Here is a 72089-nt window from a genome sequence, read left to right on the forward strand (position 1 = left end):
TTACTTTGTGTGCGATTATATTCAGTGGCGCTTTGCAATGTTTCATATGGTGTTCCTCAATGAAACTTTTCCAAACACTACGTCCAATAAAATAAAAAATTAATTTGGCCTTTAATAGTTGTTGCAGTTAAGAGATCAGGGTATATATAGTTGCTAGAGAGATCAAATTACCTTTGGATAATATCTATCATGTCTTGGTACTCTGTTTGCTCTTTTCTTAACGAGTCTAAGATGCTCAACCGACTATTGGCCATATCGATGACTATCAATATCCAGTGATTGCTGCATATGTTTGTATACATAAATATGATCGACATTAACTAGAGTCAACATATATATATATATATATATATATATATATATATGGGAAATAGCTTAGCTAGGAAGCAAATAATTGAACAAATGTCCATATGATCGACATTAATTATTTAACACTCACTTGAAGTTATAGGGGAATAGTATGCCCTTGTTTTGTTGGTTCACTAAGAACCTCATGAGATTTTTCTCGAGTTCAGCTTTCCATTGAGGTGGGGGATTAGGGTGTTTGAATACGACATTTGGATCAACGAAACCAACATCATTATCCTTTCTCTTTCTGAGTTCTGTCATCTCATATCTGCATATATAAAAATATAGTGTGAGGATATATAATTTATATATATACATGTAGCTTTATATATATATATATATACTTTAATAGTAGAAAATAATCACACTTACAGACAATAGCAGCTAATGAGACTTTTATGGAGAAAGTCCAGGTGGCATAGCTGGTGTAATTCTAAAAACTCGACATATATAACGTCATCGCCACGGAAGTAATGTTGGTTTCTAACTCTGACAGAAACAAAGTTATCTCCCCGTTCACACGCCGCCATGTACCACTTGTTTAGTAGGTACATTTGCGTACCCAGTTCACCTAAGGCCTCAGGATTGTATAGACTCTTTTCATGTTTAAATTTCTTCCAAGGATCCACTTTCGAGGCAGATGGTCCTTCAGCGAGCACTTGGGCAAGGTCCAAACCAGTATCCTCGTAAAATCAAGCCAGGTCCTCAAAATCGACATCCAGTAAGTCTAAGTTTGAACCATATTCATTAGGAATAACAAGAGGGGGGACTGATTATTGCGATTGTTGTCCGAGTTGTGCAACACCTTTCCCTGCTCTAGTCTTTTTCTGCGCCGCCTCAAATGACTTGGTGAGAGAGCGGTCGTAGTCCGATTTTAGCAGGGTCTTTTGAGATTTCCACTTTTTCTAGTCCACCTTCTTTCTTAGAAGATCTGGAGGTAGGTAGAAGTACAGTTTCTCTGGATTCTCCCTCGCTTCTCGTTGCTTTCTTACTTTTTCGAAGAAACTGTTCACATCTTTTTGTACTGCAGCATTTAATTCCTTTTCATTTTTCTCGTAAGACAGTTTTTGGGGAATAACTGGATTAGAGGAGGCTTTCTTTGTCGACTGATGGGCCAACGACTTCGTTTGTGGGGCGGACCTCTTAGGAGCTGGCTGCTTCTTGGTCATCAAGGGAGGCGGGGGAGCCGTTGGAGACCTCCTTGGAGGTGGCGGCGGTGGCGGCGTTGCCACCTGATTGCCCGGAGCACTATGATGATCCGGAGATTGAATAATTAGATTTAGGTTGGCGGAGGCCCTACTGTGTGAGTACAAAAAAGAATAATTAGGTATAAGAAATTGTTATTATTAATCATGCATGTTAATAGAAAATTAGTGAAAAAATTGTTTCATTCACTTTTGTCCGCACCTATTATCTAGCAGTTGAGGAAGCGGTGGTGGACTAGAGACCCCGGGAATAATGATGTAGCGCTTGCGCCATAGTATGAATGTCTTCTCTGATTCTCCTAGAGTCTTCTCCCCATCACCTCCTAGAATGTCAAGAGCCAGATCACTAAAACCTTTGTTAACTTTATCCACTGAGACGCTAATATATCCAGGTGGTATTATTGCCCATGGATTCTTGGTGTCTTGGTAGGATCTAGAGGAGAAAAACACCAAGAGCCACCATGATTGTGGCATTCTCTTTTGGAATATGTAGCTTATATGATGTAAACGGTGCAGTGATATCATCTACGGGGAAACGTAGCATTGCGTCATCTTGATTTGACAACTCCGTGGAAGCGCAGCTGCTTTTCAACTGATCAAGGGGGCTAATATTAATGTTAATTCCTAGATCTGATGCCTGCCTTTGGGCACTCATTTCTATTTGCACTTGTTTTATGATTTTATCCTGCATTCTAGCTTGCATGTCTTTTTCGTGCTCCTGTGCTTGAAGCAACGCCTCCCGTGACTCACGAACATATTCCTCCAACCTGCTAATCCGCGCTGCTTCCTCATCCTTCCTTCTCTGCCAGCTTCTATAGGTATCTCTATCGTTAGGGAAACCATGCTCCCAAGAAATATTCCGTCCTAAACCTCTCGTTCGGCCACTGTGTTCAGCAGTCCCGATGGCATACGTTAGTTCATCCTTCTCTCTATTGGGCCTAAACGCACCAATAGCTTTAGCTTGTAGAGCATAAGAAATCTTTGTGTTGCTCTTTTGAGTTTTGGGCCATGAACCAGCTTCCCGGTCTCTAGGTCCAGTCTTCCCCCATGAGCGAAAAATCAATTCTTCACGCGTTTGGGCCAATTGAGTGATTCTGGTGTGATACCCTTAGCAAGAATGTCTGCTTTCATTTTTCCTACTTGGGAATGGCAGTCGCGTAGCCATCTGATCCCATGCCATGGTGGTATACCTTTTGTCGGGCATTCTCTTGGTTCCTTCTCACCCGTTCCTCACCCTTTTCCGATATCTTGTACTGTACAAAATCATTCTAGTAGGGCCTCAACTTCACGAGCGTGCCACTAGTATTGAAATTGTGTGTTAGGTTCTTCTTGACGTATTTCGTATATAGAGATTTCTTCCAAGTCTAGAATTGTGTGGCCATCTTCTTCATAGCCCACTTTTAAACTAGCTCCTTCAATTCATCATCATTGATATCATCATAATCATCTGCTTGTAACGTGAAATGTTGAAGGATATCATCCCAAATTAAATTCTTATCAAGATCAGAGACAAAACTAACATGAGGCTCGTTGATCTTTTGCTTCCATTCACGGGCACTGATTGGAAGTCTGTCCCTTATAAGGCACCCACAGTGTTGCACGAATTTCCTTACATGTGGACCAAGTGGTTCGCCTGTCTCGATATTGAATTTCGATATTATGTAGCGCCCCTCCAATGGCTTTTTTGGGCCTCGAATATTTTTGCTTTTCGCCGTTGTGGTCATCGATCCAGAGGGCTACGTATAAAAAAAGAATAAATAAATATCATGTGTACACATAATAGATGATAGATATTCAAATATATATATAATATTCAAATATATATATATAAATATATATACCTCGCCAATATTTTCTTGCACAATATTTTCTGAGTTATTTTTAAGAGCCAGGTATTGACTATCGTCATCTACATCCTGCTGGTCATCATCGACAAATTGAGTGCCGATGTTGATAATATCCATTATTTCTTTATCCATGTTGTCTCTCGGGGCAGCCATCTAGCTTTTACACCACTAGATATATCTATAAAAAATAAAACCATATATCTATAAAATGGATCGAGTCATGTGCTTAAAATTAATTAAATAACTATACTCGAAATTCAAGTCTCCAAACCATAACTCACTCTGAGTCATGTGCTCTATCTATTTTTCTATTTTTTCTATGCCAAAAAAATATGCACATCACACACACACTCACTCACTCTGACTCACTCACTTACACACACAATTTACTGATCATCACTCACATACATGTATAACATGATCATCATTATATCACACACATATATACACTATATACTCATCAACTCCGGTGAGGACGAGGAAGGAGAGGATGCTGACATACGGCACGCGTGAACGACGGTGGCATGTTGTTGAGTAACTGATAACGGAAGTTTATAATGCGACAAGGATGACATGTCATTTATAATGCGCAATTGTTGAGTAACTGATAATGGAAGTTTATTCATTACAAGCTCATTGAAACGGTAACTAGTTAGAAATATTCAATCTTAGCTAGGATATCTGGTTCGTCGGAAAATCCAATTTTCGCTAAGAAATCCAGTTTGTATCTAGTTTGTCGGAAACTCTAGTTTCTAGAACTAAGAATTATTCTTGTCAAGCCACGCGACAAGGATGCCATGTCATTTGTAACACACGATTGCTAGGTGATTCTCAAAACAAATTAGAACACTATATACACGAGTTCCACTATTTACCATGATCAGACTGCAGCGGCACACCATGAGATTTTGACAAACAGTAATTTGGATCAAGCTCAGCAAACACAATGGCGTCAAATTCACATTTTGCCAAAGGCGGCAATGGAATGCCAAAGAAGCGACGCCAGCAGTGAAAGCAGTTTCACAGACATGTAATCGGATGAATTTGCCCCCCTAGAACTAGTCCAAATACCCACATGTAATCAGACAAATTAAGCACCTAAACCTAAACCTAAGCCCGGAGACTAGTCAATGTCTTGTCAACATCGCTCTGCCATACCCAGCAATGCTCTAGGAACCAGAATTTAGAAGGACATTTGCGTTAGCTACAAAACCTTCCGTTAAAGTAATCATACATGCTATACTACAGCATAGATCTAGTGAGGACGGCACGGAGACGAGGCAGTGCTGGATCATCGATCAGAGATGATGAGACGTGAAAGACACGCTCCAGCGAGGGAGACGATGAGCGCGCGGTGATGCACGCGTGCGCGTGGAGCCAGGGACGACGCGCGAGTGACGAGGCGGTGATGACGAGGACGAGGCACTTCGACGAGGATGAGGGACGAGCGGCTAGCCAGAGAGAGGAGGCACGCCCGTGCGGGCTAGGGACGAAGCGCGCGCGTGACGAGGCAGTGCCGGAGGTAGGCGCGTGTGTGGATGACGACAACGATGGAGGTAGTTCTAGATCAGATCTGGGTGAGGGCGAGGACGATAGTGGCAGATTTGGATCTGCGCGTCGCGCTCGGATGGGAGAGGCGTGAGCTGGGCCACCAGCGGAGACGGCGAGAGAGGTGCGCGTGTGTGGAGGTGGTGCTAGAGGCGATGAGGAGCAGTGGCGGTGCGGTGGCTCTCGGCGAAGAATAAGAGATGATGGAGGGGGAAAGAGAGGAGGCGCTATATAGGGGGACCTTTAGTCCTGGGTGAAGCCATAGCTCGGGACTAAAGGTACTTTAGTTCCGGGTGATGGTTAGGTGAAGCCACAGCCCGGGACTAAAGGTCCTTTAGTTCCGGGTGATGGTTAGAATCGGGACTAAAAGTCTGACCTTTAGTCCTGGGTGCAGCCACGGACCGGGAGTAAAGGGAATTTTAGCGAGCCACGAAAACACAGCCCATCTTTAGTCCTGGGTGGTTGATCAACCCGGGAGTAAAGGTGAGCTGCAGTTTGGCTTCCCGCAGGTTTCTAGAAGTTTTTCCTTTTTTATATATTTCTTTTATATAAATATGCAGAGAGTTGTTAATTGCATAGTAAATAAAATATTAGCAAAAAAATTACAAAAAGAATTCCTAGACCTGGTTTTGCATTATTGTACATAAGAAAAATCTGTAACCTAAACTATTTTGTTTTACCGTATAAATATTTAACATAGTGTAAATAATAATCATAATTTTCACCATGCAAAAATTTACTACTTAATTAAAATCATTAAAACTATTACTTTTCGACAGGAAATTAGTTTTCACATCTTATTGACGTTGAAAATTCATTTAAACCGTAGAAAAATATGAAAACATGACAAAAAATCTAAAGTCACAATTATTACATAATAGGTCTAATACATCACCATATCAAGCCGGGACTAAAATAATTTTTTCACTAAGTTTTTCACATCAGATGCATTGCTTTTGCTTTTTGCTTTGTGCAACATGGAAATCCCACCATCAAACACAAATTTAATCTGAACATAGAAAAAAAGGAAACACCTAATAAACATCTCTGAATTCACAATTATTACATAATACCTCTAATACACACTATTAAACATCACTATATATATCAAGCGGGCACAATAGTGAACTTCTTCTTAACGTATATCCCTTGGTTATGATCGCACTGTAACCATGGAGTGTCCTCATCATTTAGCTAGATGCTTGGGTCTTTGTTCACTGTGAAGGGTGGAATTCGGTCATCCTTTTCATAATCTTCTGATATGTCTGACTTGTCTTCAATTCCAATGATATTTTTTTTCCCTAAAAGAACTATGTGGCGCTTTGGCACATTGATTGGGTCGTTGTTGTTTTCCCCTCTCTTCGGTTTTGTAGACATGTCCTTGACATAGAACACCTGATTCACATCCTTGGCAAGGACGAACGGTTCGTCTTTGTACCCAATATTGTTGAGGTCTATGGTTGTCATTCAATACTGGTTGTCGACTGCTACCCCGCCTCCAGTCGCCTTTACCCATTGGCACTTAAACAAAGGTACCTTAAAAGTAGGTGCATAGTTTAGTTCCCATATCTCCTCTATGCGGCCATAATATGTTTGCTTATTTCCATTAGGGTCGGTGGCATCTATGCGGACACCACTATTTTGGTTGGTGCTCCTTTTATCTTGGGCTACTGTGTAAAATGTATTCCCATTTATCTCGTACCCTTTGTATGTGAGGATATGCCACGATGACTGCCTAGCCAACAAATACAATTGCTCATCAATACTCTCATCACCCTGACATTCTTTTCGCAACCAGTCGCTGAAAGTTTCCATGTGCTGACGCGTAATCCAAGCTTCAGACTTCCCTAGAAACTCGGATTGGAGCAACTCTTTATGTGTCTCGATATACGGATCCACCAAGGAGGAGTTTTGCATAACTATGTAGTGTGCTTTATTAAAATAATTGTCATGCATACCAATATATGTTTTCTTCCCTAGTGTCCTCTTTCCACTTAGTCTCCCCTCATGTCGCGATTCAGGAACACCAATTGGGTCAAGGTCGGGAATAAAGTCAACACAAAACTCAATAACCTCCTCTATTCCATAGCCCTTGGCGATGCTTCCTTCTGGCCGAGCACGGTTGTGAACATATTTTTGAGGACTCCCATGAACCTCTCAAAGGGGAACATGTTGTGTAGAAACACAGGACCGAGAATGCTAATCTCCTTGACCAGGTGAACTAGGAGGTGTGTCATGATATTAAAGAAGGAAGGAGGGAACACCAACTCAAAGCTGACAAGACATTGAACCACATCATTCTATAGTTTAGCTAGATCTATTGGATTGATTGCCTTCTGAGAAATTGCATTGAGGAATGCACATAGCTTCACGGTGGCTAGACGTACATTTGGAGGTAGAGTTCCTCTTAATGCAACTAGAAGCAATTGCGTCATGAGCACGTGGCAGTCATGGGACTTTAAGTTTAGGAATTTCTTCTCTGGCACATTTATTATAGCCTTTATATTCAGGGAGAATCCAGATGGTACCTTGATACTTGCTAGGCATTCAAACATGCTTTCCTTCTCTTCTTTGCTAAGAGTGTAGCTGGCAGGACTTAAGTAATGGCGTCCATCATCTGTCTTCTCTGGATGCAGGTTGTCTCGTTCTTTCAAACACCACAGGTCCTATCATGCTTCAAGTGTGTCCTTAGGCTTCTCATACACACCCATGAAGCCTAGCAGGTTCACACAAAGATTCTTCATTAGGTGCATCACGTCGATCGCGCTACAGACCTCTAGGACTTGCCAATAGGGTAGCTCCCAAAATATGGACTTCTTATTCCACATGGGTGCATGACCATCGGTGTCGTTCAGAATAGGTTCACTGCCATGTGCCTTTCCAAATACTACTTTCACATCCTTGATCATATTGAGTACATCCTCACCAGTTCGGTTGCCCGGCTTGGTCTGGTGGTCTGCCTTACCTTTAAAATGCTTGTCTTTCTTTCTTAGGGGGTGATTCGCAGGAAGAAATCGACGATGGCCAAGGTACACGACCTTTCGACATTTTTCAAGAATATACCTTTAATGTCATTGAAACAGTGCGTGCATGCATTATATCCCTTGTTTGATTGTCCCGAAAGATTACTTAGAGCAGGCCAATCATTGATTGTTACGAACAACAATGCTCGTAGGTCAAAGTGCTCTTATTTATGCTCATCCCACACACGTACACCTGGTCTGTTTCACAAAAGTAGAAGTTCTTCAACTAGTGGCCTCAGGTACACATCGATGTCGTTGCCAAGTTGCCTTGGGCCTTGGATGAGCACTGGTATCATAATAAACTTATGCTTCATGCATAACCGAGAGGAAGGTTGTAGATACATAGAGTAACAGGCCAAGTGCTATGACTACTGCTCTGCTCCCTGAAAGGATTCATACCATCCGTACTTAAAGCAAATCTCAAGTTTCTTGCGTCATTTGTAAACTCCGGGAATTCTCTATCGATTGCTCTCCACTGAGACCCATCAGCAGGGTGTCTCAACATATTGTCTACCTTACGGTCTTCTTTATGCCATCGCAACAACTTTGCATAGTCTTTGTTTCTGAATAGACGTTTCAAGCGTGGTATTATAGGAGCATACCACATAATCCTGGCAGGGATTTCCTTCGTGGGACGTTCGCCCTCAACATCACTAGGGTCATCTCGCCTGATCTTATACCGCGATGCATGACATACCGGGCATGCATCTAACTTCTCGTACTCCTCGCCATGGTAGAGGATGCAGTCATTAGGACATGCATGTATCTTCTGGATTTCTAATCCCAAAGGGCAGACTACCTGTTTTGCTTCGTACGTAGTGGCGGGCAATTCGTTATCCTTCGAAAGCATCTTCTTTTGGATTTTTAGTAACTCCCCAAATTCCTTGTCAGATACACCATTCTTTGCCTTCTATTGCAACAATTCTATTGTGGTACCCAACTTTTTCTGCCCCACATCACAAGTTGGGTATAGCAATTTCTTGTGATCCTCTAGCATGCGCTCGAACTTGATCTTCTCCTTTTCACTTTCGCATTCTCTTTGTGCTTCACGAATGGCCTGACCAAGATCATCAGCGGACTCATCTTCTACCCCTACCTCTTCTTTAGCTTCCCCCATTGTAGTATCATTGAAGGCACCATATTCAGCAATAATGTCATCATCGTCCCATTGTTCTTCTTCACCTTCTTCCATTACAACCCCGGTTTCTCCGTGTTTCATCCAATAAATATAGTTTGGCATGAAACCCGGCTTCAATAAGTGTGAATGAAGACTCCTTGAGCTAGCATATTCCTTCAAATTCTTACATATGGCACATGGGCAGCACATGAAACCATCACATTTGTTTACCTCGGCCACACGTAAGAAAGAATGCACGCCCTCAATGAACTCTTGGGAGTGGCAATCAGCATTGTACATCTAATGCCGGCTCATCTGCATTACATGACATACATACCATATTAAAACCTAGAACATAATTAGTTAATTATACGATATGCATGCCACCACATAAGGTATTAATTTATGAAAGTCTCACTACAATGTAGACAATCCCAACTACCACTAAAAAAATTAAAGCTAAAATGCACTTTAGCAGCATAAGGATTTCACGACCAATCCCAACTAAAACAGACAGATCATGCATTTGTTCAATATCTATGGGCTTCTTCCGCAGGATCACTGCCTCATCAGCCGCCGTAGCCGCCTGTGCAAGAGAGTTTTGCACGTGTTCAACATACTCTTCCTTCTAGTACTAGCCTAAACATCTAGTGCCATCCCACTAAAATTAAAACAAAAAATTAGAACATTAATCACAATCATCATGAAAATAAGTATAAATTAACCATAATCATCAAATGCGACAAAATAACTCACATTGCGATCTGGACACTTGTAGAAGATATGGCCCTTGTTGGGACACTCCTTCCTCACCCGGTACTCCATCACAATCTTCTCCTCACACTTGCCGCATGCAATGAGAGGGAGGTCCGGCCTCTGTCGCTTTGGAACCCGATGAGAGGCTGAGGACCCGAAAGCAGTTGCCATCTATTCTCTATACTCATTTTTAATATAATATAAATTTGTCATTTTATAAACAAATAAAATTAAAAAAAACTCTAAAATTCTCTATATCTCTAAACCATGAAGTGTGCTATGCATGCTAGAAATGAAAGCTGAATGCTAGTTTTGAATAACTACTTTAACCTTCCTTCATCCAAATATGCAAACTTTAAAGTGATTTTGAGCTTAAATGGCTTACAAATAAAAAAAAATCCACCATAAAAAACCAGATATATCTAGTACACAAAATAAGATATGCTACTGATGAAACATGAGAGTATAAAGTTGGTAACCTTTAGAACCGAAGAATCGATAGAGGAATCGAAGAAATCTTATGATTACTGGCGATAAGGAAGAGGAGAGGCCGGCGATGAAGCAAGAACACTGAGCTCGAAGTGGCTTGGGCTTGGGAAGGAAGAAGGGGTATATAGGAGGGGATCTTTAGTCCCGGTTGGAGATAGCAACCGGGACTAAAGGTCCCTTTCTAGTCTTGGACGAAGCCTCCAACCGGGAGTAGAGTTTTACTCCCGGTTGAAGGGACCAACCGGAAGTAAAAGTTAACCTTTAGTCTCGGTTGGTAGATCCAACCGGGACTAAAGGTCCCCTGCAGCAAAAGCCAGCCGCAATAGCCGTTGGGCAGAGACCTTTAGTTTCGGTTGGAGCTACCAACCGGGACTAAAGGTTTCTCTAGTCCCGGACGCGAAAAATACCGGGACTAAAGCCAAATTTCGAAGTGGATCAAAAGCTGTTTCTCTACTGGTGTAGCTTTACGTATGCCAACTTCTTTAAAAATGCTAACTTTTAGCATATAGCTTATAACATGGATAACGTCGCATGACACTCTCACATGATCTTAGAATATGTGTATAAGCCTAACTCTTGATCAAGAGCTAACTTTTCTCTCTTTTCCATCAAATATAAAAAATGCTTAGTGCTAGCTTACGAGTCACTCAATTGCAGCGGCTGCCCTAAGTAATTGGAACAGAAGCACCAATATCTGTCGGTGGCAAGGAGTTACATTTGAGTGAAACAGGAGGGGTGCGCCCCCTACTTGATTTTTATTAAAATTATAAACAGAATTTTACAAGGGTGTCTCACGAGACAAAGAAGAAAATGAAGAAAATAAAAAAAATTACACATGGACTTCTAGCCATTGAGAAATAAAAGGTTGATAACTTGCTTTTGCTCGAAGTATAACCGAAGCAAACTCTCTTTTGGAAATCCTCTTGAAACTTTGGAAAGAAGGAGCAAGGAGTTACATGCAACCCAAACAAGGCTTTTCTCATTTTCCGGGGCCATCGCCGCCTCTATTGGAAACCTTACTTTCCTTCGTACCGTTAACATTCTGGACACCTGTTTTACATAGCTTCATCAACAACTTCATGAGCTATTTTTTTTTTGCCAAACGTCATTTTTTAAAATAGCTTCATGGGTGAAGCTGTTTTTTTTTCTCCGCTCACGAAGGGATGAGTTGGGATGAAGAAAAAATAGCTTATGTCAGCTTCATCCCCATATGTGGGCCCAACCTATGTTTTGGCCAGATTTGCCCCCACGCAGGTAGTGAGTTCGCAGGAAGGGAGCGCGACAGCTTTGCCGTGCGCGCCGACCGCGAGGGCGTGGGCGTGGCCGCCTGTTGCCGGAGCAAGCGCTGTCGAGCCTCGCAAACGCGAGGACCGCCGGGGCAAGCGCCGTCGAGGCTCGGTCATATGACGAAGAGGGCCGCGGCATGGGAGGACCGTCGCCTGGCGTGAGCGTAGCCCCCGTCGGGTGAGCAAGCTCAGCCGCAGCCGGGCACGAGGGCAGTCTCGATCCGCTAGGCGCCGGTCATGGCCCCATCGGGAGGACGGCTCGATCTCTTGGATGCAGGCCCCATCGGGAGGACATGTTCGATCTATCGGGCTACGGACGGACGGGAGATGGGGAAGAGAGAAGGGAGCCCGAGCGGCCGCCGTGAGCAGGGCCGGCGCGAGCGTGGAGAAGAAGAGCCGACGCACGAGCAGGAAAAAAGAGAAAAGAAAAGGGAGAAAAGAAAAAAAGGAAGGGCATTATAGTAATTGATTCTTTTGTTTCATTACGTGAGTCATAAAAACAACTTGGCTTCGCCAACAAAGATGTTGATAAAGCTGAAACCCAAAAAATAGTTTCACTAATGAAGTTAGCTGGGCCAAACGGGGCCTAGGATATTATGGTTTTTTGCAAACTCCCTTAGTGTAATTCCTTGGAGAATTGGCCACCTCTCCGATCTTTCAAATCTGGAACTTTATAATAATAGCCTTACTCTTACTGGGATCATCATCAATCCAAAACATCACTGGTTTAAGTGTACTTGATCTTAACACAAATCAACGAACTAAGCGGAATCATAGGCTTGGAAACCTTGTGTACCTTTCTCTGGCAAGCACCCTTTTGCACGTACGGTTGTTGTCAAAGAAAAAGGAAAAAAACTTTTGGACGGTGTTATTCCCAATGCAATTACAAACTGTTCCAACTTAACCATCCTTCATCTGTCTGAAAACAACCTCACAGGCATTATTCCTCCTAGTATGGGTTTTCTTAGAAGCCTCGAACAAATTAGCTTTCGTAGAAATGGTCTATACGGGGGGCATTTCACCAGGCCTCAGTAGCCTCATCAACTTATCGATAAGGCTCTCAGTTCACATGTGTGAGATAAATTCATTTAAGTTACACCTCAATACATGTGGATTAAGTTAGATTTTTTTTACTCAATTGTGGATTTAGGTAGATACGAGGGTATTCAAACGAGGCTGAATTGATTTGTCAGAAAATCAACTAAACGGACCAACACTACTATAGTATGCTGGTTTCTAATGGACCGACAGTGATAGTCATCGGGTAATGATATTGGGGTTATCACTGTCGTTTCAGGACATGAACTGGCACAAAAAACTTCATAGTTTTTTCATATGATGTCTGATAAAAACAAACTTTATATTAAAGTTGTAGCACTCGACAAGATCTACAACTTTGTAGTTCACAATGTTTGTATTCGAAATCATTTTGATGCCAAAATATTTGATTCACAAAACTTTATAGAGTTAATACCAAAGGAATCCATATTCTCTATAGTCACGAGTGAGTGTACAGTGGTAGGAAAGGACATGGATGAAGAAACGACTAAAATAAAAGTTGTAGATCCCAAAAAGTTATGCAACTTTGTAGTTGACAACCTTCTCATTTAAAATTGTCTATCCAGCGGAAATCATGTTTGAATTTCTCACATTTGAGATTCGAATTTTTCCAGCGACGTCGGATGGAGAAACGACTAAAGCTAAAGTTTTAGATCTCGAAAAGTCATAAAACTTTGTAATTGATAACTTTTTTATTTTAAAATCGTTTATGGTCCAAAATACGCATTTTAAAATCAGATGAACATAAAATGAGGAGGACGAATATCCTAAATACACACGTGTCTTATGTGTGGAGTGGTTAGAGTACGAACATGCGAAGCCTGAACTCATAGGTAGCCTTCTAGAAGAAGCATGACAATAATAACCAGTAGTCTAGCACTAAAATTAGAGCAAGTATAATAATTGTTTTATAGTCAAGTAAATGCTGACGTTAAAGAGTAAGCGCTAGGTACGGTGGACAGTTTGTCTGAGCTTTGGGATAACTATATACCAAAAAAATATGTGAAACATAACGGAAATTTCCAAGTAATAAAGATAGATCCGTAAAAAAAAAGGAATGGTCGGGATTTTCTGTCCTGTTTTTTTATCTCATGGGCTAGAAATACATATAACAAGAAATTAAAATCTATATTTCTCCAGTTCCATCGAAACTCGCCGTCGTGTGAAGTATGGCGTTGTACATAACTACAGAACCGATGATACAATTGGTTTCTGGGCTGGTTTGGGCTGGCTGGTGCTGGTTTGTTATAAGAGAAAAACACTGTCTGGCTGGCTTGGGCCGGCTGAAACCAACAAGCGAATTGTCCACATCGGATACATACAAGTTGACTCGACAGCAGGGAAATAATTTATCCGAGATAACCCGTGAACGAATCGTGCCCACATGATTCGTTTGGAAGTCCGATCATCACAAGGAACCAAATCGGATTTGGAAACGAATACCCAGCGCTGGAAGGTGCCGAATCCAGCCACGAAGCTTCGTCGGGGACAAGGGGTCATTAGATTAACAAAACAGGTTAACACTATTGATGAACAGAAACAACAATAATTCTCTACTGCTTTCGACCCCAATAATATAGGCTAGATTCGCCCTTTCCACGAGCTAATATTTGTCAGCAGCGCAACGGCACCAGACAGGTCGCACATCAGCCTGGAATGTCTCTGTCCGTTTCCTGCTGGAAAATACTCTGGGATTCGAGGCTGGACACGCCGTAACAATCTGTCCAGCTCAAACGACAACGACGGCGCTGAGCGATGAGATGGAAGCTGAAAGGTGGTGGTAACAGGTCAGTTTGTTGACGGACTCGGGGTCTTCGCTGAAAGAGCAGTCAAGCTAAGATAAGGCCGCGTGTAACGCCAAATATGCGGATCTAACGCCACTGCAAAACTGTTTTTAAACCCCCTGGGGCCTCAGCCAGCTGAGCATCCAGCTCAAACTTCACACACTAGTGCACCACGAGGGAGCAAGCAAAACAAGCAGAAAAAGGCTGTCGTTATTGTCCAGGCTCCGGCCGAGCGGAGGTCCGCTACTCTTCTCTCTCTCTTGGGGTTGCGTTTTATTTTGGGCCAAGTTTTACTGTCAAATTTATCCTCTTTGTTGTTTCCAATGAAGTGTTTGAAAATGGTAAATTCTTGCACTTTAAATTATAGCGGTTTGAGCACTTCCATTTGCAATACCCTAGGCAATGCACGTTGTGTACGTAGTTACTTATTAGGACCGTATGCTTGGGGCGCAAAGTTGTTGTGTTGTGCCGGTGATTTGTGAACACAGAAGCTACAATACGTTCATGCTTTCACGTTCTGCAGCTAACGCAGGCCTTATGTTCTCTAAACAGGCCATGAAACTCTACATGTTTATGCAAATGTTTGTGCTGCTGCTGCTGCTCTTTCGCTGTGTTTGCAATATCTGCTGCTCAACAGTCCCGGATAACAGTACGGATGTGCTATCACTGCTCGAGTTCAAGCGAGCTGCCAACGATCCACACGGAGCGTTGAGTAATTGGAACACAAGCACCCATTTCTGTGAGTGGAAGGGCGTCACATGCAACCCGAAGAACCGAGGGCGAGTAACGGAGCTCAACCTTGCTGGCCAAGGATTATCGGGCACAATTGTCGACTCCGTTGGAAATCTAACTGCCCTTCATATTCTTAACCTGTCCAATAATCAGTTCTCTGGCCAGATACCTCCTTTGAACAATATCCGCAAACTCGAAGTCCTTGATGTGAACACGAACTCATTAGAGGGGAATATTCCAGACACACTTACAAATTGTTCCAGCCTAAGGATTTTATGGCTTTATACAAACACCCTTACTGGTACAATTCCTCCAAATATAGGTTACCTTTCCAATCTAGTAAATTTCGACCTTTCTGGGAACAATCTTACCGGGATCATCCCACCAGCAATTGGAAACATCAGCACATTGAACTTACTTAATCTTGGTATAAATCAACTGACCGGAAGCATTCCGGATGAGATAGGGAAATTGTCAAATTTGTCTGTATTGGAACTAAATGATAACTTTCTATCAGGTGGAATCCCACCGATCCTTTTTAATTTGTCATCTCTTCAAACACTAGACTTGGGTTCAAATACACTGGGTAAGACCCTCCCATCTGACATGGGGGATAGGCTCGTCAGTCTCCAATCTCTTTACTTAAATGGGAACGAGATTGAAGGTCAGATACCATCATCCATTGGCAGTGCTTCTGAGCTACAAGCTATATGGATATCATCAAATCGTTTCTCTGGCCCAATTCCAACTTCTTTGGGTAACCTTTCGAAGCTTTCAAAGCTGAACCTCGAGCAAAACGCTCTTGACACATGGAACAACCAAAGCTGGGAATTCTTAAACGCCTTGAGAAATTGTAGCCTTCTGAACTCACTTTCACTAGGTTACAATAATCTACAGGGAGTGTTACCTGATTCAGTTGGCAACCTGTCCCCAAGTCTTCAAGTTCTACGTATGGGTTTCAACAACATATCAGGAATAATTCCTCCAAGCATAGGCAAACTACAAAACTTAACGACGCTAGGACTTAGCCACAACAGTTTTACTGGAACAATTGGAGAATGGCTTGGAAACCTGGAAAACCTACAATACATAAATCTTGATGGCAACAATTTTATTGGGCCTATTCCACCTTCTGTTGGAAACCTTAAACAGCTCCTATCTCTCCATCTAGCAAAAAATGAATTCGAAGGTTCCATACCAGCGAACTTCGGTAACCTCCAACAGCTCGCGGAGTTGGATCTAGCAGAAAATAAATTTGAAGGTCCCATACCACCCAGTTTGGGAGACCTCCCACTGCTTAGAAAGTTGAACCTTAGTTATAACAATCTACAGGGCAGCATTCCTAATTAAAGACATGTTTCCTACTAAATCCACGTTGACCAGATGTGTATTATCCTACAACAGGTTAGAAGGTCCAGTGCCTCCAGAGATTGGTAACCTTAAACAACTAACTGAACTATATCTTTCGTCCAATAAGCTTACTGGGGAAATTCCAGCCACCTTGGGAAATTGTGAAGGGTTGCAGATCCTCGAAATGGATCACAACTACCTCACAGGGAACATTACAGTGACTTTGGGTGGTCTACAAAGCATGATCACGCTAAATCTTTCACACAACAATTTGTCAGGCCTCATCCCAACAAAACTGGCTGACCTACAGTATCTCACTCTGCTGGATCTATCTTACAATAATCTGCAAGGTGAAGTACCCACAAATGGAGTATTTGAAAATGCCAAATCCGTCTCACTTCTTGGCAACTGGGGACTTTGTGGAGGAGCCACGAATTTCCATATGCCTTCATGACATGTTGTTTATGTTAGACTAAGCAATGTGTGGTTGCATGTATTAGACTAGGCACCGTGCGGTTGCATGTGTGTGTCGCGTGTGTGGCTGCATATGTGCAGAGGTTGTATAAATATGTAACCGATGCGATCAATAGAACCATCCCTTACATTCTTTCATGGTATCACAGGGGGTTACGATCCCCGCTTCCGCAACCCTAGCCGCCGCCGGTCCTCACGACCGACGCGGCCTCGCCGTCGCTGGGCCTCTCGCTCGCCGGCCGCACGCGCGCCCCTGCGCCGTGCCTTCCCTCCGTCGCTGGCCGCACGCGCGCCCCTGCGCCGTGCCTTCCCTCCGTCGCTGGGCCAAGGCTCGCCGGAGTACCACACGTGCGCCGCCACGACGCCGTGCATTCTGATCGCGCCGCCGACCGATCCATCCGCGCCGGCCGCCGATCCCGTCGCCACGTCGCGCGCCGCCACGACCGATCCGTCCACGCCGCCACGGTCCGTCCGCGCCGCCACGACCCGATCCGTCCGCCCGCCGCCGGTTTCCTGCCTCTACCCCAACCATGGCGGAGACCGCGGCCGAGCGCGCCGCCCGGGAAGCCCAGGAGCAGCGCGACCGGGAGGCGGCCGCCGCTGCCCGCGCCAAGGCCCTCGACGAGTACGAGGCCAAGTACGCCGACGTCCACGCCGCCGCCATCGCTGTCCTCAACATCAAGGTGCTCGTGCCCGTCGTCCTGGATCGCGTCGCCAACAACTACACCCGGTGGCGCGCCCTCTTCCTCGTCGTCTTGGGCAAATATGCCCTCACCGATCACGTCCTCACCGATGTGGTCAACGATGATCGCCCGGCGTGGCTGCAGATGAACTGCACCGTCCTCACGTGGATCTACGGCACCATCAACCCTGACCTGCAGCAGTCCACGATGTTGAAAGAGCCCAACGCGCGGGTCGCATGGGTACATCTGGAGGACGAGTTCCTCGGGCAGCGCGAGTCGCGCGCCCTCTTGCTGTCCGCCGAGTTCCGCACCGTCAAGCAAGGCTCCTCCTCCATCACGGACTTCTGCCGCCGCCTCGAGACGATGGCCGCCTCTCTTCGCGAGTTTGGCGACCCCGTTGGCGACCGCACCCTCGTCCTCACCCTGCTGCGCGGCCTCAGCGAGAAGTTCCGCCCCATGGTGACGAACATCAAGCTGCGACAGCCGTTCCCCAGCTTCTCGGAGGCGAGAACCCTGCTGCTCCTCGAGGAAATCGACCTCAACGACTTCGCCGGCGACACCGGCACGTCCTCCAGATGTACCCATGCGACCCGCGCGTTGGGCTCTTTCAACATCGTGGACTGCTGCAGGTCGGGGTTGATGGTGCCGTAGATCCACGTGAGGACGGTGCAGTTCATCTGCAGCCACGTCCCGTTTATTGGGCTGACTCCTTGCACACTGCAACATATCTTCTCAATCGTCACCCCACTAAAACCCTCGACGGCCTCACTCCTTTTTTTCCCTATATGGCACGCAGCCTACGTATGATCACTTACGCGTTTTTGGCTGTGCTTGCTATCCCAACCTATCATCCACAGCTCCACATAAACTTTCACCTCGATCCACTCTGTGTGTGTTCCTGGGATACTCCACTGATCATAAGGGTTATCGGTGTCTTGATCTTCACACAAACCGTATCATCATCTCTCGCCATGTCACCTTCGATGAGACGGTTTTCCCCTTCGCCGATATGTCCTCTTCCCCCCAGGACCACACCACACTTGAGTTTTTGGATGCTGATGATTCCTCTTCGCCCGATGGCGCAAGAGCTGTGCTTGCAGGTACCCGCCTTCCCGGCGGCATGGATGCTGCTCCGGGGGGTCATACCGACTCTCTGGCCACGGGCGGCCTCGACCCCACCACCTCGGCCTCGGGCGGCCACGGCCTGGCCTCGGGCGGCCACGGCGCGCCGGCCACGGGCGGCCACGGCTCCTCTCCAGCTGAACCGACCATGGGTGCTGCTGGTGGCCCCGCTTCGACCGCGCCTGGTGCCACTGCCCCTGCGGACGGTCCGTCCCAGGCTGCTGCCAGTGGCGCCGAGCGCCCAGCCGGCCGCACCACCGCCACAGTTCCTCTCCAGCAAGCACCTGTCGTCAACGCGCACGGCATGCGCACACGCGGCAAGGACGGCATCCGGCAGCCCGTTGACCGTCTCAACCTTCACGCGGCACCGCTGTCCCCTGTGCCTTCCTCAGTCCGTACTGCCCTGACTGACCCCGCATGGCGTCGTGCAATGCAGGATGAGTTTGATGCTCTGCAGGCTAATGACACATGGACCCTGGTGCCTCGACCGTCCGGTGTCAACCTTGTTACTGGGAAATGGGTGTTTCGTCACAAGTTCAAGTCTGATGGCTCTCTGGACCGTTACAAAGCTCGTTGGGTACTCCGCGGCTTCACACAGCGTCCAGGTATCGACTATGATGAGACTTTCAGCCCAGTGGTCAAACCAGCAACCATCCGCACAGTTCTTACTCTGGCACTCTCTCATTCATGGCCCATTCATCAGCTTGATGTGAAGAATGCATTTCTCCATGGCATCCTGAATGAGACAGTATATTGTGTTCAGCCTGCTGGTTTTGTTGACACCTCCCGCCCAGATTATGTGTGTCGGTTGAACAAGTCACTCTACGGTTTGAAGCAAGCACCCCGAGCCTGGCATCATCGCTTCGCAAGTCATATCACTTCTCTCGGATTTGTTGAGGCGAAGACTGACAGTTCTCTGTTCATATACAGCCGGGGTACTGATGTGGCATTCTTGCTTCTCTATGTTGATGACATTGTTCTTACAGCCTCCTCTACGAGTTTTCTGCAGCGGATCATCCATGCTCTCCGCCAAGAATTCTCTATGACAGATATGGGGGCTCTTCACCACTTCCTCGGCGTCAGTGTGCAGCGTCAGAGTGACAGCTTGTTCCTCTCACAGCGTCAGTATATTCTGGACATTCTTGACCGTGCTGGTATGCTTAGCTGCAAGCCTTGCAGCACACCTGTGGATACTCATTCCAAGCTTTCTGCCGATGGAGCTGCCGTCACCGACCCCTCCTCCTACCGTAGTATTGCTGGTGCTCTTCAGTATCTCACTTTTACTCGTCCAGATATTGCTTATGCTGTCCAGCAGGTGTGCCTCTACATGCATGACCCCCGGGAGCCTCATCTGGGCGCTATGAAGCGCATTCTTCGCTACCTTCAGGGTACCTTGGATCTTGGTCTTCATCTTCACCGGACCTCACCAGTAGATCTGACTGTCTACACAGATGCAGATTGGGCGGGCTGTCCTGACACGCGCAAGTCCACTTCTGGCTATGCGGTGTTTCTCGGGGACAATCTCATCTCGTGGTCATCTAAACGTCAGCCTACAGTGTCCAGGTCCAGTGCTGAGGCGGAGTATCGAGCTGTGGCAAACGGCGTTGCTGAAGCCTGCTGGTTACGACAACTACTGCAAGAGCTTCATCATCCTCTTCGCCGTGCTACCGTGGTCTATTGTGATAACATCAGTGCTGTTTACCTCTCCAGCAATCCTGTCCAGCACCAGCGGACCAAGCATATTGAGATTGATTTGCACTTCGTGAGAGAGCGAGTCGCCCTCGGTGAAGCACGCGTCCTGCACGTTCCCACTACGTCTCAGTACGCCGACATCTTCACCAAAGGTCTGCCGACATCAGTCTTCACGGAGTTTAGGTCCAGTCTTAATGTTCGCGGTGCTCCCAGTTAAAACTGTGGGGGAGTGTTAGACTAAGCAATGTGTGGTTGCATGTATTAGACTAGGCACCGTGCGGTTGCATGTGTGTGTCGCGTGTGTGGCTGCATATGTACAGAGGTTGTATAAATATGTAACCGATGCGATCAATAGAACCATCCCTTACATTCTTTCAGTTTATAGAAAAGAAAAAATCATAAACTATATGGTCAAAATACTGGTACCGGTATTTGGCTCCATCTCACTCGTATTGTTCATCTACATTATAATCCACGAGAAGAAGACACCCAGAAGTCAACACTTTCTTTCTTTTGGCAAGAAATTCCCTAGAGTTTCTTACAAGGATCTAGAGCAAGCTACAGGGAGCTTTTCAAAGTCCAACCTAATTGGAAGAGGAAGCTATGGTTCAGTTTACAAAGGGAAGTAAACTCAAGCTAAAATAGAAGTTGCTATTAAGGTTTTTGACCTTGAGATCAGATTTGCAGACAAAAGTTTTGTTTCAGAATGTGAGGCTTTGAGAACCATTCGGCATTGGAATCTCGTTCCTGTGCTAACTGCATGTTCAACAATAGACAATAGTGGTAATGATTTCAAATCCCTAATTTATTAGTTCATGCCCAATGGAAATTTGGATACATGGTTGCATCAAAGACATGATGGTGCAGCTCCAAAATTTTTAAGCCTAGCTCAAAGAATAAGCATATGTGTTGACATAGCTGATGCATTGGCCTATTTGCACCATGATTGTGGAACGCCTATTGTCCACTGTGATATGAAACCCACGAATATCCTTCTCGATGATGACATGAATGCTTATTTGGGTGACTTTGGCATTGCAAATCTCATTGTTGATTCCAGATCAATAGCAGTTGGACACTCAGGTTGTAGTACTTCATTTACTGTGACGGGAACTATAGGGTATATTGCTCTAGGTATAAATCAAGAATGTCGACATCTTCTCCTATATGTATATAAAGCAATATGTCATGCACAAAATAACTGATTTTTCTCTATATTTCGTAGAGTATGCTCAAAGTGTTCATGCATCAACCTGTGGCGATGCTTATAGTTTTGGAATAGTACTTTTGGAGATGATGACAGGCAAAAGACCAACTGATTCTATGTTTGAAGGTGAGCTCAACATCGCCAACTTTGTAGAGAGAAATTTTCCAGATAAGGTGCTACATATCATTGATGCTCATCTCCAGGAAGAATGCAAGGTCTCTAATAAAGCAATAATTACAACAGAAAACAAGGCCTATCGATGTGTGCTATCCCTTGTTCAAGTTGCCCTTGCTTGCACGCTTCGATTACCAAGAGAAAGAATGAGCATGAGAGAAGTAGCCATTAACTTGCAAGCAATCAGGAAGTCATATGTCACAACAATTAAATGAGACCAAGCCATGCTTCTATGGATCTCGTGTAATTAGCTTAGGTTGTCTTTGAATGTAATTGGCGTAAAGGTGGCAGACTAGGCATGAGTAGCATGCTCACATTGATGAACTACCCTGCTAGAAATAAAGCTATATGTGTTGGACAGAAAACTTGTGTGTAGTACAAGGCTACCAGTTCATACCAGGATTTGATTTTTGAACATTTGAAAAAATGGATTTGTTACAGCATTAATTAGTTATTTTCGTGAAGTGTCACATATCGCTTTGATGTACAGTATGTTGTTTGACCTTGTTTCTCTTTTCATAATCAACCATTTTGTTCTTGTTTTTTTTTCAGTGCCATCGTTAGCGTGGTTTTTTAGATAGAGTTTATTGTAGCTATGAAAACATTTGGATCGAACCACTGGTTGTTCATGACAGTTGAGTCAGAGGCAACACCTACCATCCATGCCTTTCGTATTAGTATTCATTAACTTTATTTACTCCTTAGAAAAAAAATATCGTCTCCAGAGTATCTCTTTTTAGTAGGGTGTTTCTAGAATTGTTGAGTCATTGTAGGCCTTCTGCTTGTTTCCAAATCCACATGAAGAAATCGTGTGCCCCGACTACCTCTGGCAACAACGCCGCGGCGCTTGACATCGACAAGATAATAACTCGGTAGTGCTCTGCTACTTCAAGTCCGTATATGCGTTAACCTAGGCCATGTTTAGATTGCAAAAAATTTCAAATCGATGAATAGTAGCACTTTCGTCTTATTTGGTAAATATTGTCCAATCGTGGACCAACTAAGCTCAAAAGATTCATCTCATGATTTTCAACTAAACTGTGCAATTAGTTATTTTTTTACCTACATTTAATGCTTCATGCAAACGGCTAAAAATTGATGTGATGGAGAGAGAGTGAAAAAACTTGGAATTTAGAGGTGATCTAAACAAGGCCCTAATTGGCCGTTGATCGTACATTCGTACGACAAGGACATGGGGAAGACCGGAAATGGGCTTTAAGCCTTTAACATGCCCTTACAGCAAAATTATAGAAGTGGACCTGGATTTGGGTAGTGACTGAAGTGGCCCAAGAAACCAACGATGTAGGTTAAGTAGTAGTGACTGTTCCTCATGCGGGATATTTCAAAGTGACAAAGTTGATCACCGGATTGGCGGTGCTAGGCACCGGACTAATCCGGCTGCACCTACCGAGCTGTATCGAATCGCGACATGCTCAGGTTCGGCTGGCTAGATAACGAATTAACGAGGTATATTCTTTTTTTGCGACGAATTAACGAGGTATATGTGACGCAGTACCGATGATGGTGTAGTTTAAGCTCTAAATTGTAACCGGTCGCTATGTTGAAGAAGAAGAATGTCTAACTCCGCTGGGTCACAGGCCTCGAACTCCATATATCGTGGAGAAAATTTCCTATTTGACACCAGAAATAATGATGCTTTTCTATTTGACACCAAAATTAAAATTCTTTCCTATATGTCCTCCACTTAAGTTTTTCTTTCATATTTGACATTTCCGTCAGTTCTGTTAGCAACTAACGTTAGTTGTCCAAGTGAGGCAATGGGAAAAGACCGTTATGCCCTTTGAGGGAAGCAAATGAACTCGGTAGTCTCTGGGAGTCGTGGCTGTTCGTCCTCAGGGCTGGCCGTCGCTGACACGCCTGCGGGCGCCGCGGCCTCGAGGCCGGCCATCGCGGACATGGGGGCGGCCAGCGCGACCAAGGCGTGCGCGAGCAGGGCCGGCGCGCCGAGGACACAGCACCAACTCACAGCAGGCCGCCGCGCCTGGTAGCTCCGGCGAGGCCGCGCCCACCCCGTCGCTGCGCCTGCGTGCTCTAGCCCCGGCCGCGCCGCCGCGGGAGAGGCCGCCATGGCCGCGTGCCTGCGAACCCTGAACGCTGGCCGCAAGCTGTGCTCTGTTTTGCCCCAGTGTTTCTTTGCTTGATGTCATCATGACGTCATACGCGTTATACGGCTGTTTTCCTTTAGAAAAATAATCTCATAAATTCATTATATATTATGAATACACGTATACGTGTCTCACACCAGCAGCAAAACTGAGCCATCCATCTCGTGATCTACGGCTAAGATTAAACGGATTGATATTGAACTGATATAATTATAAGTAATTATATAAAATTATGTCCATTCCTTTATTTATTTTACAAAAGCAAAAAGAAAAATATAGCAGTTTGAGATAAAAACATTCAAAAAGAAGATAGCAATGTCAACCATGAAATGTCATGACTGGTAAAAAAAACTCCAGGGGTAAAACGGATTTTTCTTCTAGGACTTAACACCGTTAGTAATCTAAACTGACGGAAATGTCAAATGGGAAAGAAAAACTCGAGTGAAGGACAAATAGGAAAGAATTTCAGTTTCGGTGTCAAATAAGAAAGCAGCATTATTTCTGGTGTCAAATAGGAAATTTTCTCTATATCGTGAGTGTATGTTTGCCACGATGAAGACAAAAAAATAGTAGCAAGAGACGATCCAGTACTCAAAAAAATACTGTACTTACATTAGGTAGAGAAAGCAACCGCTTGAAGGTGATACGCGTTGTTCCGGAATGAATATTTGAGCAAACCAATAATTCAACGTGCAGAGTCCTGCATAATTTAAACGGTCAAACTACGGCAAGGCATACGCCGGGATGTCCACATGGACGACGAAACGTGTGGATGCAATCGTGCTGTGGGCCTGTGGCACTGAGTTTAAACGCCCGCTGCCTCCTGGTGCCTTAGCAAAAGTATGTGCAAGAAGAGAACCAAATAGCACCAAAGAGAGGAAGACTCGTAGTGGTGTTCTCCAGCGTCCAAGGCTCCAAGCAGAGGTTCTCTATTTTCTTCTCGTAGTAGTACTTTCTTTCACTTCGCACTTTATTCATTGCAAGGCAACTAGGCTGTGTTTGGATGTTGTCGTGGCTTGGGGCCTCCTGCCTAGACACGCGCATGCAGCCCTATGTCCTTGTGAAATCAAACGCATGGGAGCAAATGCCCGGCACAAGCGAGATTTCCACGTGATCCAAAAAAGCCCCTGGTTCATAATATAACGTCACATACTCTCTCCGTCCCATAAAAAGAGTCGCTATGGGACTCGTGTTTGATTAGGTTTGTACAAAATAGTACGAATATTATACGAAAATATATTCAAAGGTCTATCTATTGATACTAATTCTGTGTCATAAATATTAATACTTCCTTATATATATTTGGTCAAACTTAAATATGTTTGACTTCTCAGAAGCGAGAATAACACTTTTTATGGGACACAGGGAGTAGTAGCTGGTACTAAATACTTTTAATATTTTGCTATGCAGTTGTTATGGAAAAATACTGTTACTACCCTAAGAGGTACTGTTATGCTAATTATGTAGAAATGGATTTTCCTTTGAATATTGTTTATGCCTTATTGCTTGCAGGTAACAAAACTATCTTTGCCAGGTTGGCAGTACAACGACAATGCATACGCTGCTAGCATTGCTGCTACTTTCTTATGCACTCGGTAACATCCATTGCTCAACTTCCCCTCGGAACACCACGGACATTATCTCGTTGCTTGATTTCAAACATGCTATCACCAATGACCCTAGTAGAGTTCTGAACAACTGGAACACCAGTACTCCCTTTTGCCAGTGGGCGGGCGTCAAATGCAGCCGGCGGACGCCCGAAGACCGTGTCGTCCTGCTGAACCTCGGCGGCCAAAGTTTGACGGGCACGTTAACAACCTCACTTGGGAACTTAACTTTCCTAAGGACACTGAACCTGTCTGTGAATCACTTATCTGGCCAGTTGCCAGATCTCTCCCACCTCCGCACCCTCGAGGTCCTTGATCTGAGAAGGAACTTACTACAAGGGGTTATTCCAGATACGCTCACAAACTGTTCCAACCTCAGGAAATTAGTCCTCTCCTACAACCTTCTAGAGGGTGAAATTACGTTGGAAGTTGGACACCTATCTAAATTATCAACATTAAGTCTTTCCTCGAATAGCCTGACAGGAGTCATTCCACCAACTCTCAATAACACTGAACTACAAAAGATCACAATTGCAGACAATAAGCTCACTGGAAGCATTCCCGATGAGCTTGGGTATTTGTCAAATATGGCTGTTCTGCTCCTCGGTCACAATATGTTGTCAGGTGGATTCCCTTCAGCCCTACTCAACATTCCTTCTCTTGAAATGCTGGACCTCGGCGGCAATATGCTGCATGGGACATTGCCGTCTAACATTATTGGCTATGCGCTCCCAAATCTCGGTGTGCTTGTGCTAAGTGTCAACGAGTTTGAAGGTCAACTCCCAGCTTCATTTGGCAATGTTTCAAGCCTGGAAGTGATAGATCTATCTTCTAACAAGTTTTCTGGCCAAACTCCTAGTTCTTTTGTTAGTCTTCTTAAGCTATCTTATCTAAACCTTGAGAACAACATGCTTGAAGCATCAGACGACCAGGGCTGGGAATTCTTACATGCCTTGAAAAACTGTACACTTCTGAATAGTTTCTCTCTTGGTAGAAATAGGCTAAGTGGATCTATTCCTAACTATATCGGTGACCTGTCCACTGAACTTGAATATCTAATTTTGAGCTCAAACGAGCTATCTGGGGTAGTTCCATCGAGAATAGGAAACTTGACTGGCTTGGCCACCTTGGGACTAGATAACAACAGTCTTACAGGTTCAATTGGGGAATGGGTTGGAATGTTGAAGGATCTACAAGATTTGGAACTTCAGCAGAACAACTTCGACGGCCCCATCCCAGCGTCCATTGGCAATCTTACCAAATTGTTGCATCTCCATCTTGAACATAACAAATTCACTGGTACCATACCTGCCAGCTTGGCATACCTTCAACAACTCTTAACCTTGGATCTTTCCAACAATAGTTTACATGGTATCATACCTACAGAGGTATTTAGGCTCCCGTCATTGGTTACATGTGTGCTATCATACAATAACTTAACAGGTCCTATGCCCTCAGAGGTTCATCTTATACAACTCACTGAACTACGTCTGTCAGCCAACAATTTTTTTGGGGAAATCCCTGCCAATTTAAGTGAATGTCAAGAGTTGAATATCATCGAATTGGACCAGAATAATCTCACGGGAAGCATTCCATTGTCTTTAGGAAACCTGAAGACTTTGAACATGCTCAATCTTTCCCACAACAAAATTTCAGGCTTCATCCCAACAACTTTAAATGGTTTGGAGCTTCTCACTCACCTGGATCTGTCTTATAATCATCTCCAAGGAGAAATACCAATAAATAGAGTATTTGCAAACGCAACAGCTGTTTCACTTAATGGCAACTGGGGGCTTTGTGGAGGAGTGAAAGATCTCCATATGCCTGCATGCCCTGCAGTTTCTCGGAGAATTAAACTGAAACTCTATCTCATTATCTTGCTGATTCTGATATTTGGCTTCGTGTCATTTCTCATGTCAGTTTATGTTATACTCCTTATGAAGAAGAAATCAAGAAGGCCATACTTAATATTGCTTTCTTTCGGTAAGAAATTTCCTAGAGTTTCTTACAAGGATCTAGCTCAAGCTACAGGGAACTTCTCCGAGTCCAACCTTATTGGCAGAGGAAGCTATGGTTCAGTATATAGAGGGAAGTTAACTCAAGCAAAAATGCAAGTGGCTATCAAGGTTTTTGACCTTGGCATAAAATTTGCAGATAGAAGTTTCGTATCTGAATGTGAGGCTTTGGGAATCATTCGGCATCGGAACCTTCTTCCTATACTAACTTCATGCTCAACGATAGACAATAGAGGCAATGATTTCAAAGCTCTAATATATGAGTTCATGCATAATGGGAGTTTAGATACATGGTTGCATCAAAAACATTGCGGTGTATCTCCAAAACTTTTGGGTTTATCTCAAAGAATAAGCATAGCTATTGACATAGCCAATGCATTGGTCTATTTACACCATGACTGTGAAAGGCCTATTGTCCACTGTGATCTGAAGCCAACTAATATCCTTCTTGACGACAATATGAATGCCTGTATAGGAGACTTTGGCATTGCAAATCTACTTGGATATTCTAGTTCCAGCAGTTCGGTCGCTGTGACAGGAACTGTCGGATATATCCCTCCAGATAAGGATTATTCCCATATCCTGTAGTACCAATTGACCTGTTATACCCATGAACATCCACACTTTACACCATATTAAACAATGATTTTTTATCTGTGTTTCTAGAGTATGCTCAGAGCGTTCATGCATCAACCAGTGGGGATGTCTACAGTTTTGGAATAGTACATCTAGAGATGCTGATAGGCAAACGACCAACCGACTCTATGTTCGAGGGTGAACTCAACATTGTTCGCTTTGTAGAGAGAAACTTCCCAGATCAGATGTTATGTATCATTGATACTTGTCTCCAAGAAGAATGCAAAGGCTTTATTCAAGCAACAGTGGGCACAGAAAATGAGACCCGTCGATGCTTGTTGTCTCTCGTGCAAGTTGCTATTTCTTGCACGCGTCTATTACCAAGAGAACGAATGAATATGAGAGAAGTGGCTGCTTACTTACACTCTATCGGAAGGTCATATGTTGCAGCAATTAAGCAAGAACAAGCCATGCTTTGCTAGGACTAATGTAGTTGTCTTAGGTTGTTTTTTAATGCAATAGATATGAGGATAGTAAATTAGAGCCTTGTACATCGAAATTGATGAACAACGCTGGCAGAAAATTGTGTACTGGGCAGGGAAGGGCTAGTACTAGTTCATACACACATTTGGTTTAGGCCCTGTTCGGTTGCTTGGAAAAACGGCTGATGCTGATACTGATTTATTGTGAGAGAAAAACACTGTTATTTCGCTGAAACAGTACGGCTGATAAGCTCAAGCGAACAGGGCGTAACATTTGAATTCTGATTTTAGTAAAGCATCAATGATTTGACGAAGTGTCTTTCAACTACATCGACGAGCTTCTCTTGTGCGACTGGAGTACTCGGTGACAATTTTATACAAGGATTAGCAGAAATAATCGCCAGATCAGACTGAATATATGTAACAACAGTACCACACTGCTAATCTAACTGTAACTGTAACTAGACTCAGCTTGGACAGCTTATCCAAACACCAAACTTCAATTGCCCCTAAGCCCTACCACTCCACAAAGTACAAAAGAAATGAGATACTTCGCATACCTTTGGAAATTCGGATGCGGCGGCGTACTGCCGTGCTGGGTGTTGGCGTCTTCCACGCATTCAACAACGCACCGCCGTTGGCTGGGCAGTTATGCAACCCGTGCTAGTGCTACCAAAGTAATTATGCCCCCTACGCCATTCTCCGCTCCGGTTCCCTCACAGGTCACAGCCCACAACGCGCGATGACGTTGTCTTCCTCGTGACGCGCCTGCGCAGCTGCTCGCCTACCGCTTCTGTAATGCTCTACATAAGCCCTATATTGTGCTCGCCCCTGCCCCGCTGTACTCCTTGTCTCCGGCATCTTCGACTGCCACAGAAGTCGCTGCGCTCACCTGGCTTCGCTGGAGACGCCATATTGACGCTCCCGCGCCCGGCTGCGCCCTGCCACATAGTCGCCCCACCCACAAAACTGCGTCCACAGCCAACCACCGGCCACCCAACGACCTCCCTCTATGCCTGACCCCTAGGCCATAGGCCCTAACCTGGCAGCCGCGCGACGATGGCACGCAGACGGCAGCGCGTTTCGGGAGGAGGGAGGAGAAAGCACAGCTCGTTTCGTGGGCTCGTGGGGCGTCGCGTCCGTGCGGGCCAAATTGGGCGAGCAGCTCATCTAGTGAGCCCAAGTTCGTCTAAACCTGGAAGCTTCCCTTGTTTCGTGCTTGATTGAAGTGCCTTTTGTCACCGTCAGCAAAATCGTGAGAAGCACACAGCGTTCGCATAAAATTTCTCCCCGAAATCGAATATTCACGAGTTTACCACTTAACCGACTATACTATCCAAGGGCATGAATAAGGATCGTTTTTATTATAAGTAATCGTTATTAGTAAGAGGTATTAAATAGTAGATATTGCTTATGTCTATTAATATTTTATCCCGTGAGAAAGCACTCGTTAATGGATTAGGGACGTAAATGGACAACAATGGTCGGGAAAACCTTCTACCCATCATGAAAACTTCTACTCCTTTTGATTTCTCATTTTTATACACAAAACGAAAATGAAATTGAAAATATCATTCTGAAAAATGGAAACAGAAAGTTAGAGATAGCAGGAACGATATAATGTAGTCGGATAACCATCGATAACGGTGGGGAACTAATAATTAAATCGGTAGACCGAACCATAAAACGATAATGATTTGTTACAATAACATTGTTACGTATTTCATATATGATTTTAAAACAATTTACTTGGTATTATCATAAACAATGTGTTTTGCAGAGACAATTTGAGTTAGGTCATGATAATGGTGATTGTTTGGGCAATCAATGGTTTTCATGCCCCTATCGATAGAAGTCGTTTTGGTTTTCAAAGGATGAATGACAAGGTTAAGGACGGACTAGTTCTAAGTGTCGTTTGGAGTTAAGAGACATTTAGAGTAATTTAGAACTTTGTTTTTTTCCTTTAGCCGTACTATAAAGGGGTATGAATTAGTAGCTTGATCTAGGTGAGTCTAATATGTTAAGTGTGATGCAAACTTATCAAACTTAGTACTAGTTAGCTCAGAGATAGCCCAAAGATCATTTAAACTCAATCTCATTCACAAAAGATTTTAAATTGGAACGGAATGGAGTGTTGAATTGTGCATCGAACAGGGTTGTCGGGGTCACCGAACAAATATCCCGCTATCGATGTGTGTTGAGTAGGGATGAAAACGGATCGGATACGGACGGATATCACCGATATTACATTTGTTTTCATATTTCTGTCCGGATTCGGATTCGAATACGGATAGTGTCAACTATGTCGGATAGGATATGATTGGATATCGACATCATAAATATACGATTTGAGTATTCGGATACGGATACGGTATCAGATGTTGAATATCCGTACTTAGATACGGACAGATCTCAACCCCTTTAAACGGATTCGGTTTCGAATACGGTCGGAAAATATCCGTACCGTTTTCATCCCTGGTGTTGAGCGCCAGCGAGCAGCCAAGGCTTTGCATCGGACGATGGCAAGCCGAGGCATCGGATAAAACATACCACTGTAGCAACGAGGTTTGGTCCCAGTGTGTATCGGACGATGTACACTGTTGACATCAGACAAATTTGAAGTTGCGTCCGATGTCATCAGAGAGTATGCAGAGGTTTTTCGTGCATCCAATTTGTCCCATGGAGTAGCATCGGACACAAGTTTGAACTCTGGCACTGTAACGGCTAGTTCTGATAGTGACGTCAGCACTGTGACATCAAAGTCATGGGACGACATTATTTTGTCCGAGGCACTGTACTGTAGCGTCCGATGCATGCGACTTTTGCTGGATTGTTTCCCAACGGCTAGTTTGGAACCATCTCATCCAATTCAGCTCTCTTATTCATTTGTTCAGCTGAGGCAAGAGAGAGGAAGAGCCTAATGAGGTGATTAAGATTTGATAATCTAAAATTAAGGACCTCATTAGTGCATAGGGAGTCGCAAGTAGTATCCACCTTCTTCATTAGGTTTGTCATAGTCAAGTGAGAGTTTGTGCTTATTACTCTTGGTGATCAGGACACTTAAACGCTTGGTGGTAATTGGAAGCTAGTGATCATCCGGCGGAGCTTGTGGATGACCCAACTCATCTTGTGAGCAGTTGTGGACGATTGACCGTGTCGGGGTGCCGAAGAATCAGCCCGTAGAGAGCACTCGATCCTTGCGCGGAACGAGGAGGAGTGATACCCTTGCGCGGATCCTCCAACGAAGACTAGTGGAGAGTGCCAACTCTCCGATATCTCGAAAAAACATCGCCGTGTTCCTTTATCTCTCTTTACTTTGAGCATTTATATTTAAGCACTTACATTCTTGTATTTATATTACTAGAATTATCATGTTAGACTAGGATTGGAACCCAGGGTGCTAAACTCTTTGTGTGGTAGAATAATAGAAATCACTTTAGACACAAGGAGTAAAATGGGCTAAGGGGTAGAACTTAATTGTTGCAAGAAATTTTAGATTATTAGCCCAATTCACTTTTTCTTGGACACCCTCTACCTTCATGCAGGCGATTAACCGAGAGAAAATACTTCGCCCTCACGGCCTCACTTTGATCTCTATGATAACTTGTTCGTACTTGCCATGACTAGTTGCCTTGATGCTCTTGACTATATTGGCGTAGTCACTCGCCAATTTGACATTCTGACTGAACAGATCACTCACCAATGGCAAGCCCTCCGTACATACCATCTCCTCCATCGTCTATGGTCAGGTACTCCCTCAATTACGGGGGTGATTGGTTGCTTCGATGACAGGGAGCTGGGATAGAGAGCCGGTCCAGGATGGTAAAAAGCATACTCAAACCGTGCATCCAGTCATATTTGGTTGTCTTTATTGTTGGTCCAGTACGAGATGAGATCTTGTTTGGTTGCATACATGGATGAGAGTTTTGAGTGTATGACACATGAGCCTCTGTATCATGGGTGCATCGCGCCGTCCTACATCGCGAGGGAAGTGAGAATCGAGAAGACGGATGCATACGAAACGGAGGGGTGAAGATGAATGAGACGGAGCAGAAAAAGGATGCGAGGCACGCATCCAAACATGACCAAGTGCACCGAGCGGTGCTGGGATGGGGCTCAGGATGGCCTCCTGCGTGTAACCAATCACCCCCTACAGCACGCACAGCTTGCTCCCTAGGCTTCTAGCAGGATGCTCCGAGCAGCAGTGTGTTGCTACAGCTAAGCAGCTCTAATAATTAGTTTTAAGCTAGCTCTAAATATTTTTCTCATATTTTAATAGAAAAAAGAGAAAAGTTAGCTCTTAATCGAGAGCTAAACTCTTGCACATATTTCAAAGCTGTGTGAGAGTATCATGTTGGGCTATACATGTTAAAAGTTATGTGCTAAAAGTTAGCATTATTGAAAAAGTTGACTTAGAGCCCGTAACTAGCTCTAATCATTGCGAGTGCTAGTGGTCCATGGCCCACATGCATATGTATTCACATGCCTGGCTAGCTATACCATTAGAGCATCAGCAGTGTATAGAATTAACCCTGGTTCTATATTTTGACGTGACTTTACCTGTTAAACAACCCATAATGTATTGAACCAGGCCTGAGCATACAGATGGGTCCCACCACATTAAAAAAAACAAAATGCAGCCCAACAGCCCAACTTCCCCAGCACTCGACATCGCATCCTCGTCTCTCTCCGTCATCGCATCGCATTCCCGTCCGCAGACTTCCTCCGCCTCCTCTCTCCTCTCTCCTCGCCGGCGAGCGGGCGAGGCAGTGCCTCGGCGGTCTCCTCCTCCTCCTACTCCACCCCACCGTCCCCAGCCTCCGCCCCGCTGCCGCCGCTCCTCGCCTGGTCCGCCCAGTCCCCGTCCTCGGCCCCCTCCCCCCGAGCCCTTCACCTCGCCGAGGACCAGCAGTGTCGCCGCCTCCACTAGGCGTCGTGTGGAAGCCCTCGTCGCCGGGACGCGCTTGCGAGGCTACGGCTGCACCGGCGTCCTGGGTCTTCCGCCTCAACCACGGCGGGGAGGTCGACTTCATCGCCGCGCGGACGGCCGCCGCCGCAAGGCCGATTCGCTCGTGCCCAAGGCCCAGCGCGGGAGTGTCAACGGCAGGAGAGAGAGAGGGGGGGATCATGATTTCTTTTTTCGCTAGGAGCGGGTTCGATAGGAAAGACCCGCGTCTCCATCGAACCGGCCTCCCAGTGTATCAAACTAGGTACGATCCATGCATTTATTGTATCGGCACACCTTCGAACCTCACACTGCTGATGCTCTTAGCACGGCAGCCTCGTAGAAAAAAGGAAGGCAATAATAGCCAGTAGTCTAACACCACAATTAGTTCCCACCTCGGTGAGCAATCAAACATAGTGAGCGCTAGGTGGACAGTTTGTTTAAGCTTTGGACATAACTAAACCGAAAAATTATGTGAAATAGAACGGAAATTTCCGAGTAAAAATGGATCCGTAAAAATGGTTGACAAAGAAGGGAACGGTCGATCTGGGTTTCCTGTCCTGTTTTCATCTCATGGACTAGCAATACATAACAAGAAATTAAGACCTATATTTCTCCAGTTCCAACGATACTCACCACCGTGTGAAGCGCGTTGTATAGAACTACAGACTGATGCTACTGACAATTTTTGCCCACATTGGATACATACAAGTTTGACTGGACTGGTAAATTTATCCGAGATAGCCCGTGAACGAATCGTGCCCACACGATACGTTCTGGAGGACCTATCATCACAAGGAACCAAATCGGAATTGGGAAGGAAAATCTAGCGCCGGTAGACCATTCCACGAGCTAATTTTCGTCAGCAGCGAAACCGCACCACTGCACCAGACAGGTCGCATATCAGCCTGGAATATCTCTGTCTCTACAAATGCCCCTGTGCAGTATAGTAAAATTTATAACTTTTTTTTTCAAATGAAGCAGGATAAAGACAAACTTTATGTCAAAGTTTTAGATCTTGCATAGATCTACAACATTATAGTTGAAAACTTTTTTCGTTTGAATTTATTTGGATCCAGCAAATTTTGTTTAAAGTTCTCATATTTTGAAATTCAATTTTTTTTTTGAGTTTTTCCAAACAATCTCGGATAGAAAAACGACCAAAACCAAAGTTATAGATTTTAAAAAATATAAAACATTGCGGTTGGGATTTTTTTCATTTAAAATAATATATGGTCTGAATATTTAGTTTCAGGTTCTCACGTATTGAAATAATTTTTTAAACGACCTTGGATGAAAAAATAACAAAAACCAAAGCAATAGATCTCAAAAAGTTATACAACTTTCTATTTGACAACCTTTTCATTTGAATTCATTTGGATCCAGCAAATTATGTTTGAAATTCTCATATTTGAAATTCAAATCTTCAAACGACCTCGGATGGAGAAACGACCAAAACCAAAGTTGTTGAACTCGATAATATCTACATTGCAGTTCACAAATTTTACATTTAAATTTATATAGGATCCCAAATACTTATTGCAAAATAAAAAAGTGAATACGAGAGTAATGAATATCCCTTATAGATACTATTGTCTTTGGGTGGAGTGGTTAGAGATGTTACGCGCGAGGCCAAAGGTGAGAGATAGAAATTAATTCTATATATCACTATGCTATATTTCTACTTTGCAACTTATAGCGCGCTCTTTAACTCATTTTTCTACATTAGAAATACAATAAGTATCTCCCTTGAATGACTAATAATAATATATAAAATATATTTCATATACAACAATATTAGCTTAATTAATATATGTCTAAATTATAATTATTAGAATGCATTCAATTCATGGATGCAAACGGGGCCTAACATATTTTTACTGACTAGGTCCGCTATCTTTTGTTGGTCCACAGAACTAGAAATGATGAAGTCTGCTCAAGGGGACATACTGGATACGCTTCCGAACCCAGTTACAAAATCGTAATGAGAAAAAAAAAGGATTGTATCCTAGAAGCATGCCGCAGAACGGAGTCGGCAGCCTTGGTTTTCTTCGCTTCCGATGGATGATCTTTATTTTTAATCTTGAATTTATGAATGTTTTTTGTGAGTCGTGTCAAACCTTTTTTATGGAGAACTTTATAATAAGTGTGGTATGATTCCTCTCTTAAAACGATGACGCCGGATGATACTTTTCATTATATTAAAAAATAGTTGATAAAACTAGCTTACGTTACGTTACTCTTGGTGAGTAGGATAAACAGCGCACTAGAAAAAAAAGTGCATTCTTACCATAGTTGTTAGTTTAGTACTCCTGTCCTATAAAACAATGCATTCTGGAAAATTTTAAGGTAACTTATAAAAATACTTAAATGTCACATGTACCAATAGATTAAGGGTCTGTTTGAGACTATTCTGTTTCACGTTTTTCAGCCCCGTTCTATGTTTTTCAGCCAAATAAGTGCAACTCCACAAACTTTGCTCTAGAAACTTGTTTTTGTCGAACTGCTCCACACTGGAGTTTGTGGAGCAAAGTTGATAGAGCAGTCCCAAACATGCCCTAAACCCAATTAAGGAGTTCCTTCTCAAATTATAATTTTCCTTTTAATAAACTTTGCCACATCTGAACATGGACATCATATAGAATACACTAGAAATGCTCGCGGCAAGGCCGCGTATGGCCAGTGTATGGGCTGGTTGTAGCCTAGTTGGGCTCTTTTTTCCGTATGATCTGATTTACCGAGCGTAGTGGGATAAGTATTTATTTGAGGTTTTTATTATTTTTAAAAATCATGTTCATCTCCTACCATATCTGAGATGGCGCGAGCATTCGTCCTTGGTGGCCACCGAATTTGGCCGCCATTTTGCATGGTACGTGCGTCCCTCCTCTGCTTTTGCTGGCACAATGTCGGTTTGGGGCCTTTTTTTTTGAAAGCATGCTTAATTCCTAATTTTCTTCGCAAATACATGAATACAACAAATATTTTTAAGAGGTAATAAAAACATTATTATCGCGTAGAGTTTGTTTTTTGTGATTTTGTGAGCACAAGAACCACCTAAATCGGAGGTACCGATTAAAAATATTTTGATTTTAAAAGTTTAAGCTTTATTAAAATAGAAGTTATTGTTTTTAATAATTATTAAACTACTTTGAAGAATGCTGTTGTATTAAAAAACTTGGTTCATGATGTCACCAAAAACATATGACACCAACAGCCTTTTTTCATTAAGCGTTAACATTTGCCACAGGATTATTACTGACTCTCTCGATAGTAGAAGTACTGTGCTACTTGGACAATACTACCAAATAAATCGATAATGCAAAATATTTGAAGTATCTATTACATAGATCTAGTCAGTGAGAAACTCAGCAAAGCTTGTTTTTTCATTTTACGATTTTGCTTTGATTTTATATAGATTTTAGAACTTTCAGCCGATTAAAACGTAATAAAAGAAAAAGAGAAACGTAATAGGACAAACGATTTGCACTTAGGTCCCTATACTTTCCCTCAATCAAATCGCGCTTTGATGTACTGTAAAGAACTGTTCATAAGAGTCACGACATTTGCATTGGGAACCCTGAAAAAGCTTCTATTCTTTTTTACTTACCCATGACCGCTTAGCAGAGCAGAGCAGGGACGCAGGGTGCGGGTGCCGGCGTCGCTGCGCCGATCCGGCCGGGGACGGCCACGTTGGCTGCGGCTGGCCGGACGGCGAGCTGCGCCGGGCCCGCGCGCTCCCGGGGCCGGCCTAGGCTCGGCGTGAGGCAGGCCGTGGCCTGCTGGCTACGCTCGAGCGTGCTGCTGGAGCGGCGCAGCACGGCCGCGCGACGATGGCAGGGACGGCGAGAGGGACGCGTGAGGGGCATCGGGTGATGGGGAGGTGCCCCCCGGGTGCAAGAAGGACGGCGGCAAGCACTCGAGCCGGGCATGGCGCTTGCTGCCGCGACGAACAGAGAGAGTGAGGGCGACGGAGCTGAGCCGATAGGGCGCGAGGGCGAGCGAGGATCGGAGGGGCCTTGCCGGTGGACCATGCCCGCGACGGATACCTGCGCTGCCGGGCTGCCTCTCTGCTCATCGACGCCGAGCGAGCGGACGGGGCGAAGCGTCGAGAAGGCTTCCAGGTCCGGGATGAAATGGGCGGAGACCCGAACCGATCCACCATCGGAAGGACCACGTCGCTTGCTCGCCTGATCCGACGGTTGTCGGGTTAGCGGGCGACGTGGCCCTATCGGGCACCCACGGTTTGGTGCGTGAATTGTTTGAAGAGATTATATTTAAATATAATTTTTAGTAGTCATAACTGTATTAGCCAGTGAGATCAAGTGAAGTCCTAGATTTTTACTCCCTCCGTTCTAAATTATAAGATGTTTTGGTATTTTAAATACATAATTTTTACTATATATCTAGACATAATTTATATATAGATGCGTAGCAAAAGTTATGAATCTAGAAAAACCAAAATGTCTTATAATTTGGAATGGAGAAAGTACTTTTTATTGACACAATCTATCTCTTTGTCCCTCTTAGGGCATCTCCAAGACTACCCAATATTTTCTCCCAAAAATATAGAGTTTTGCAACTCCCATAAAAGTATTAGGAGGAATAAAGAAGGTCATCTCCAAGAATTTTCAATAATCCACTCCTAAAATAGAGAAGATAATTTTACATCAGGAATCATATACTATTTCTAAATTATCCTAACCACTTTTATATATTCTTTCTCTCTGGTACATTTGCATCAGGAATCCTTTCCTACTCTTTATTCTTTCCCACGTCCTTCCACTTTAGATTGGGCGGCCCATACGCCCTAATACGCGCGAGCTGGAGTCCGCGGATCTTTACGCGCAAAGGGAGTTTTTTTCATGATTGCCAAAAGATTCAAATGTGAGTCTGTGAGTTGTTGGAGATGGATTTTTTTATTCTTTCTAAAAATCATAGATTGTGAAGGATTATTGGTGCCTTCACTCGATTGCAATATGCTGTCAGGTGGATTCCCTGTAGTCCTACTCAATACTAGCGGAGCTACATATAGGTCAAATAGGGCCATGGTCCCTCCTTGATGATTGAAAACTTCCTTAATTAGCTATTAAACTTGTGATTAACTCCTCTTGTTTTTCCATTAAGCTCCGCCACTGCTACTCAACATTCCTTCTCTTTTATAACGCTGGACGTTTCGACGGAATTACCATTTGCTAGATATTTTATCCATTTCCAAGCACACTTGGTCAAATTGCAAAACGTGTGAAACACGGCATTATACAGGCTATCATTGTCGACGTCGGATACATACAAGTTGACTGGACCCGCTGCGGCGTTACCTATATATGGACACTACGTGAAAAACGGTTTGTAGCAACGGAATAAATTTTTTTTAGGGGCGACTGGTGATGGAGCCGCTCCTACAGTGACGTGCTCGGGATCCACGAGATCAGCCGCCCCTACAAATGAAACAGCAGGGGCGGCTGGTGATACGAGCCGTCCCTACAAATGGGTAGGATTTGTAGGGGCGGCTCACTCACCAGCCGCCCCCGGTATTTCTATTTGTAGGGACGACGGTTGATTGAGCCGTCCCTTAGAAATGCCCCACGTACAGTCACTAAGTCACACATCCAAAATATCTACTGCCCTCCTCTCTCTCTCTCTCCGTTTCGACTCCCTCTCTCCCCCCCTCGCTCTCCCTCTCCTCCGAGCCCCTCCGTCTCTCCCCCACGCCGCCCCTCCCTCTCCTCCACGCGGTGACGGGACCTCCCTCTCTAGCGGAGGCGCACGACGTCGCACCCCCCTCTTCTCCGCGCGGCGGCACTCGACGGCGCACCATAGGGTGGCGGGGGTTCTGGGGCACGGCCTCCCGGCGGTCGTGCGGGGCTCGGTGCCCTCCTCCAACGCCGGCAGTCGCATGGGGGCCCGTCCCCCTCCTCCTGCGCCGGCGACGCGCGGGACCCTGTCCCCTCCCCCCAGCGAAGGCACGGTGGTGGAGCTCGGTGCCGTGGCTCGGTGGCGCGGCCTCCCGTCGAGCTCCAGCGGTGGAGGGACTTGGTGGCGCGGTCCTCTTCACCTTCTCTCCTCCGGCGCGCTGCTGGAGGCCGCATGAAGCACATGGTGGCGGCCACCACCAGATCTGGCGAGGATGAGCTTGATCCGGCGAGGACCAACCCAGATCCGAGTGGCCACCACCAGATCCGGCGAGGAGAAGTCTGATCCGGCGAGGACGAGCCTGGATCTGGCAAGCGGGTGCGGCGGCGAGGATGAGCTCGATGCGGGTCACGGGGAGGCAATACTACGAGTGCCGAGCGCTCTAGTGCCGTGGGAGCTCACCTAAGCAACGCTTGCTATGGACACCCGTGGTCGGTCGCTCGTCCAGGCGGCACTGTCGTCCAACTCCCAGGGCATTCGACCGAGTCGAGCAGGAGCACCCAGCGCCGTACGTTTGTAGGAGCACCCAGGTATGTCGTCCGACTAAGCTATTTGGCTATCTGTAATTGGATCTGATCTAATTGCAAGTTTTAAGTGTATAAATGTATTATGCTTACCAATTTTAAGTGTATAAATCTATACTGCTATTATTTCACGTGTTGTTGTAACGAGTTCCAAATAATACAGGCTTGCCAATCAAACTGGATTGCTTTCTCTTGTACTTTCGCCTATTGATCTATACTGCTATTATTTAGCTTGCTGTTAGTTTTAACAGTTCATGCCAAACCCCAGAAATATGTTAGTTTTAACTGTTCATCCTTTTTACTTTGAATACTTCACAGCATTTATTTATCATGCAAAAGCATATATGTATAATAATAAACTCAAGAAAAAGGTTGTGTAAAGAACAAATGATGGGTTACTTATTTAAATGAACAACATCTCAACACCTTGGTACAACATGATGATCTCCTCTGTGGGCTAACTCTGTTTACTTTGTACTTGCATGAATGAACTCTGCATAAATTGTTGTGATTAAGGTTACATGGTTTGGTTTGTCAACCTCTAATGAGTATTGCGGCTACTGATATATCACAATAGGGTCTAGGTCTTGTAAAAACATCGTCCTATTCATTCATGTACTGTTAGTAGGGTCTGTTTATAAATTCCGTAGTTGGTGTTTTGCTTCTGTCTTCCTCCAATAAAAAATCTCCCAATTTGATGTGGGTGCAGTATGGATTTGGGACAATTAGCATGTTTATGCTTGCGATCTCACCTATTTCAATTTAACATCTCTTTATAGTTTTTTTCTATTCTTATTTTTCTACTGAAATTATTCCCGGATAGCAAAATAGAGATATCATTAATCTTGTGCTAGTACAACAAGTAGCTGAAACATTAGTTGGAGCAGGTCCATCCATTCAGTGGTTGATGTATTGCATTGTGCCCATTCGAGTTACAGCCTTACAGGTAAAAAAAACTGCAGTAGTATCTTAAACTCATGCTGGTAAAATAAAACATGAAAGTGATGCAAGCTATTCTTGACAGTAGCTCAGTTTCTTTATAGAAAATTTTCCATGTTGGCTTTATTTGGTGAGTTTATAGTGCAGTTTTTATGATTCCTTACTTAAAACGACATTTTTTTCATTACTGAAGTTGTTTGATTTCACGAGTACTTCTTTGGACCTATTTTCCCACTTTTATGATGCTTGCTAACATATTCTTTCCATTGAAAGGTGGATCTGACAGCCCGTGGAGAAGCATGAATTTTGTTTCGATGTTGTCCTCGACGAACATGTTTCCAATGATGAGGTGTTGCTCTTTCTTATCTGTTTTTTTCTCTCGAACAAGGAGGAGAGTGTAAGATCAAAATAATTATCATTTAATTTACAGTTAACCTTATGGAATTTTCTAGACAGGTTTACCATGAAACAGTTGAGCCCATAATTTCAATTATATTTCAGAGAACAAAAGCAACATACTTTGCTTATGGCCAAACATGTTAGATAATACATTCTGTTATTACAGAGTTATCAATATACTCCCTCCATTCCAAATTATAAGACGCTTTGACTTTTATGGTACATCCATTTTGCTATGTATCTAGCAAAATGGATGTACCAAAAAAGTCAAAGCGTCTTATAATTTAGAACGGAGGGAGTATATTTTTATGCATAATTGCATTGTGGTTTCTTATAATTTCTGTTGTCCTACCATCTGTCGAATTCGTGACCAGGCAGTGGCAAGACATACACAATGCAGCCTCTGCCTCTGAGAGCTGCACAAGACATGGTTCGTCTATTGCACCACCCGTCTATCGGAATCAGAATTTTAAGTTGTGGCTTAACTATTTTGAAATATATGGTGGGAAACTCTTTGATCTTCTATCTGATAGAAGGTTAGTTTTTGGATTTTCTTTTTTCAGTCACGTGACCTGCTTAAATATTTAAAAATGGCATATGTTTCTACCTTCATGATTTTGATGTATTGAATACCACACTATCACATTGTCTTTTTTCCTTCTTCCTAGTTGTGTCTGGGTGAACTTGTGCATGTGTGTGCTTGTTGCTCGTATTCATGATCTCTGGTGCGACCGTGCGAGTGTTGAAGCATGTCTCTACTTCAAAGTATCTATTCTTCATCTATACATACTCTATTGTTAGCCTTGAACCATTATTTGTTTGGATGAAAAATCCATGTTTTCGGATATTAGGCCGAAATGCCGCTTGATGCTTTGTAAAACAACTGCTGTTAAAGTTCCCTTTGACGTAACCTACATTTTTCATCATTTACTGAAAGGAAATATTTTTGTCTGAAACAATGGCACTTCCTTTTGGATTTTGAAGATTTAACTTATTGTTTGAAATATGGGCCTAAAAATTGTTTTTGGGATGTTCTATCTAGATTATTTTACCTAAACTGAAATGTTCTATCCTTTGTTTTATAGGCAACTACTAATGAGGGAAGATGACAAGAAACAAGTTTGTATTGTTGGTCTACAGGAATTTGAGGTTTCTGACGTCTAGATCGTCAAGGAATATATTGAAAGAGAAAATGCAGCCAGGAGCACAGGGTTAACAGGGGCCAATGAGGAGTCATCAAGGTCACATGCTATTCTGCAACATGCTATTCTGACGTCCTCTATTTTTTGTTTTGTTAGCATTTGAGTGCTTACTTGGTCTTTTTTTGATATAGATATATGTTTTGTAGTCGTAATATGAGTCTGTTTGTTATTATTGTGATTCTTGTACTATAGAAGATGTTTAGAAACTTTTGACTAAACAATCTTGTTTGGGCCACAATATTACAGTCAAGTTTGTCAGGATATTTGATCATGTATTTTACTCGTCACAGGATGATTTGGGGGAGCACGTGTTGGTAATTTGAATTTTTTTTGGTATAAAAATATACTATAGGGGTGGCTGGTACTGTAGCCGCCCCTACAAATATGTATTATAGGGGCGGCTGGTACTGTAGCCGCCCCCTACAAATCGATTTGTCGGAACGGTCTGGGAATCGTCCCTATAAATACATGATTTGTAGAGACGGTATGGTAGGGGTGACCGGCCGAACCGCACCTACAAATGCCCATTAGCCGCCCCTGAAAATCATATCCGAAACATCACAAAGAACCGAATCGGATCTAGAGAAAAGAATCTTTTGCCGGTACAAAATATTTCATAGGCTGAGTATTATCAACGTTGTAAACCAATCAGTGCAGTGTTCCAATCCATCTCGTCCTACAGTAATTACACATCTCTTTTTTAAAATAGTTATTTTTAAGTTTAATCATATATAAATTGTACTAATTTATGATAAAGTGAATACACGTTTACGATACATGTGTTACTATAATTCACGATGATATTTATCATAATGTTATAGTAAATCACGTAAGAGAAGTTACAGTAATCTCATAAATTAGTACAGTAATTATCGTAATTGAAGGTGGCCATAGAATAAGTTATGGCGGCTATAGAATAGTATGTATATATAATACTAATATATATACATCTCATTGCAATACTTGAGCATGTTTACTACTATATATATTTTTATAATGTATAATCAATATTATTAAATTAATTATATAATATATTTCCATAATAAACATATTAGGAGATACCTCTTGTTCTAAAAATAACTTTTTGAGTAGTCCAATTTTTTGAAGTTCGATCAAACATGTACAAAAAATTACTGTAATATTTTATGAAATATAGTACGTAATAAGTATTATTAGATTAATAATAAAATATATTTGTATACTAAATATATTAGGAGATACAAACGTAGATATGATATCTATAAATCTAAGTAAATTTTAGAAAAATGGATTTTTTTTAGAAAATGAGATGTACAATTATTTTGAGGAGAGTAGAACTAGACAAAGCAACAAAGCTGTCGTATTCGATTTCGAGGCAAGAGATGCCGCAACAATCATGTCGACCTCAAACAGTGACGGCAGCGGTGGGTGAGGGCCGGGCATAGCCAAAACGTTTCAGTAACTGGGGAGTTTGACGGACTCGGGGTCTTCGCTGCCATGGCGGTCAAGCTAAGATGAGGCATGACCACACAATGCAAGTCTATGGACACGGACAACGCTGTTAAACTGTTTTTAAACCCTTGGGGCCTCATCAGCTGAGCATCGGACTCATTCGCACAGCAGTACACCGTACTTACCAGCAAAACCAAGCTGATCGAGAAGGCACGTGTTCTGCGCTCCGGACCAGCAGAGGTGCTCCATTCTCTCTCCTCATTACTACTGGCACCTAGTACTAGTATTTTTTTTTCATGTTCGCTTGGTTGATAAACCATGACTGAAGATATTGTTGGCTGATTTGTTGTTTGAGAAAAATACTATTCGTTGGCTGAAAAAATACGGCTTATAAGCCAACTGATCAGGGCGTTTGCTCGTGCCTTGCTTACTTGCTTCCCATGTTTCTGTTACTGACTGAAATGGGAACACTTCACAAAATTTTGTTTCGCTGCCTCAAATTATCGGTAGTAGAGTTAGAACAATTTGGTAGGATTATTTTATTTTCATCGACCCAAAGTTAGAGAACTTGGCCGCTTAGAACTTGTTAGGGCATTCGACGCAACCCGTGAAGAGCAACATGCACGTAGCATTGGCACTATTTCTGCTGCTATGTTATGGTGCTGGCAACATCCGTTGCTCAACTGTCCCTGGTAACAGCTCGGACATGCTTGCCCTGCTTGATTTTAAGCAGGCTATCGCCAATGATCCGGGGCTAATATTGAGCAACTGGACCACTAGTACTCATTATTGCCATTGGGCGGGCGTCTCATGCCGCAGCCGGACGCACATAGACCGTGTGACCGCGCTGGAGCTCGCTGGCCAAAGCTTGACGGGCACACTTTCCCCCTCACTTGGGAACTTAACGTTCCTTAGGACACTGAACCTGTCCGTGAATCACTTCTCTGGCCACTTGCCAGATCTCTCGCATCTCCACAGATTGGAGTTGCTTGATCTGAACAGTAACTCGCTATAAGGGATTATTCCAGATACACTCACAAACTGTTCCAATCTTAGGGAACTAGTCCTCTACCACAACTTTCTAGAGGGTGAAATTCCCCTGAAAATTGGTCTGCTGTCCAAGTTATCACTATTAAGCCTTGGTTACAATAATCTAACCGGACTTATCCCACCAACCCTGAACAACACTCAGCTTCGAAAAATATCTCTACCTAATAATCAGTTCACAGGTAGCATCCCCAATGAGCTTGTAGCTTTGTCAAATTTATCTATTCTGTTCCTCAGTGGCAATATGCTATCCGGAGAATTCCCAACAGTCCTACTCAATATGCCTTGGCTCCAAGGGCTGGACTTGGGCGGGAACAGGCTGCATGGGATGTTGCCATCCAACCTCGGCGATGCGCTTCCTAATCTCGTTGAGTTTATACTTTACAGTAACAACTTTGAAGGTCAAATCCCAGCTTCATTAGGCAATGCTTCAGGGCTCGAGCTTATAGCTCTAGGTGCTAACTATTTCACAGGTGTAATTCCAACTTCTTTTGGTAGGCTCACTAAGCTATATAAACTAAACCTTGAGGACAACAATCTTGAAACACCAGACATCCAAAGTTGGGAATTCTTATATTCCTTGAGAAACTGTACCAATCTGAATGTGCTTTCAATAGCTGGGAATCGGCTAAGTGGATCCATTCCTAATTATACCGGTGAGCTGCCCACCGGACTTGAATATCTACTTTTGGACGACAACAACTTATCTGGGATAGTTCCGGCAAGCATAGGGAACTTGACTGGCTTGGTTAGCTTGGCACTAAGTAACAACAGTCTGATGGGTACAGTTAGCGAATGGGTTGGACCGCAAATAAAACTGCAAAATCTAGAACTTAAGCAAAATAACTTCAGTGGGCATATCCCATCCTCCATTGGCAATCTCACACAGTTGGCGAAACTCTCTCTTGAACAAAATAACTTCAGTGGCACCATACCAACAAGCTTGTCATACCTTCAACAACTCTCGCATTTGGATCTTTCAAACAATAATTTACAGGGTATCCTACCTGCAGAGGTTTTTAGTATCCAAACATTGACCAAATGTGTCCTTGCGCACAACAAAATAGAAGGTCCTATACCTTCAGAGTTTAGTAATCTTCCACAACTCACCGAACTACGTCTGTCGTCCAACAGAATTTTTGGAGAAATCCCTGCCAAATTAAGTGAATGTCAAGAGTTGAGTGTCATCGAATTGGACCAGAATATTCTCACAGGAAGCATTCCGTTGTCTTTAGGAAACTTGGCGACTTTGAACATCCTCAATCTTTCCCACAACAATTTTTCAGGCTTCATCCCAACAACTTTAAGTAGTTTGGAGCTTCTCACTCACCTAGATCTATCTTATAATCATCTCCAAGGAGAAATACCAATAAATGGAGTATTTGCAAATGCAACAGCTGTTTCACTTAATGGCAACTGGGGGCTTTGTGGAGGAGTGAAAGATCTCCATATGCCTTCATGCCCTGCAGTTTCTCGGAGTATAGAACTGAAACTCTCTCTCACCATCTTATTGATTTTGATATTTGGCTTCGTGTCATTTGTGATGTCAGTTTATGTCATACTCCTTAAGAAGAAGAAATCAAGAAGGCCATACTTAATATTGCGTTCTTTTGGTAAGAAATTTCCTAGAGTTTCTTACAAGGATCTAGCTCAAGCTACAGGGAACTTCTCCGAGTCCAACCTTATTGGCAGAGGAAGCTATGGTTCAGTATATAGAGGGAAGTTAACTCAAGCAAAAATGCAAGTGGCTGTTAAGGTTTTTGACCTTGGCATGAAATTTGCAGACAGAAGCTTCATATCAGAATGTGAGGCTTTGGGAATCATTCGGCATCGGAACCTTCTTCCTATACTGACTTCATGCTCAACTATAGACAACAGAGGCAATGATTTCAAAGCTCTAATATATGAGTTCATGCACAATGGGAGTTTAGATACATGGTTGCATCAAAAACGTTGTAGTGTATCTGCAAAACTTTTGGGCTTAGCTCAAAGAATAAGCATAGCTATTGACATAGCCAATGCATTGGTCTATTTGCACCATGACTGTGAAAGGCGTATTGTCCACTGTGATCTGAAACCAACCAATATCCTTCTTGATGACGATATGAATGCCTGTATAGGAGACTTTGGCATTGCAAATCTACTTGGATATTCTAGTTCCAGTAGTTCAGTCGCTGTGACAGGAACTGTCGGATATATCCCTGCAGGTAAAGATCATTCCCATATCCTTTCTCTGTAGTACCAATTGACCTGTTATACCCATGAACATCCACACTCTGCACCATATTAAACAATGATTTTTTATCTGTGTTTCTAGAGTATGCTCAAAGTGTTCATGCATCAACCAGTGGGGATGTCTACAGTTTTGGAATAGTACTTCTAGAGATGCTGATAGGCAAACGACCAACCGACTCTATGTTTGAGGGTGAACTCAACATTGTTCGCTTTGTAGAGAGAAACTTCCCAGATCAAATGTTACGTATCATTGATACTTGTCTCCAAGAAGAATGCAAAGGCTTTATTCAAGCAACAGTGGGCACAGAAAATGAGGCCCGTCGATGCTTGTTGTCCCTCGTGCAAGTTGCTATTTCTTGCACGCGTCTATTACCAAGAGAACGGATGAATATGAGAGAAGTAGCTGCTTACTTACACTCTATCGGAAGGTCATATGTTGCAGCAATTAAGCAAGAGCAAGCCATGCTTTGCTAGGACCAATGTAGTTGTCTTAGGTTGTTTTTTTAATGCAATAGGTATGAGGATAGTAAATTAGCCTTGTACATCGAAATTGATGAATAACACTGGCAGAAAATTGTGTACTGGGCAGGGAAGTTATGAGCTAGTACTAGTTCATACACACATTTGGTTTAACATTTAAATTCTGATTTTAGTAAAGCATCAATGATTTGACGAAGTGTCTTTCAACTACATCGACGCGCTTCTCTTGTGTGACTGGGGGTACTCGGTGACAATTTTATACAAGGATTAGCAGAAATAATCTCCAGATCAGACTGAATATATGTAACCACAGTCCACAGTACCACACTACTAATCTAACTGGACAGCTTATCCAAACACCAAATTTCAATTGCCCCCAACCCCTACCACTCCACAAAGTACGAAAGAAACGAGATGCTTCACATACCTTTGGAAATTCGGATGTGGCGGCGTGCTGCCGTGCTGCGTCTTGGCGTCTTCCACGCATTCAACAACGAACCGCCGTTGGCTGGGGCGGTTATGCAATCCGTGCTAGTGCTACAAAAGTAATTATGCCACCTACGCCATTCTCTGCTCCAATTTCCTCGCAGCCCACAAGGCCACAACGCGCGATGGCGTAGCATTCCTTGTCTCCAGCATCTTCTACCGCCACAGAAGTCGCCGCGCTCACCAGGCTTCGCCGGAGACGCCATATTGACGCTCCCGCGCCCGGCGGCGCCCTGCCACCTAGTCGCCCCACCCACAAACTGCGTCCAAAGCCAACCACCGGCCACCCAATCCCTCTATGCCTGTGCCTCGCGAGTGTATCCCTTCCCCAAAATCCCTAACCCCTAGGCCATACTCCTACCCGGCAGCCGCGCGACGGTGGCACGTGGACGGCAGCGCCATCGCGTTTCGGGAGGAGGAAGGAGACGAGGTGTGCACGTGGGCCGTCGCGTCCTGCCGTCTGTGCGGGCCGAATTCAGCGAGCAGCTCATCTAGTGGGCCGAAGTTAGTCTGAACTGAACTCTCGGAAGCCCGCTCGTACAGAATGTTCCTCGAGTTTTCCCTCGTTCGTGCTTCGATAATGATTAGATCCGGTCCGGACCAACCCGATCGTGCCGCTCGCCCGTATCGCACGCCTCTTTCCCATTCTATCTCGCCGCGACGAGAGATGTGGTGATGGTGGTGACTCTGGCGCTGGTATGAGGAGTCGATATGGTCGATGGTGGCGATAACGCAGCTATCTCTCGTGAACTCTACATGTCGGTAAGCCTCTATTTCGGTCCTCTTTGGCGCAGCTCCTCCGTCTCCGGCTCCTCCGCGCGCGTAACACTGCAGCTGCACTGTAGCAGGAGCCGTTTCAGAAATCGAGGCAGAAAATGAACTGGGAAGAGCCGGAGCCGGTGAAGCCACGATTTCAGGCTCCTCCGGCTCCGTGCTACAGTAGCGCTACTATGGCGGAGCCGGAGCCGGCAGGAGCCGTGCCAAACGAGCCCTTCGTAAGCAGTAGATATTAGGCTTGAAAGCGTACTTGCAAGCGTCTGTTTCGAGCGTTTGCAGATGTTTTGGAGTTACATTGCAAGTGTTTTATATAAATATTGTAAAAGTAGACTAGGATGTTGCATATGTTGCAATAGTTATACACGTATGTTTCAAACATCTGTTTCCAATGTTTCATCTATTTTTTGAGGCGTATGTTGCAAGAGTGTTTATCAGGATGTTTCATATATTTCACACATATGTTGCAAGTGTTTTTATCCAAATGTTGCGTACGTTTACAATGATTTTAAATATTTTTAAGGTGTTTTTGCAAGTGTTTTATATACATGTTTTAAGTGTTCTATCTGTCTTCATATATATATGTTGCAAGTGTTGTATCTGGATGTTTCAAAAGTAGATCGAGTGTTGCATCACCTCCTCGCCTTTTGCTGCCTAGCCACCAGGGGCGGAGCTAGGATCCATACATAGAGGAGCCAATCCGCTGAGGCATCTGAGTGTCGACAAAATTTATAGGATGATAAAAAAATATGAAGTAAAGTATATATAAAAATAATTATAAAGGTGCTTGCATTACATCTGCACTAACTTAAATGTTATTGATAGCATTGGTGTTTTCACCGCTATCGCTACCAGATCCTCATTATCGGCTTAAAAAGACTGGCAATTGTTTTACCTCTTCGTCTGGGGCAGATGCTAAATGTCTAAATGGATAGGATAATATTACAATTATTTAATCTAGCCACTTAGTGACCTTTGGCTTTAAGATATGATTCACTGATTTGAGAATGGAGAAAAAAACAAACTAGTACTATTGTGACGCGTGCTGCAGTACCTTGCCTCTTTAGCGTCTCTTCCGGTTTCTAGCTTGGCAGCTTGAAGCTTTCTAAACTGCATGTTCGGTGCTCGTTCAGCAGCTCTGCTAAGAGGGCTGCATAGGGTGCTGCGACAGGCAACAACACTCACGGAGAGCCGAAGAAAACGACGGCAAACTGCACAGCTAGACTTAAGCAGGGATTGTTTAGGGTGATTAACCAGGACATCTAATGAAGCCCATGGAACATTAGGGGGGGTGGGGGAGGGGGGGGGGGGCTTGTCTCCGACCCTACTTGCCACAGTGTCTTCCCCATCATCTTGTACTGCCTTGCATCCTTCTCAAAAACTGCAAAGGGGTGTGCGGGGGCCGGTGGAGGAGCCGGGCCGGGGGATGGCGGCACGGACGTGAGCGCGCGCTCTCCCCTTGTTTGTTATGCGGGATGGGCAAGGTATACCGCTTCGTTGTTCTGTTATTGTGAACAGCCTGAGATCGGACTCCCGTTGGTGGGCTACGACGCCAGCCCACGATCGGTGAAATCGTTTAACAATCACGAATGGAGATGCTAGTGCTGGACGTCCGGTGGCCAGGACGCGTCCAGTCACATCTAGCCAACTGTTAAGCGAGTCCACCAACCGTGGGCTGGCGTTGCGGTTCACCAATGGGAGTCTGATCTCAGGCTATTCACAGTGTAACAGAACAATGAAGGGGTATACTTGCCCTGCCCGCGTAACAAAGAAGAGGATAGCGCGCGCTCGCGTCCGCATCGCCATCCTCCGGCTCACCCCCTCCACCGGTCCCGTTGTGTCCCCTCGCACTCCGAGAAGGATGCAAGGCAGCAGGCGATGAGACACTATGGCGAGGCAACATAAGGCGAGGAGGGAGATGCAATACCCGATCTACTTTTAAAATATCCAGATGCAACACTTACAACATACGTATGAAGACAAATAGAACACTTAAAACATGCATATAAAACACTTGCAAAAATACCTGAAAAACACTTAAAATCATTGCAAACATACGCAACATCCAGATAAAACACTTGCAACATATATATGTGAAACATATGCAATATCCAGATAAACACTCTTGCAACATACGTCTCAAAAAACAGATGAAACATTGAGAACAGATGTTTGCAACATGCGTGTATAACCATTGCAACATATGCAACATCCTGGTCAACTTTTGCAACATCCATATAAAACACTTGCAACATAACTTCGAAATCTGTGAATACTTGAAACAGACGCTTGCAACGTGCGCTTTCAGGCGCAACATCTACTTGCTACCTACGAAATGGAGGCTCGCTGACACGTGGAGTTCACTGGAGGCAGCCACACTGTCGCCATCATCGACCAGATCGACTCCGCATACCACGAGGCTGGTGGAGACCCCTTCGTGGCCGTCGTTATCCTACTCTGCATGTTGGACACACAGCCCTGCAGCCGGTGCTAGATTCCCCACTATTAAGTTGCATGCACCAACCAACTCAACCCAAAAGCTTAAGCTGATGGGGAGAAGTGGGCAATTCACTTATATTCCAACACTCCCCCTCACGTGGAGGCTCTCTCAGGCCTCAGACGTGGAATAGGAGTGAACATCAATTATTTCATTTAATTGTGCTAACCAGGATTCGAACTCGAGACATCTGGCTTTGATACCATATTAAGTTGCATGCACCAACCAACTCAACCCAAAAGCTTAAGCTGATGGGGAGATGTGGGCAATTCACTTATATTCCAACACCCACCACCACCGGATCTCTCGCCGCGCGGTGGATCTGGTGGAAGGAGTAGCGAGGTAGAGTGAGGTGGAGACGTGCGGCATGCGATGCGAGCGAGCGGGTTGATCCATCTGGAGGGGATGCCCGGGTCTAATCATTATCGATAACTAAACGAAAAAATGTGAAATAGATCGGAAATTTCTGAGTAAAAATGGATCCGTAAAAATGGTAAAAAAAAAAGGAACCGTCGGTCGGGGTTTCCTGTCCTGTTTTCATCTCATGGACTAGCAATACATAACAAGAAATTAAAGTCAATATTACTCCAGTTCCATCGATACTCACCGCCGTGTGAAACACGGCGTTGCACATAACTACAGACTGATGCTACATACATTTTTTTGTCCACATTGGATACACACAAGTTGACTGGACCGGCAAATTTATCCGAGATAACCCGTGAACGAATCGTGCCCACACGATGCGTTCTGGAAGACCGATCATCACAAGGAACAAAATCCGATTTGGGAACGAAAATTCAGCGTCGGTAGACCATTCCACGAGCTAATTTTCGTCAGCAGCGAAACCGCACCAGACAGGTCGCACATCAGCTTGGGAATATATACATTAGCACTAAAAATTAGTAGCTAAAATTAGTACTAATGGACAGACCTGCTAATTATAAGTTAGAGGGTTACTAAGTATTAGTTTCATTAGCATGTTTTTTTTGCTAATAGATGTTAATAGTTCATATGTACCTTTGACCTACCGTCAAACCCCCTATTAGTAGCTATTAGTAAGTGGATCCAAACGCTCCCTTATTAAAAATTAGCTAACTAAAAATAGCAGCTATTAGGGATTTTTTGGATCCATTAGTACTAAAAATTAGCTAGCTGATAGTTAATGGCTACTAATTTTTAGCTAGCTAATTTTTAGCAGGGACTGTTTGATCTAACTTATAAAAGATGGTTGAATAGTGAGTTGAAACGGCGGTCAAGCTATGGAAGGCGTCAGCGTCACAATGTGTGGGTGTTGTGGTGCCGTAAAACTGTTTTTAAACCCCCGGTACCTCAGCCAGCTGAGCATCCAGCTCAAACTCCACAGATCAAACATCGGTTCGAGGCAAGAACAAAGCAGAACAACAAGGCTGCTCTGTTGTGTCCCCTGTTCTCCGGCACAGGTACCCTGTCCTACCCTATTCTCTCTCTCATCCCCCTCTTAGTCCTCTGTCAGGCATGATTATAGTACTTATTTCTGGGAATCAAGTGTGAAATTCGTCAATATTTAACCTTTCTTCTGTTGGCTTCATTCTAACAATAATATAGAGCATTTCCATACCCAACAAAGATTGCAAGCTTGCTCAAACATCTGCTTACAGCATGGGAGCGACATAGTTCCTCAAGTTTGAGCATGTAAACATAATACGCCCCGAGGTTTATGATTTTTGTTTTGCAGGTGGCAGTAAGGTGCATCATGTGTCCTTCCAAGCAGCAGGCGAGACTCGCCATTCCCATCCTTACACTATTGCCGTTGCTGCTGCTGTGCTATGGAGTTGGAAACGTCCATTGCTCAACCATTCGTCAGAACAGAATAGATCTGCAGGCACTGCTCGGTTTCAAGCAGGGCGTCAGCGATCCATCTGGAGCCTTGAGCAATTGGACCTTGAATTCCCACTTTTGTCGGTGGAATGGTGTCGAGTGCACCACGACACCACCATTCCACGTCTTCGGACTCCAACTCACAGGCCAAAGTTTGTCCGGCCAAATCAGCTCCTCTCTTGGCAACCTTACCTTCCTAAATTATCTTGACCTCTCCTATAATAATTTTGTTGGCCCCTTACCTCTTCTTGGCCGCCTCCAACAACTGCATATCCTTTATTTGAACAACAACAGTCTGTCTGGGAACATTACTGATGACCTTACCAACTGCTCCAACTTGACCGCCCTTGACTTATCTTCAAACTTGCTAGTGGGTTCAATTCCTCAGAAATTAGGCCTATTATCAAATCTAGGATATCTCAATTTGCGATCAAATCAACTCGAGGGAAGCATTCCTGGTGAGCTTGGCCAATTAAAGTTATTAACTACCTTGATCCTAGGTGACAGTATGCTTTCAGGTGAAATTCCCGAAGCCTTCTTTCGTCTTTCTTCTCTACAATATCTTAGTCTAGAGTTCAATATGCTAGGCAAGGCATTGCCATCCAACATAGCAGAACTTCTTCCTAATCTCGTAGAGCTTACGTTGGAAAATAACAGGTTTGAAGGTCCCATCCCAGCTTCCTTAGGCAATAACGCTCTAGGGCTACGGAAGATAGATTTATCATCTAATAATTTCAATGGGAAAATTCCTACTTCTTTGGGAAAACTCTCAAATTTGACTTGGCTAAACCTTCAGTATAACCAGCTTGTAGCAAGAAACAACCAGGACTGGGAATTTTTGAGTGCATTAACAAACTGTAGATCTCTACAAGTACTCTCACTCTCTTACAATGAGCTCCAGGGATCTCTTCCATCATCAATCGGTAATCTATCCACTAGCCTTCAAACACTTCTGTTGGGTGGAAACAGCTTGTCTGGGCAAGTTCCACAGAGTATAGGTAAACTTAGTGCCTTAAGTTGGCTGGGACTAGGTAACAACAATTTTATTGGTACAACTGAAGGATGGATTGAAAATTTAAAAAACCTACAAAGACTATTTCTGAAATGGAACAACTTCGCTGGGCCAATCCCCTACTCAATTAGCAATCTTACTCAGCTGGCAATCCTTGACCTACGAGGAAATGAATTTGAGGGTCCCATACCAGCCAGTTTGGGAAATCTTTCTAGACTACAACAGTTGTACCTTAGCAATAACAATCTGCAGGGTGCCATACCTCCAAACTTCGGAAACATTCAATGACTCACACTGTTGGACCTTAGCCATAACAATCTACAGGGTGCCATACCTCCTATACCTTCAGAGTTTAGTAATCTTCCACAACTCACCGAACTACGTCTGTCGTCCAACAGAATTTTTGGAGAAATCCCTGCCAATTTAAGTGAATGTCATCGAATTGGACCAGAATATTCTCACAGGAAGCATTCCGTTGTCTTTAGGAAACTTGGCGACTTTGAACATCCTCAATCTTTCCCACAACAATTTTTCAGGCTTCATCCCAACAACTTTAAGTAGTTTGGAGCTTCTCACTCACCTAGATCTATCTTATAATCATCTCCAAGGAGAAATACCAATAAATGGAGTATTTGCAAACGCAACAGCTGTTTCACTTAATGGCAACTGGGGGCTTTGTGGAGGAGTGAAAGATCTCCATATGCCTTCATGCCCTGCAGTTTCTCGGAGTATAGAACTGAAACTCTATCTCACTATCTTATTGATTTTGATATTTGGCTTCGTGTCATTTGTGATGTCAGTTTATGTCATACTCCTTAAGAAGAAGAAATCAAGAAGGCCATACTTAATATTGCGTTCTTTTGGTAAGAAATTTCCTAGAGTTTCTTACAAGGATCTAGCTCAAGCTACAGGGAACTTCTCCGAGTCCAACCTTATTGGCAGAGGAAGCTATGGTTCAGTATATAGAGGGAAGTTAACTCAAGCAAAAATGCAAGTGGCTGTCTGGGAACTTCTCGAGTCACTCTCACTCTCTTACAATGAGCTCCAGGGATCTCTACCATCATCAATCGGTAATCTATCCACTAGCCTTCGCACGCTTCTGTTGGGTGGAAACAGCTTGTCTGGGCAAGTTCCACAGAGTATAGGTAAACTTAGTGCCTTAAGTTGGCTGGGACTAGGTAACAACAATTTCAGTGGTACAATTGAAGGATGGCTTGAAAATTTAAAAAGCCTACAAAGACTGTTCCTGAAATGGAACAACTTCACTGCGCCAATCCCGTACTCAATTGGCAACCTTACTCAGCTGGCAATCCTTGACCTAGAAGGAAATGAATTTGAGGGTCCCATACCAGCCTACTTGGGAAATCTTACTCGCCTCCAGCAGTTGTTCCTTACCTATAACAATTTTGAAGGGTATATACCACCAAACTTCGGAAACATTCAAGGACTCATACTGTTGGACCTTAGCCACAACAACCTACAAGGTGACATAACTCTAGATATTAGGAAACTTAAACAGCTCGCAGACCTTAGTCTTTCATCAAACAAGATTAGTGGAGAAATCCCAGAAACCTTTGGCGAGTGCCAACAATTAGAAACCCTCAAAATGGACCAGAATTACCGCATAGGAAACATTCCAAAATCATTTAAGGGCCTACAGAGCCTGAAAACACTAAATCTTTCTCACAATAAATTGTCTGGCACCATTCCAACCTTTTTGAAGGATCTACCACTTCTCAATAAGCTGGATCTTTCATACAATTATCTTCAAGGAGAAATACCAATCAATGGAGTATTTGCAAATGCAACAGCTATTTCTCTCATTGGCAATTGGGGGCTTTGTGGAGGAGTGATGGATCTTCATATGCCTGCGTGCCCTGCAGTTACTCGGGGAACATAATGGAAACACTATTTGATCATCTTACCAACTCTAGTATTTGCCTTCATGTCACTTGGGATGTCAATTTACATTATATTCCTTGGGAAGAAAACATCAAGAAGGCCATACTTATTGGTCCTTTCTTTTGGTAAAAAGTTCCCTAGAGTTTCTTATAATGATATAGCTCAAGTTACACAGAACTTTTCGGAGTCCAACTTAATTGGAAAAGGAAGCTACGGTTCAGTATACAGAGGGAAGTTAAATCAAGCAAAAGTCCAAGTTGCTATTAAGGTTTTTGACCTTAATATAAGATTTGCAGACCGAAGTTTTGTTTCAGAATGTGAGGCTTTGAGAATCATCCGGCATCGGAACCTTCTTCCTATACTAACTGCATGTTCAACTATAGACAATAATGGTAACGAGTTCAAAGCCCTAATTTATGAGTTCATGGCCAGAGGCAATTTGGATACATGGTTGCATCAGAAACGTGGTGGTGTAGGTGTAGCTCCAAAAGGTTTAGAGTTAGCTCAAAAAATAAACATATGTGTTGATGTAGCTGATGCATTGGCCTATTTACACCATGACTGTGGAAGGCCTATTGTTCACTGTGATCTGAAACCAACTAATATCCTTCTTGATGATGACATGAATGCTCATTTGGGGGACTTTGGCATTGCAAGTCTTGTTGTTGATTCCAGGTCAATAGCAGCTGGACATTCAAATTGTAATAGTTCACTTGCAGTGACGGAACCATAGGGTATATAGCTCCAGGTATAAATCTAGAATGTTGTCATCTCATCATGTACTTGTATAAATCAATCTGTTGTGCAACAATAATTGTTTTCCTCTATTTTTTCAGAGTATGCTCAAACTGTTCATGCAACTACCTATGGGGATGTTTATAGTTTTGGAGTAATACTTCTGGAGATGCTAATAGGAAAAAGACCAACTGATCCTATGTTTGAAGGTGAACTCAGCATTATCAGCTTTGTGGAGAGAAATTTTCCAGATCGGGTGCTAGATATCATCGATGCTCATGTCCAAGAAGAATGCAAGGGCTTTAATAAAGCAACGACAATACAAAACGAGGCCTATCGATTACCAAGAGAAAGAATGAGCATGAGAGAAACAGCCATTAAGGGGGTGTTTGGATTCACCTCCTAAAATTTAGTCGTTGTCCCATCGGATGTTTGGACACATGCATGGAGTATTAAATATAGACTAATTACGAAACTAAATACAAAGATTGAGACTGTTTTGCGAGACGAATTTTTTAAGCCTAATTAGTCCATGATTTGACAAGGTGGTGCTACAGTAAACATGTGCTAATGACGGATTAATTAGGCTTAATAAATTCGTCTCACGGATTACTGACGGATTCTGTAATTTATTTTTTTATTAGTATCCGAACACCCCATACGACACCCCTATGTAACACCTCCTAAACTTTAGTCACCGGATCCAAACACCCCCTAACTTGCATGCAATCAGAAAGTCATATGTCACAGCGATTAAATGAGACAAAGCCATGCTTCTGTGGATCTTGTGTAAGTGTAACTAGCTCTGTGGATCCTAGTCAACTCAGTGTTTTCAGCAGTCCCAACCTTCTACATGTGTAGTTTGAAAATCCCCCCACAAATCATAAAGCAAATTGACGTGTACAGAAAACATTGCCTGTGGAGCAAAGGTGACATTCATAGGAAAGGAAAATGTCTAGCTGCATGCGAGGTTGCTTGCAAACCAAAAGATCAAGGAGGACTTGGAATAATAGACATTCAAAGTCAGAATGATGCTCTTCTGTTGAAATTTCTGGATAAATTTGTCAATCATGCAGATGTTCCTTGGGTCAGCTTAACCTGGGATAAATTCTACTCCAATAGCCAAACACCTCCACATGCTAGAAGCCCAATTGGAACTTTCTGGTGGAAGGATGTCATGAAATTATTCAGTAAGTTTCAGGAATTAGCTACTTGTTATCCTAACAAAGGCAATTCAGTTATGTTCTGGTCAGATCCATGGGATGGGCAAGCTCTGAAAGATAAGTTCCCTCACCTCTTCTCATTTGCTAGAAAGCCAAAATGCTCCATCACATTCTTCCTAGATAATGAAGAGGATAGATTGTTCAGGCTGCCACTTTCCCAACAAGCTGCAGTCCAACTGGAAGAAATACAGGCCTCTATTGATTCTAGACAGTGGGATGAAAATGTAAATGACATCTGGAGTTATACTTGGGGCTCAGCAAAATATAGCAGCAAGAAAGATTATGGTAAGCTTATCGGTTTCATCCAGCCTCCCCATTGTTCAAGTGGCTTTGGGCCTCAGATAATTTAGGAACACACAAATTCTTCTTCTGGCTCCTACTTAGGGACAGATTGAACACTAGAAATTTGTTGAGAAGGAAAAATATGTTCTTGGAGGACTATAGCTGCGTATTGTGCAGTTTGGGTTGTGAAGAAACTAGCTTCCATCTATTCTTTGAATGCCCTTTTAGTAGAGATTGTTGGGCCACCATTCCTATAATTTGGAACCTGAATATCAGTCCACTAGATATGATTCTGGAAGCTAGAGAAGCCTTTGATAACAGCATTTTCAGAGAAATAATTATTACGGCCTGCTGGGTTATTTGGACAACTAGAAATGGAGTTATTTTTGACAATGGGCAAATTAATATCAATCAGTGGAAGAGACATTTCAAGGCTGAACTTGGCTTGGTATGTACCAAAGCCAAAGCCAGTAGGCAAGCTGCACTTAATTTTTGGAGAGACAGTTTTATGTAACTTCCTTTCTTTTTTCTTTTTGGGCCTGGATGCCTTGTACTATATCTTGTACATAGTATTCTTTCATTTAATGAAAAAGCAAAACAATTGGTAGGGGACTCCCCTGCCGTTTGTGTCAAAAAAGTGTAACTAGCTCAAATTGTCTCTCTTTTTAAGTGATCAGGAGGGGTTACCTGTATTTGGAAGATTATCGTCGGTTCAGCCTATACTAAACTTTGTACCTCCTCTTAATGAAATATATGTCCTAAAGACACGGTCATGCAAAAAATGTAATTGGTAGAAAGATGACAAATCAGGTGTAAGTAGCTTTCTAAAATCACAATCTTTATTTGGTGTGTGTGCATCGCTACCGGAGTGACACACATGTCACATTGCCGTTGGAATTAGGGGGAAGGGGAGGATGTTTGGCTGAGCGGCCGATGGCGAGGTCACCGGTGGGGCGTTGGACGACAGGACAGTGGTAAGGAATTTGATGTTAGGATTTCGGGTTTCGGGAAAGGGATTTCTATTGCCAACGGGAGAGGCACAGATACGAGGATGCCGGCGGGGTTAACCCCTCTGCCTTGGCGTGATATTACTTCTACTAGTCCGATGTCGGATCCTCAACAGGTCTAGGTGTTGGAATGTGATCGGTTCGGCTAATCCCAAACTTAATTATGAGATTAATTAAGTGTTAAGTTTTTAGTCCACCTGTCATTTATTTCCAACTAAATAAGATCTGCCGTGATCGACAGCAACCCTTAGATCTTCTAGGGTTCAGCCCCCTGACCCACAGCGCATCTATAAATAAGAGGAGACACCCGTGGCGGTTCCATCCACGTGAAACAAATCACACAACCGGTCACTAAGGCGCTGGAGGGTTTAGGAAGGCTGTCTCCCACGTCCATCTAGTGTAGGTACATCTAGTAGGCTTCCCGTCCAGCAACTCACGTTCTTCACTGACAGAGGACGTCCAATTCCTCAGGCGATGAAGTCAAATCATCTGCTACATCTACGACCTCCGATACCAATTGTAAATTAGAACTTAGATTAACATGATTTTAACTTAGCCTAAACATAACAGCATGCTTAAGAATTTTAGTTTGCATCACCGTTGTGCAGAAAATAAACCAAATCCATCTTAATAGCTCATAATTAAAGTCAACTTTGGTTAGAAATCAATTATGAGTAATCCCCGATTAAACTTCTTGTTGGTTCCATTTAACCAGAGGCTATCTTATTATACAGTGGTGGATATAGTTGTATATACAAAAACTTATAATTTAATGCAAACTTAAGCAAAACTTAATCTTAGTGCATAAAATGCTCATGAAAACATAAATTAATACCGGAACTTAAGCTAAAACTGAGACTTAGAACTTATTCAAAAAATGCAAAAAAATTAACCGAGTAAATTGCACTAAAGAAAATTTTCTTAAACTTAAACATTCTCAGCAACATTATTCCCAAAACATGCTTAAAATAACTTAAAGATTTCTAAATAAAAAAAGAATACTTAAACTTTTATATGAAGTGGGAATATAAATTGTAACACCCCAGGTGTTTGGCTTCCACATTTGCACTTGCATTTCATGAACATGAGCATCATTCATCCATTCATGAGCTTATATTGCATGAAACATGTTTTCGAAACATTGCAACATATTGTTATATTTCATGTGTGCTTGTTTTATGAAATGAATAGTGTGCAACACTCAAGTGCAACATGTGCAACTCACTTTAGTGAAACATGGTTAGTACTATGCAACAAAATCATGAAACATGTGAAACATGACTTTGAAACAAAGGTAACTTTTCACTTGTTTTTCCTTATTTCAATGCATGTGATGCTTGATTTTGGTGTGACCAATGTGTGGTGTGGCTAATAATCCTCTTAAGCAACTTAGTTATACTTAGAATGTCATTAGGAACAATGTTCATGTTGATCATTTTGCCTAATTATGTTTCCAAGTCATGGTTTGACCATTATGGACCCCTAGAGCTCCTGAGTTTGACTGTTTAAAACGTATAGCTTAGAATGTTTGCATGTCTGAGCAACCTAAAGCAAAGTTGTAGCAAATTTTATAAGGAACAAAGTTTGTTTAGAAGCCAAGTCATGAAAATGTGCACAACATGCTCAAAAAGGGCCCACAAGTCAGTGTTGAGGGCTGATTCAACACTTAGAAAAATTTCTAAGTATGAAATACAATTTCAGTTTCCTGTACCCGACTTGTTCACGTTGTAGCTCCCTAACCAAGCCGAACTAGCTCAAGATCCAATTGGCAAAGTTGAAGATCTCACTTAGTTCTACAACTTTGTCAACTACACGATGAGCTGAATCATCACGGTTTAGGAGATAAGGAGCGTTGAACTTGCTCTGTCAGTCTTCACTATGGGCTCTGAATCGAGAAGTTCAGGCCGGCACAGTGGCCGACTGGCCGCAGGCCGTTGCCGCCGCATGGCCACCACGCGCTTGGCTGGCCCTGACCGCGCTGCGCGCTGGCCGGCGTGAAGAGGAGGACGCCTGCTGCCGCTCCGCTCGCTCTCAGTCGTTTCCTCTCTCTCGCGCGCATCCATAGCACAGAAAAGAGCAAGCCATCGCCGTCGCCATTGCCCCGCCGAGCTCGCGCGCGCTCGCCGTCGCGTCTTACATCGCTCTAGCTAGCCCAAAGCTCCGCTGTGTCCTCCTCTACCTCCTCCACCGCTTTGCTGAGCCTATTGAGTCGAGGTGAGGGCACATTTTGCCATTTCCGTCGCCACCGCCATGAGCGCGACCTCGCCGGAGTTCGAGGCTGCCGTGGTCGGGATAGCTAGGATCCCTCTCGGCCTCCTTTTTCTTCTTTGTTAGCCCCGTGGTGACCTAGTGAAGCTCGTACCGAGCTCGGATGAGGCATGGGGGCTCACCGTCGCTAGCACACTGCCACCGGAGCTCCGCCGTGCCGCCTTGGCCGTCGACGAGCTATCTCTGGTTAACTCTAGGTCCTTCTGGTAGCATCACTCGACGCGGCTCGTCACGTAGATCATGTAGGTGCCGACCATCTCGCCGGAGTCCTCGCCATCGGCGAGTTACGCCGTTGCCACGCCGTCGCAGCGCCGTCCCCTGTTTCCTTTCACTGACCGGTGGGGTTGTCTGACCCGCGGGTCCCACTTGTCAGTGACTGCTTAGTAAAAGCCAGTTCAAATAACTCCAGTTTTGAATGCTGTTTTCTGAAATTTGTATCTCCAAATTGGTAGATCCAAATGGGGTGATTCTAATTTTGTTAGGATCATAGGGAAGTCTAGTATTTAGGAAAACTATGACATGAACACTTGAAGTGGAAATTTTGGATGAATTAAATAGAAACTTGAAATGTGTTTTTAAATACTTACAAACTTGTTTAAATTATATCTTGAGTTTCTGTGCTCCAAAAATTATGAAATTTTGTGGATAAGCTATTCTTGCTTAGTAGAAGCTTTGGTAAAAATTTGAGAGTCATTGCATGTATGGTTTTTGAGTTATAGATTTTCCTTTTATCATTGAATGATCCTTGTGTGAATTTTTGTAAATTATCTAGGAATATAATGACCATGAAATTTTGTGGGGGAGTATCCTAGTACCTAATGGATGCTAGGAAAAATATAAAATCTATTTCTTGACACTTTTCACTAAGGTTTCCTAATTATGCCATTTTAAGTCATTATGTCTTATTATTTTTGTGTAGGCTGTTATACTTGCTCAAATGGTGTGAAAATTTCATAATAGTCTACTTGGATCATGTAGTACCTACTGTAATTTTTGTAGATTAAATGGTGTAGTTCTCATATATGTTTGTTATTCCTCTTAATTAATTAAATAAATTAAGAAAGGCATTAAAAGAAATGAATTGGTGGTGAACACTTTACTTTCTGGTGTTCTTGTGACATGTGTGATAAGTGAGTAGAGTTGGTTTCGTCCATTTATGTGTTTGCAACATAAGTTAATAATTATTTTGCTTACATTATGTCCTTCTGGACAGCTCTGGGGACTTTGCAAAGTTTCCCATGATAATTTGGTTTGCTGGCAATATGGTGAATACAAAAGTTGTAGATAACTTATGTATATAGCTCCTGTCAAAATTTGGTGGCATTTGGCCTAGTAGTTTAGGAGTTACAGTCGTTTAAAGTTGGATCACAGTTTTGCCTGCTCTCTGTCTTGTGAAGACATATTTCTGTTGATTAAAGAATTTGACCTGGTAAAGGTTAGAATCATGCCTTGAGGTCTGAAAATGAATTGTAGAAAATTTCATAAGCTTTCCAAATTGTCTTGTTGCATGTCATTTGCATTTCTAAATCTACAGTTATGGCTAGTTTACTATACTGCTATATAGTTCCTATTTTGCTTAAATACAAATGCTTGTGTGTATGCTTTGTTGCAATGTTCTTGTTGATTGTTTAGGGGCTAGCCTAACTTGAGAACATGCTTAGGTGCAGGTGCTAGGTCCTTAACTGAAGATGAGCAATTATACATTAGGTTGTATAAACTTGGTAAGTTAAAGTGATTTGAATAGGGCTTAAGTTGGAATATGCGGACTGCAGTGAGCATGTGCATTCCCCGAGCATCCCTAACTTCGTTCATGTGCATCCATGATATTTATCGTGCGCATACATGCAATAGGTGTGCCGGAGGGAGTGACGCTGCTGGAATTCGAGGGAGCCAACCAGGAGGAGCCCGAGGTGCAGGAAATCGACGAAGCAGCCGCCGAGGAGGAATTGCCCGAGTGCCCTGACCACCAACCTTCCTCTTTCCTGAAAGGTAAGCCCCGGAGCATATTAAGCCTCCCATGTTTTTACAAATATCTTGAGTATCTTTTATTCATTGATGATGCATTAAGTATAGGAATTGGTTGGAACCAATTGTTGCATTATATATCCATCCTTGTCCAAATATCGCACTGGAATCCTATTTAAGTTCAGGAACGGGTTAAATGCTTAGCCATGCTTAGTGCGGTAGAAGTCAGGTGATTTCCTATCACCTGGGAGCTTTAGGATGAGGTGGATCACGGTTGGCGATATTTGCTATCGTGGAAAAGAACCATGTTAATAATGAATTAAGACCGGGCGAAGTCTTGTGTAGGTTTGGACATAGTGACTCCGTCTGTGTCGTTTAAGGACCGATACGCTGTACGTCCTCATGTCATGTTGAACGTAGCCTAACACTTAGCTGGCCGAATAAGTCGTTCCGACCACGAAGTCGAGTAGCCCAACTCAGGCCGGGAACCGTGGGGGTTGGATGCATTCTGGAGGTAGTAAGGATGTGCGGAGAGCCATTGGCGTAAGTGAAAGCTCTAGTTTAGTTTTGGTGAATTAATGAAACCCTAAGTGCTAACCTAGTTCATCAAATGATCATGAGATAGGTAGCACACTTCAAGTAGAGAAGCAAATGAAGATCATAACATGACAATGGTGATAGCATGGAGATGATCAAGGGCTTACACTTGAAGAGAAGAAAGAGAAAAACAAAAAGCTCAAGGCAAAGGTATAACTTATAGGAGCTATTTTGTTTTGGTGATCAAGACACTTAGAGAGTGTGATCACATTTAGGTTTGATAGTCGTACTATTAAGAGGGGTGAAACTCGTATCGGAATGCGGTTATCAAAGTGCCACTAGATGCTCTAACTCATTGCATATGCATTTAGGATCTAGTGGTGTGCTAACACCCTTGATAATATTTGTGAAAATATGCTACCACATGTGCACAAGGTGTTTGTAGGGTTGAGATGGGTTTGGGTAAATGAAATGTCTATTTTCTATTGCGCCGGATGCAAAATTCTTGGTGGTTGGCACACTTGAGCAAGGGTGAAGAAGTAAGAGTTGAAATGGAGTTGATCGAAATGATGCTGGCGTCGGTCTACTGACCGGACGCTGGGTCACTCAGCGACCGGACGCTGAAAGGCTGCGTCCGGTCGAGCTGTCAGACGGCACAGTGGCTAGGGTTGAGCACCGGACGCTGGCTGCGTCCGGTCAAGGTGGACCGGACACGTCCGGTCGAAAAAACATGCCTCGGGGAGCTTACTGGAAACGACCGGACGCTGGGCTTCAGCGTCCGGTCAGTTTTACCGGAGCGTCCGGTCAGTTTTACCGGAGCGTCCGGTCAGCTTCGCAGCCGTTGAAATCTGACGAACAGCGTTTGAAGCTAGTGACGCGTGGCGTCCATCGGGCGACCAGACGCTGAGGGCCAGTGTCCGGTCAGTATGACCGGAGCGTCCGGTCAGAGCGCGTTTTGCCCAGTGAAGGGGTATAACGGCTCTATTTGATTGGGGCTCTATTTATAGCCCCATGGCCAGCTCAAGGGATAACTCTTGCACATTTTCATTGACATAGCAACCTTGTGAGCCTAGCTAAAGGACTCCCACTCATCTACATCATTGACTCATCATCATAGTGAGATTGGGAGTGATCCAAGTGCATTGCTTGAGTGATTGCATCTAGAGGCACTTAGTGATCGTGTTTCGCTGCGGATTTCGCTTGTTACTCTTGGTGGTTGCCGCCACCTAGACGGCTTGGAGTAGCGAGGATCGTCGAGCGGAGGTGGTGATTGTCTCCGGCTCCGATCGTGGTGATTGTGAGGGGTTCTTGACCTTTCCCCGGCGGAGCGCCAAAAGGTACTCTAGTGGATTGCTCGTGGCTTGTGTGATCCTCATCTTGTGTTGGTTGTGCGGCACCCTATTGAGGGTTTGGCGTGTGAAGCCAATTAGCGCGTGAACCTCCAAGTGAGTGAATCGCCACAACGAGGACTAGCTTGCCGGCAAGCAAGTGAACCTCGGTAAAAAATCATTGTGTTCATCATTGATTCCGAGGTGATTGGTCATCATTGTTATTCATCTTCGTGATTGATTGGTTCATTCATCTACACGGCGGTATAACTCTCTTGATCACTCTCTTTACTTTACCGCAAACTAGTTGACAAGCTCTTTAGTGTAGCTAGTTGTGAGAGCTTACATGCTTGGTTGGTGTGGCTCTTTAGTTAGCCTTTGAGAGCACACTAACATAGGGTAGTGTCATTGCTCTTGTGTGAATTGACACTATCTAAACTAGAATTGTGGTAGGTGGCTTGCATTTTTTAGTAGGCTAGCGCAACACTCGCTTCGCCTCATAATTGTCTAACCATTTGGTTAAGTGTTGTTGTAGAAATTTTTATTAGGCTATTCACCCCCCTCTAGCCATTAGGACCTTTCAGTAAGCCCAAGGGGAGTTAGGTGCTTAAAATCCTGCACTTCCTGGCAGAGTGGTTCTCTGAGAATGCAGGGCGGTCCGAACTCGCGTCTTTTCTTTTATTTTTCTCCTGAGTTGTACCAAAGGTGACTTGTTTGCGACCCTAATGGGAGAAGCAGGGTTTGTGTTAGGAATACCCCTCCAGCTGGATAGGAATCGATTCGAATCGCCGTCTCTCCCGGATAGTGAGAACTTGACTGAGCAGCGGCAACGTAGATTCAATTAATTTAACGATATAGTTAAATGGACGATGATGATAATGTTGCCACGATTTATATCTGATATGGTTATTAATGTTTGCATCTTAATCAAATGATTGCTTAGTACAGGTGCTAATATAGATGACAGGTTAATGGCTAAAAGTCACTGCTAGTTCTGGTTAAGAGTTGATCATTATTACTTATGCTTTTCCGCAAAAAAAGAAAGTGTCAGCCAGATCCATTAAATTAAGCTATGCATGATCCTTGGTGTCATTATTTTGGTTTCCGATGGGTAAGTCTCGCTGAGTACATTCTCGTACTTAGGGTTTATTCTCTCTTATTACAGATGACCTTCTATATCAGGGATTCTGTAAGTATTGTCTCCACCCGGCGGGTGATGAAGACTAGATCATGGGCATGATCTCTGTTTCTCTTATCTGAATGCTTTTGCGGGCTGTGATCAGCAAACCAGTATTTGTATTTGAACTCGGGTGTGTAAGTCAAACTATTTGCTTCCGCGTACTTTACAACACTTGTTTTGTAATAACGATGACTCTGAGAAGTTGTAACCTATTTGCAAACCGTCTGTGAAATGTTGTAACGTACGATATGTTATGTTGAATTACTGTGATCTTGGTTGTATGCAAGTTGGTTTGAAATCCTTTGAGATTTCAGTTAACTACTGGGTTTATATGGGCTCAAGTGCGAGAAATTGATCGTTTCAGCGATTGTTTTATTACTTGTGCTCTTATAAATTGGTCGATTCTATGACAGCTGGCATCAGAGCTAGATGCAACACTAAACATGTCATACGGGTATTTAAAACAAAAGCTTTTGTTGTGAAAATGGTTTTCCAACTTATAGTTATATATAAGTGTTCAAAAATCAAAATTTTTATGGTGTACTGGTGATCACATCCCTTGTAGCCCACTTAAGGACTTCTAGGTGGCTTATATATAATTACTAACTTGGGGAAAATTAATTGTTTCTATTTCATCGTCCATGCGGCGTGATATTGCATGGGTGTCATTCGCTTGAATGGTAATGTATGGATCAATTGCCTCTACGATAAGATAAGTGTGAGTTGTGAGAGCATGACCGTCCAACCGTCGGTCTAGGGGAGAGTTAGTTATGGTTACTGGAGTATTTACATGTTGCATACATGTATATATGATGGTACTTAATTGTGGGTACATCTGTCGGGTAGTCTGGATACCTAAGTATATATATCTGGGGATGTATATATGAGTATCTTAGTTACTACTTTTGTTATTAGCATTATATCTTGTTGGGTTGGGCTGCAATGAAGTTTTCTGCAGGTACGCTAATAACGCACCGTGTAGATCGACTAGTTATCGCTAATTGAGAGAACGTATGTATGCCACCGTATATTCCGCTAAAACTTGAATTTTCTTAGGTTTGTGAGGACGTACGGAACGAGCATGCATCATATTCACTCATGTCATTCATATTGCATTGCTCCCTCCCTTATAATTGCTTATCCCAAGTATTAAGTTCAATCTCTCAGCAAAATAATCCTCTCACGTGAGTTGCATCCCTTTTTTATACAGATGGCCGTGCCCGTGTTTCCTACTGGTAGCAGCACCTTTTTGGACTAGTTCGGTACTCCCACCTTGCTCTAGAGGGTGCTCAGTTCAGTTGGGTACCCGGAGGCACCCTGCTACATGTGGAGGCAGGCGGTACCATTGGGAGACGTACTTTGGTACGTTGTGACCTTTATAGTACCGCAGAACCCCACGAGACCGTTGTGGCATGGGTGGAGCATTGAGACTGATGGACAAAGCCCATGGGAAGCCACTCAAGTTGCTACCCTTGATGTGCTTATGGATATAGCACAGAGCTTCGGGGATGAGTTAGTGGGTGGACCAGCTTCATCCATTCCCCGAGTGGCTCCTACTGAGGCTGAGTGGACTCAAGAGGTTGGCCAGGCCTTGGTTCGAGGCCGTGATGAACGTGTTTAGAGCGACAATGCTGGAATGAGTGCTATGATGGCCATCTTGAAGCTTTATCGAGTTAGGCAAGACACCCTTTCTAGTGTGCTAGAAGAAGCTGGCAAGGCAATGGCAGCCCAGCACAAGTTTAGGTTGCATGCCCGCAAGTATCGCCGTAGGGCGAATGCATGTGGGCGAGCTCAGCAAGAAGTAGATGAGATTCGAGGTATTGCAAATTATCGCCTGCAACAGTGGGGTCAAACAGCATGCGAGAGAGACGAGCTTCATAACCAGCTGATAAACCTCGCTATAGAGAGAGATGAGGCAGCACAAGAGTTGGATCGTGTGACCCATCATAGAGATGTAGGTTTAGAGTTAGCAGAAGAAAGGTGTTAGGGTTGGATTATGGCTAACCACAATGCTTTCCAAAGGGAGCAAGAACTCCAAGAACAGCTTGAAGAGCTTCAGGTTGAGCACCATCAACTGAACAACCGTCTATTTCCTATTCCTCACCCCATACCAAGGTATCCTAATGTGGGTGGACCTCAAGTGATTGAGGCCGATGAAGAAGAAGAGGATGTGCAGATGGATGACAATGCAGCTGAACCTACAGATGAAGAAGAAGAGGAAGATCCAGAAGAAGTCCAAGGTGTCTCCGATGTGGACAGCGATCACTTCGATGAGTAGTTAGTTAGCAAGTCTCACTAGTTTAAGCTTTTGCAGTCATTGATGTAATGGACTTAAGTACGATGACTGATGTTGGATGTATCTTTTTAATTCGAACTTGGCATGTAATGTACTTTAATTCGCTCCCTTCGGGATGCGTACCTTGATGGTTAAGTTTAAAACTTGTCATGTTGGAATGAACTGCGTATGGCGCTAGTAAGCTGATTAATGATGTGGTGATTGAAGAATGAATTATTGCCTCTGTTTATTATATGAAGTTTTCATTCTCTCCAGTAAATTCAGTTTGATATAATTACATTGTTCCTCTCCAATGTGCTAACATCACCAATAATTACTGGTTGCGCATGGTTGCAGATGCCTCATACTCGTTCCACTGGTGCGGCTGGTGATGACGATGACCTTCCACCGCCACCACCACCCACACCAACGGAATTGATGGCAATTCTTGCGGAAGGACAGCGCACTATGGCTGAGGCTCTCCGCACGATTGCAAATTGTGATGGCCGTGGTGCACGCTAAGGACCGGAACCAAATCAATACAGTGACTTCAAGGATTTCCTTGACACGAAACCCCCGATCTTCAAGGAGGCTAAGGAGCCCCTACAAGCTGATGAGTGGTTGAACACTCTTGAGCAGAAGTTCCGTCTGCTTCGCTTGACTGAGGTGCTGAAGACTGAGTATGCATCTCACCAACTGCATGGGCCAGCTGGTATTTGGTGGAGTCATCATCGGTCCACTATGCCCGCTAATGCCCAAATCACTTGGGATCAGTTCAAGTCTACTTTCAGGGGAAATTATATTCCTCCTGATCTCATGGCAATCAAGCATACGGAGTTCATGAAGCTGACCCAGGGGAACAAGAGCCTGAATGAATACCTACAGGCTTTCAATAACCTTGCAAGGTATGCTACTGAGTTTGTTGACACTGATGCCAAAAAGATCGCTAGTTTCAAGCGAGGACTTAGCCCCAAATCGATGAAGACCATGGAAAATTGCAAGTGTGCTCATTTTAATGAGTTTGTAAGTGATGCTTTATCGCAAGAGAACAACAATGTTGTATATGCTGCTTCGAAAAATCATAAGAGGGCCTATGAGGCGGGTGCCTCACAATCCAAGGCTCCAGTCACACAGAGGGCTCCATTCTGCCCTCCAGCATCGGTTGCTAAATTCTGCCCACCACTAAAGAAAAATCCAGGCAAGACTGGGTTTCATAAGGCCTTTACAGTTGCTCTTCCCAAGGGCACTACCAGTCAAGGCAGTTCCAATGTTCCACCAAGCAACATGCCATGCTGGAACTGCAACAAGACAGTTCACTAGGCAAGGAAGTGTCCTTACCCCAAGAAGAATAACTACCAAGGTGGCCGTCAGGGGCAGGTGAACCACACTAATATTGATGATATTCCTTCAGGAGAGGTAGTAACTGCTGGTAAGTTTCTGGTTGATCAACACCCCATAGTTGTACTATTTGATTCGGGTGCTTCGTATTCTTTTATTAGTCCCGCATTTGCATCCAAGTTTATGCAGAAAACATACACTATTGAGGGTGAGGGTTATTGTATTAGGGCTGCCAGTGGTACTATCCCAACCAAGCTTGTAGTTGGGGACGTACAATTTGAGATAGAGAGGCGAAGTTATTAGGTTAATCTGGTAGTTTTACCAGGGCTGGGTATCGATGTGATATTGGGAATGAACTGGATGAGCAGTTATGGAGTGCTTATTGATATATCAACTAGAGTAGTCATGCTCAGAGATCCTGGTAATCAGGAGGGTTTTCTAGTACAGCTACCCAGGGATATCAATCTTTCTTGTACGACAAATGTGGTGCAAGCAAAGTCTATGGTAGATATCCCTGTCGTGTGTGATTTTCCGGATGTTTTTTCCGATGATTTGCTCGGATTGCCCCCGGATCAAGACGTGGAGTTCAAGATAGAGTTGCTACCCGGTACAGCGCCCATCTCTAGAAGGCCGTATAGGATGCCTCCCAATGAACTAGCCAAACTTAAGACCCAGTTGAATGAACTTCTAAAAAAGGCCTTATCCGTCCTAGTTCATCTTCGTGGGGGTGTCCAGCTATCTTTGTGAAGAAGAAGGATCAATCCCTACACATGTGTGTAGATTATAGACCTTTGAATGCAGTTACAATCAAGAATAAGTACCCTCTATCACGCATAGATATCTTATTTGATCAGTTGTCTAAAGTAAAAGTCTTTTCCAAGATTGATTTGAGATCTGGTTATCATCAAATCAAAATTCAGCCTGAGGATGTTCCAAAAATGGCATTCTCCACAAGATACGGTCTGTATGAGTACCTTGTTATATCTTTTGGATTGACCAATGCCCCCGCACACTTCATGTATTTGATGAATTCGGTGTTTATGCTCGAGTTGGACAAATTTGTGGTGGGAGCATCGCTTGAGAGCAATAACACGGGTCTCTATGAACTAATTTGGTTTCATGCCCGGAAGGTCAACCATGGAAGCCATTTTCTTAATAAGATAAGTTATGGAGCGGTATAGGGAGAAGAAGAAGGACCTACACATAGTTTTTATTGACTTGGAGAAGGCTTATGATAAAATACCAAGGAATGTTATGTGGTGGGCTTTGGACAAACATAAAGTCCCAACGAAGTACATCGGGCTCATTAAGGACATGTACAACAATGTTGTGACTAGAGTTCGAACAAGTGATGGAGACATGGATGACTTCCCGATTAGGATAGGACTACATCAAGGGTCAGCTTTGAGCTCTTATTTGTTTGCTTTAGTAATGGATGAGGTCATAAGGGACATACAAGGGGACATCCCTTGGTGTATGCTTTTCGCGGATGATGTAGTGCTAGTTGATGAAAGCCGAACAGGAGTGAATCAGAAACTGGAGTTATGGCGGGAGACTTTGGAGTCCAAAGGTTTTAGACTCAGTAGAACTAAAACTGAGTATA

At 43.7% G+C, this 72089-nt stretch overlaps 4 protein-coding genes and 1 pseudogene across 4 annotated transcripts; all 5 read left to right on the forward strand.

Moving 5' to 3' along the window:
* The first annotated feature begins 14551 nt into the window (after positions 1–14551).
* LOC136477761 (LRR receptor-like serine/threonine-protein kinase EFR) lies at positions 14552–16679 on the forward strand. The gene is made up of 2 exons (XM_066476021.1): positions 14552–14700; positions 15015–16679. The coding sequence occupies exon 2, from the start codon at positions 15018–15020 to the stop codon at positions 16542–16544; it is 1527 nt and encodes a 508-aa protein (XP_066332118.1). The 5' UTR covers positions 14552–14700; positions 15015–15017; the 3' UTR covers positions 16545–16679.
* LOC136477762 (receptor kinase-like protein Xa21) lies at positions 16549–22366 on the forward strand (annotated as a pseudogene).
* A 2492-nt stretch (positions 22367–24858) lies between these two features.
* On the forward strand, positions 24859–28986 carry LOC136474314 (receptor kinase-like protein Xa21). Its single transcript, XM_066471907.1, has 3 exons — positions 24859–24946; positions 25535–28204; positions 28309–28986. Exons 2-3 carry the CDS (start codon positions 25575–25577, stop codon positions 28700–28702), a joined length of 3024 nt encoding a protein of 1007 aa, XP_066328004.1. The 5' UTR covers positions 24859–24946; positions 25535–25574; the 3' UTR covers positions 28703–28986.
* A 15060-nt stretch (positions 28987–44046) lies between these two features.
* On the forward strand, positions 44047–59111 carry LOC136477765 (receptor kinase-like protein Xa21). Its single transcript, XM_066476023.1, has 4 exons — positions 44047–44295; positions 52814–53016; positions 53292–57096; positions 57185–59111. The coding sequence occupies exons 2-3, from the start codon at positions 52837–52839 to the stop codon at positions 54732–54734; spliced, it is 1623 nt and encodes a 540-aa protein (XP_066332120.1). The 5' UTR covers positions 44047–44295; positions 52814–52836; the 3' UTR covers positions 54735–57096; positions 57185–59111.
* On the forward strand, positions 44304–48013 carry LOC136477764 (receptor kinase-like protein Xa21). The gene is made up of 2 exons (XM_066476022.1): positions 44304–47309; positions 47420–48013. The coding sequence occupies exons 1-2, from the start codon at positions 45347–45349 to the stop codon at positions 47809–47811; spliced, it is 2355 nt and encodes a 784-aa protein (XP_066332119.1). The 5' UTR covers positions 44304–45346; the 3' UTR covers positions 47812–48013.
* Positions 59112–72089: the final 12978 nt, after the last annotated feature.

This window comes from Miscanthus floridulus, chromosome 8 (assembly GCF_019320115.1).
Source record: "Miscanthus floridulus cultivar M001 chromosome 8, ASM1932011v1, whole genome shotgun sequence".
NCBI classification, from domain to species: domain Eukaryota; kingdom Viridiplantae; phylum Streptophyta; class Magnoliopsida; order Poales; family Poaceae; genus Miscanthus; species Miscanthus floridulus.

Excerpts from the sequence above, each read along its gene's own strand:
- LOC136477761 (XM_066476021.1), top strand. The coding sequence starts at position 15,018 with ATGAAACTCTACATGTTTATGCAAATGTTTGTGCTGCTGCTGCTGCTC.
- LOC136474314 (XM_066471907.1), top strand. The coding sequence starts at position 25,575 with ATGCATACGCTGCTAGCATTGCTGCTACTTTCTTATGCACTCGGTAAC. Across the intron at positions 28,205-28,308 it reads ACTGTCGGATATATCCCTCC|AGAGTATGCTCAGAGCGTTC; the intron begins AGATAAGGATTA and ends ATCTGTGTTTCT.
- LOC136477764 (XM_066476022.1), top strand. The coding sequence starts at position 45,347 with ATGCTATCCGGAGAATTCCCAACAGTCCTACTCAATATGCCTTGGCTC. Across the intron at positions 47,310-47,419 it reads TGTCGGATATATCCCTGCAG|AGTATGCTCAAAGTGTTCAT; the intron begins GTAAAGATCATT and ends CTGTGTTTCTAG.
- LOC136477765 (XM_066476023.1), top strand. The coding sequence starts at position 52,837 with ATGGAAGGCGTCAGCGTCACAATGTGTGGGTGTTGTGGTGCCGTAAAA. Across the intron at positions 53,017-53,291 it reads TCCCCTGTTCTCCGGCACAG|GTGGCAGTAAGGTGCATCAT; the intron begins GTACCCTGTCCT and ends TTTGTTTTGCAG.